This window comes from Mauremys reevesii, linkage group 22 (genome assembly GCF_016161935.1).
Source record: "Mauremys reevesii isolate NIE-2019 linkage group 22, ASM1616193v1, whole genome shotgun sequence".
NCBI classification, from domain to species: Eukaryota; Metazoa; Chordata; order Testudines; family Geoemydidae; genus Mauremys; species Mauremys reevesii.
Window position 1 is genome coordinate 17149728 of NC_052644.1, and position 71288 is coordinate 17221015.

Genomic DNA, 71288 nt, shown 5'->3' on the forward strand with positions numbered 1-71288 from the left:
GATAAAGCCCCATATGAGTCATAATAGTCAACAGCTTTTGGGACTTTTCATCAATGTGCATCTGTAAATATTCTTGACTCAGATCAATCTTACTAAACTTTTGTCCCCCAGCCAGGCCTGCGAAGAGGTCATCGATGCGAGGAAGCGGGTATTGCTCTGCACATAACACAGGTGTAAGCAGAGTCAGGATGAGCTCTACCCTGACATCTGATGGTGAATTATGGAGAGTGTGGAAAAGAATTTCAGGGGCTGATCGTGTTTGCATAGGCACACCCACCACGCCTGGCATAGAGAACGGCAGCCTGGGATGGTTGCTTTGGCAGCTGTGGGATCCCCAGTTTCTTTGTTGTTGGGGCGGGAGGAGTGGAGTGTTGTTACACTGATTGTGTGAATGGGGAACTGTGAAACTGTTTTGTGACAGGGAGTCTCACCATCAACTGAGTGGCACTTGCTAGACAAGGGAGTGGGCTCCTTGTGTGAGCCAGGAGCACCAATTGCACCTCTTCCTTTCTCCACTCTAGAATATCAGAGCTGATTTTTGATTTCCTTAAGAATCTAAGGGTATGTCTACACTACAAGACTATTTCAAATCAACTTAAGTTGAATTTGTAGAATTGACCTTATGAAGTTGAATTTGTGTATCCACACTAAATACACTAATTCAACTGTGTGAGTCCACAGTAATGGGGCAAGCGTCAACTTTGAAAGCGGTGCACTGTGGGAAGCTATCCCACAGTTCCTGCACTCCCCGCTGCCCATTGAAATTCTGGGATTTCCCCCCAATGCATGCTGGGGGAAAAATGTGTCGAGGGTGGTTTTGGGTAACTGTCATCATTGAACCGTCAATCACGCCCTCCCTCCCTCCCTCCCTGAAAGCGCCTGCGGGCAATCTGTTCGTGCACTTTTCTGCTCAGTGACAGCGCGGGCGCCACAGCACTGCGAGCACGGAGTCCACTGCAGTTATGGCCGTTGTCAACTCCTCGCACCTTATCGTCCACCTCTTCCACAGTCAGCTGCTGAGAAATCGCGCTACTTTTCAATGGTGCTGCAAGCACTGGTGGACCATGGGGGACGTTTTACCAACATCAGCGTCGGGTGGCTAGACAAGGTTCTTGACGCGCCTGTTTTCAGGAACTCTGGTCTGTTTAGATGCCTGCAGGAAGGTAGTTTCTTCCCGGACCACAAAATAACTCTTGGGGATGTGCAGATGCCTATAGTGATCCTCGGGGACCCAGCCTACCCGCTAATGTCCTGGCTCGTGAAGCTCTGTGCAGGCGCCTTGCACAGCGACAAGGAACTCTTCAAGTACCAGCGAGCAGCGAGCAGCGTGACCTGTGACTGTTCAGTTTCTTTACAGAGAAGCTGAACCTGCCCCTGTTCCTGTACCAAGTTACTGTTGACTAGCATCTGCATTTACATACCCCGTCCACCCCGCTTCCCCCACTTCCAACACATGTTTAAAAATAAAACACATGTTCCACTGTGACTTTACAAAGGTTTCTTTATTGATGACTTTGCGTTAAAGGGTTGAAACTGGGACGCAGACTGTGCTGGGTAGGGTGTGCGGTGATGTAAAAACCGCCTCTAAACTCGAGGAATGACAGGCTCCTGCTCACAGAGCGGCCTGCAGTGCCGGACTGGTTGTTTCAACGGAGCCTGCCATCCCTCCTTTTTGGGACTCTGTGTGCGGGGGCTATGTGGCCTTGTGGCGGGGGAGGACGGATACAGATTCCTCTGCTGCGTGGCTTTGTGGTCCAGGACAGGGACCGTTGCATGAGATCTGTAACACCCCTCCCCATCTACAAAGTCACGTACGCCCCCCACCCACACAGAACCTGCAAACCACTTCCCATACCGACCAGGGTGCCTACTGACTGCACTGTGTGTGTGACCTGCTGCTGATCCTGCCCCCGTCTCTGTACCCTGCTAAAGGTGACTGTCCTATGCAATACCCTACCCCCTTCCCCACCCCCCTACCCACCCCGTCAAAAACAGCGTTGTGTAAAAAAGCATGACGGAAACAGTAATTAACAGCAAAGTATTTTTAATGATTAACCAGACAGTCAGGGGATGAAACTGGGATTGGGGCTTGGGTGAGTCAGGAAGGGAAGGTATTCTCAAAAATTAGGGTATGAGAGCTTTTGGGTACTTGAGCACTCTGCTGGGGTGCAGTGACAGTTTTCACGGCCCCTGGCGCCACTCCTTCTGGTTACTTTGGGTGATGGGAGGTATGGGACTTTGTGGCGGGGGAGGGCGGTTGCAGATACACTGCGGGGGGGCTCTGTCCTCCTGGCTGCGGTCCTGCAGAACATCGACAAGGCGCCGGAGCGTGTCCGTTTGCTCCCTCATTAGTCCAAGCAGCGTTTGAGTCGCCTGCTTGTCTTCCTCACGCCACCTCTCCTCCCGTTCGCTGTGTGAGCACTGGTACAGAGAGAGGGTCTCCCTCCACTGGCACTGCTGGTTCGCCTCGGCTCGGGAGCACCCCATAACTTCAGCGATCATCTCGTCCCGTGTCTTTTTTGTTCGCCGCCTAATCTTTGCCAGCCTCTGTGAGGGGGATGCTGTGGCAGGTCTGGAGACAGTCGAAGCTGTGTGATGGGAAAAAGGGAGTGAATTCCTTGCAAAGATACATTTTTGCGAACAATGAACACAGTCTAGTCTGTGTCTGTGAACAACACCATGCACAGCACCTATCTCGTCCACACTCCTGCAGCAGGCAATCCTGAAAGCATAAACTCTGCCCCTGTTCTACCCCATCGCAGTGTCCCCCAACCCTTGCACTTCTGCGTTGAGATCCCAGTGCCTGATGGTGCAAATTTCATTGTCGCGGGTGGTTCTGGGTAAAGTAGTCAGTCATTCCTTCCTCCGGGAAAGCAACACCAGACAATCATTTTGAGCCCGTTCTCCCTGGATTGCCCTGGCAGACGCCACAGCATGGCAACCATGGAGCCTGTTTTGCCTTTTGTGCCTGTCACCGTATGTGTACTAGATGCCGCTGACAGAGGTGGTTCAGCAGCGCTACACAGCAGCTTGTTTTTGCTTTTGCATGACAGCAGAGATGGTTACCAACCATACTGTACCATCTACCATACCATAAATTGGTAATAAGATGATCATGGTTACCAGTCCTTTTGCACTGCACCATTTGCTGCTGTCATAAGTGCCCCTGGCTGAGATCAGCCAGGGCGCATAAATTGGGAATGACTCCCTGAGTCAATTCCTCCTTTTTGGTATCTAAAAATAGAATCAGTCCTGCCTAGAATATGGGCAAGTGTACTAGAAAACCACTGTATCATAGAACCAGAGAGCACAGCTGCTCTGTGTCAGATCCTGCAGAAATTATGAGCTGTATGCTATTCACAGGGGGTGCTCCTGCAACAACCCCACCTGTTCATTCCTTTCTTCCCCCAGCCTTCCTGGGCTACCATAGCATTGTCCCCCCACTTGTGTGATGAAGTAATAAAGAATGCAGGAATAAGACACAGTGACTTGTTAGTGAGAAATGAGTGGAAGGCAGCCTCCAGCTGCTATGATAGTCCAGACAGGACATTAAGGAGTGTGGAGAAGAGGAGCCCAGTATCCCTCTGCTAGTCCAGGGGCAATTGAATCTTTTCTTTACACATGAAGGGTGGGGGCTGATGGAGCTCAGCCCCCTGTTGCTATGATGAGGACAGTTACCAGCCATACTGCACCATCTACCAGGAAAAATTAGGACCAGGCGCCCTTGATAGACCTGACGGATGCTAGTCAGCATGGTTACCAGTCCTTTTGCACTGCCCCATGTGCCAATAGGCTGATGATGATGATGGATAGCAGTCATATTGTATCATCAGCCACCCATGGCGGGGGGAGGGGGAGCAAGGATATTGGCGTTGAGTGCTGCAGCATCGCATCTATCTGCAGCATTCAGTAAAGATAGGGTGACATGTAAAAGAGTCAACAGAGGATTGTTTTCCCTTTCACTTCTGGGGGTAGGTGGGGGGTGCGTAAATTGCCGAGCTACGTCCTGACCCACCGCGGACACTGTGTTTGACCCTGGAAGCATTTGGAGCTCAGCCAAGAATGCAAATGCTTTTCGGAGACAGCAGGAACTGTTGGATATCTTGCGTCCTCAGTCCCCCCTCCCTCCATGAGCGTCCATTTGATTCTTTGGCTTTCTGTTACGCTTGTCACGCAGCAGCGTGCTGAGTCTCTGCTACGCTGTCTGTCTGGAGATTTTTTAAAAATACTTTGGACCAGGCGTAACATTACAGTAATTCCCCTAATTAGATGCAGGAGTCTCCGAGCGAGATCACCCTGAGGACGGGCACTGAAGGAGATAGAGAGCGCATGCTGCGTGAAAGCCAGCACAAACCAGGGGCCTATGCAGCCGTGCTCGGGGAGGCAATGCTCCCTGAGTACCTCATGAAAGCCTGGCGTGGAAAGGTGTGCTACCACGGAGCACCCAATAAGGCAGCTCTCCCCAGGAACCTCCTGCGGAGGCTTTTCGATTACCTCCAGGAGAGCTTCGTGGAGAACTCCCAGGAGGATTTCTGTTCTATCCCCATATATATAGAGACCTCCTTTACACATAGTTCAGATTCCTGTTCCATTAATAATAAAAGTTTACATGTTTAAAGCACTTACCGACTGCTCCTTCCCCTGATTCAGGGTCCAGGTTAACGGCCGGGGAGGGTTGGTGGAGGATCTCCGTGAGGGTGCTGAAGAGATCCTGGCTGTCGGGGAAACCAGCGTTGTAAGCGCTGTCGCCTGCCTCGTCCTCCACAAACCCTTCTTCATCTTCCCCGTCCACGAACATCGCCGAGGAACTGGCCGTCGACAGTGTCCCATCGTCAGAGTCCACGGTCACTGGTGGGGCAGTGATGGCAGGCTCCGTAGCGTCCGTTTGCCGCTTTGATTTTTTGGTAGCCTTGTCTGGGGTCCTTGATTTTCACGCGGCGCTGCGTTGCATCCCGCCTGTATCCTCTGTCTCTCATGGCTTTGGAGACCTTCCCGTAGGTCTTTGCATTCCGTTTGTTGGAGCGCAGCTCCGAAAGCACAGACTCCTCGCCCCACACACCGATCAGATCCAAGACTTCCTGGTCAGTCTATGCTGAGTCCCTCTTTCTAGTCAGAGATTACATGAACTCCTCTGCTGGAGAGCTCTGCATTGCTGCCGGTGCTGCTGAGCTCGCCCCGATGTCCAACCACAAAATGAGATTCAAACTGTCCAGACAGGAAAAGGAATTCATATTTTCCTGGGGCTTTTCCTGTGTGGCTGGTCAGAACATCCAAGCTCGGACTGCTGTCCAGAGCATCAACAGAGTCGTGCAGTGTGGGATAGCTCCCGGAGCTACTAAGTTCGATTTGCATCCACACCTAGCCTAATTCGACATAGCCATGTCGAATTTAGCGCTACTCCCCTCGTCGGGGAGGAGTACAGAATTTGAACTAAAGAGCCCTCTATGTCAAATTAAATGGCTTCCTCGTGTGGACGGGTGCACGGTTAATTCGAATTAACACTGCTAAATTCAAATTAAAGTCCTAGTGTAGACCAGGCCTAAGTTACAGGTTACTGAGCTGAACTCACTGAGTAGTGGGGGAGCTTGAAGCTATATTGCAGAGCAGCTGGTGGAGTGAAGCAGTTTGTGGGATAGTTGGCGTGCCCACAGAGCAAGTGGAGCTGAGCAGTTTGTGGGGACGGCTGGAGCAGATCACAGGATGGCTGGTGGAGCAGAGCAGCTGGCAGAGCGGAGCAGTTTTGGCCTGATGGCATATGGCACAGTTTCTGGCTTTCAGATATTTTGGTTGACTGTCAGGTTTAATGTTCAATGTCACAGTGATTCCCTTCATACTTCCCAGATTCTCTCCAAAAACAGCAGCATGTTTCCTTAGTATAGTGGTCAGACCAGTTTCTTCTTTAGTCACTCGGTGCACGTCTGCCCAATTCAGCTGGATCTTCCTAAGCCAAGACCTACCCATTAAGGCTGGGTAATTATCTCTCACCACAAACAGTGGCAATTTAGCAGTCTGTCCATTGACCTTAACATCAGTAGTGCCCAACATAGGCACAGCTTCTCCCTTATATGTTTTCAGCACTGTTTTTGTTGCTTTAAGTGGAAGATGCTGTAGCTTTTCTTTATACACAGTCTCTGAGACCAGCGAAACGGCTGCACCAGTGTCCAGTTCCATGTGTATAGGTTTGCCATCCAATAACGGGGTTACCCAGTATTCATGTGAGCCCGCTGCCAAAGACAAAACGTGCAGTGGCACTTCCCCTTGCGATGAGGTATCACCTTGATCATCCTGGGTCTGCTCTATGGTATGCAGATTTCCTTTTTTGGTCAGCCAGACCACAGGCTTCTTTTTCTTTTGTTTTGTTTTCTTTTCTTTTACCACAGTGTTGACACACCAGGTCCTTACACCAGCATTCTGATGCACGATGACCCGGCTTACCACAGCAGTAACATTCCTGACTCCCCACAGTTTTGTGGGTAGGTTCTTGTGACATCTTATGCACCCTAGGGGATGCATTGATGGATTATGCCTCCTTTGTAGCCAGTTCCATGGAGACAGCAATATCAATGGCCTTCTGTAAGGTAAGCTGAGCCTCTGTCAATAGGTGCTTCTGTATAGCTTCACTGTGCAGGCCACACACTAACCTGTCACGTAGGGCCTCATTTAATATTTCTTGAAATTCACAGTGTTCTGCCAGCTTTCTCAAAGTTGCTACAAATTGTACAACTGTTTCACCTTCTTTCTGGTCTCTTTTGTGGAACCTATATCTTTCAGCAATTACCAGTGGTTTGGGATTAAAATGGGACCCCACGATTTTCACAATGTCACTGTAAAATTTGGTCTCAGGCTTAACAGGGTGTAGTAAGCTGCGTAGCAGGGAGTAGGTCTTAGCCCCTACAACACTTAAGAATATTGGCACCTTCTTTGCCTCTGTAATGTCATTTGCAATAACTAAAAGCTCAAAACGCTCAGTATATACATGCCATTGCACTACAGTCTCCTCAAAAGGTTCCAGTGGCCCTGTAAGTATAGCCATCGTTTTAGTTTCAGTTTCACAGTCAGTGCGAACAGTCTAGTTTTCACCCCTTTCCAGCAGCAAACAAAGTTGGTTGGTTTGTTTGTTTTTGTACCTTAACTTCTACTTCCTTCTGTTGCTGGGGCAGCACCGGGATCCCATCCTCGTCACCATGTTGTTATATCCTTGGGGGCAGCAGCTTTAGGAAGAAATCACTGGAGACACAGAGAGCTGTAAACCTTGGAGCAGCCATTTATTGCTACACACAAAACTAACCAACAGCCAGCCAAACAGGCTGGGCTATCTCCTAATAATCCAACTCAGTTACCATAGCAACACAAGATTCTATTACTATGACAACCAAATACACAACAGTAAGCACCTGGAGGACAACAGGATTATAAGGAAGAGCCAGCATTGATTTGTAAGGAAAAAATCCTGCCAAACCAGCCTACCTTCCTCCTTTGACAGGGTTACTGGCCTAAGGATGGGGGGAAGCCATAGATGGGATATAGCTTGATTTTAGCAAGACTTTAGACACAGTCCCATGTGATACTCTCATAAGCCAAGTAGGGGAATGTGGTCTAGATGAAATTACTATAAAGTGGGTGCACAACTGATTGACTGATTATACTCGAACATAGTTATCAATGGTTCGCTGTCAAACTGGAAAGGAGTATGTAGTGGGATCCCACATGAGTCAGTCCTGGGTCCGGTACTATTCCATATTTTCATGAATGACTTGGATAATGGAGTGGAGAGCACGCTTATAGGTAACCCTTCTGCCAGGTGGAGTCAGCAGCAACAAGGGCCGAGTTCCTTTTCAACAATACAGCACAGATCTGGCTTTAGCCCCCACCCAGTAACCTGGGACAATTACACACCACACTTGGGTGCCTCTAGAAGCAATGCTTCCACACTTCCAAGCACAGCGTCTGAGTGTAGAAAATAAACTTTTAATTAAAAAGGGAGAAAGTAACTCGGAATTAACTTGGGAAAATACTGCAAGACGGATTCATAAATATGAGAAAAACACCCACCCCAGACTGTGTTGTGCAGTGTCCTTTTCCCTCAGGCTCTTAAATCCAGCAACCAAAAGTGGCTTTAACATGGTTCTCTTTTCACCACACCCCACTCACAGTTGTTGTTCTTGGTCAGTGAAGACCCAGAGTTCAGAGGTGCATCTCTGGAGTTCACCTCCCACCCTAGTGGCTGGGGAGGGAACCTTCATCCTCTGCTTTCTGGGCACTCACTCTTGCGTCAGCCGCCCTGCCAGCCACTCCACTCTGGTGACCACCATGACAGCTGCTCTGTTCTGTCAGCCACTTGCCACCTGCTTGCCACTCCACCAGTCACACGCTGATCTGCTCCACCAGCCACTCTGCTGGCCACTTGCTGCTCCACACCCTCAGGGATGACTTGAGGTCCCACAACTTAACACAGGTCTTGGTGATTTCAGCTGGTAGTGGGGAAACCTCACTGCTAGTACAGACTGGGCAGCCTCTTGCATCATAGACACTGTCCCAAAACAAGTCTAATGCTTAGGCCTCGTTATCACTAATTTCAGCTCTACTGGTCTGCAACAAGTCTCTCAAATCAGCTGTTATTGCACAGTGGAGCAAGGAAGGGTCAAATGGTGTCTAGAACCATTAGGCAAGGCTCAAAAACCATCAGGCACAAGTACCTGTCCCCACAATCCTGCTGCCCTTGATTCACACAACAAGGATAACAACCCTTTAGTACCCCCACCCCCAATAACAAAGTGACATGTGATCCAACACCAGCCAAAAGTGTTCACTGGGACAAAGCAGCCCCTTCATGCTGAGCACCTAGGCAGGGTGGGTGAGCCCATGCAAACAAGGTCGGCTCCTGAAGTCCTCTTCCTCACTCATCATTAGATGTCAGGGGAGAGTTCATTCAGACCCTGCTTATAGCTTTACATGTGCAGATGACACCAAGCTGGGAGGGGTTGCAAGCACTTTGGAGACAGGATTAGAATTCAAAATTACCTGGATTTTGGAGAATTGGTCTGAAATCAAACAAGATTAAATTCAAGAAAGACAAGTGCAAAGTGCATCACTTAGGAAGGAAAAATCAAATGCACAATGACAAAATGGGGAATAACTGGCAGGGTGGCAGTACTGCTGACAAAGATCTGGGGGTCACAGTGTATCACAAATTGAATATGAGTCAGCAGTGTGCTGTAGTCACAAAAAAGGTAATGTGATTCTGATGTATTAGCAAGAGTGTCATACGTAAAACATGGGAGTTCATTGTTCTCCACAGAATTGCTGGCGTCTGAGCTGGAGAACTGTCTCCAGTTCTGCGTGTCACACTTTAGGAAAGATATGGACAAACTGGAGCATCCAGAGGAGAGCAACAAAAATGATCAAAGGTGTAAAAACCTGACTGAAGAGAAAAGGTTTAAAAAACTGGGCATGTTTAGTCTTGAGAAAAGAAGACATATTCGAGCCATATTCAAATATGATAAGGGCTGTTTTATAGAGGATGCTGATCAAGTGTTCTCAGTGTCCCTTGAAGGTAGGATAAGAACTAATGAGCTTAATCTGCAGCAAGGGAGGTTTAGGTTCAATAGTAGGAAAAACTTTCTAACCATAAAGGAATTTAAGCTCTGGAACAGGCTTCCAAAGCAGGTTGTAGAATCCCCTCAACGGAGGTTATTAAGAACAGGTTGGACAAACCTCTGTCAGGGATGGTCCGGGTTTACTCAGTCCTGCCTCAGTGCAGAGGGCTGGACTTGATGATGAAAGTGCCCTTACGCGTGTGAAAGTTTCGCAGCCACTGGAAATCATCCCAGACCTGCAACACTATGCAGTCTCATCAGTCGGGCTCAGCGGGTGGTGATCAATGGTTCCATGTCTGGTTGGCAGCCAGTATCAAGTGGAGTGCCCCAGGGGTCGGTGCTGGGCCAGTTTTGTTCAATATCTTCATTAACGATCTGGAGGATGGTGTGGACTGCACCCTTAGCAAGTTTGCAGATGACACTAAACTGAGAGGAGTGGTTGATACGCTGGAGGGTAGGGATAGGATACAGAGGGACCTAGACAAATTAGAGGATTGGGCCAAAAGAAATCTGATGAGGTTCAACAAGGACAAGTGCAGAGTCCTGCACTTAGGACGGAAGTATCCCATGCACTGCTACAGACTAGGGACCGAATGGCTGGGCAGCAGTTCTGCAGAAAAGGACCTAGGGGTTACGGTGGACGAAAAGCTGAATATGAGTCAACAGTGTGCCCTTGTTGCCAAGAAGGCTAATGGCATTTTGGGTTGTATAAGTAGGGGCATTTCCAGCAGATCGAGGGGTGTGATCATTCCCCTCTATTCAGCACTGGTGAGGCCTCATTTGGAGTACTGTATCCAGTTTTGGGCCCCACACTACAAGGAGGATGTGGATAAATTGGAGAGAGTCAACAAAAATGATTAGGGGGCTGGAGCACATGACTTATGAGGAGAGGCTGAGGGAACTGGGATTGTTTAGTCTGCAGAAGAGAAGAATGAGGGGGGATTTGATAGCTGCTTTCAACTACCTGAAAGAGGGTTCCAAAGAGGATGGATCTAGACTGTTCTCCGTGGTAGAAGATGACAGAACAAGGAGTAATGGTCTCAAGTTGCAGAGGGGGAGGTTTAGGTTGGATATTAGGAAAACCTTTTTCACTCAGAGAGTGGTGAAGCAGTGGAATGGGTTACCTAGGGAGGTGGTGGAATCTCCTTCCTGAGAGGTTTTTAAGGTCAGGCTTGACAAAGCCCTAGCTGGGATGATTTAGTTGGGTTTGGTCCTGCTTTGAGCAGGGGGTTGGACTAGATGACCTCCTGAGGTCCCTTCCAACCCTGAGATTCTATGATTCTATGATAACTTCACAGACAGTGATAGTGCTTAATCCAACAGGATATTAATGTTAACCATATAAGAGCTTTTAAAATGATACCTCACCAGGTATACTTTGGACAAAACAGAGCACAATTATAGGAGAGTGGTGAATATGGGGGTTCCAAGGTGCTGCTTTTAGGTACAGAGTGTTGCACTCTCCCGAGAATAATTCCAGTTTGAACTAGAGCATCTCTTTTAAAAGAACATCCACCCTTCATTTAAAAATTGCCAGTGATGGAGAATCCACCACAGCCCGTGGTAAGTTTTCCCCATGGTTAATTATCCTCATTGTTTAAAAGCTATGCCTTTTAGTTTATAGCACTTTTAAAACAATGTAAGATAAACCAGAAAAAGATTCTCTTATACCACAATCCAGGTGTGCACAGGGACTTATACTGGAGCAGTATAAATTCACCCCTTGGCTGACATAAGATAACTTCCTTTGAGGTACTATAGCGGCAGGGGTTGGGTGGTTCATGGGAGATGCTGGGTCAAGTCCATCTGCTTTGGGAACACGTGAGTGGTACCCACAGCTTTCACAAAGCTGCCTCTATTTCCTCAGCAGGAAATGATCAATGTTCACCCTGCAGGGAAAGATGGGGCAGCTGGGAACTGGACTGGCTGCTGAGCATCCATGCAGTGTGGTTGGGCCAGAGGAGCTTTATCACAAAATCCCCATCACAACTGGCACTGATCACCCTTGATTGCAATCTACCCAAGAGACAAGGATGGAATGGGCCATGGGGACGCAGCCCCTCTCACCCCTACAGCTGGTCTCACACACAGATTCTGCACATGTATAATTGGCACAAGCACTTCTGGAAAAACCTTCCAAAATGGCCAGTGATTTTGGGAGCCTAACATGAGACAGTTTAAGGGGTGACAGACAGACTGCACTGAGCAGGGGCGGCTCTAGGCACCAGCAAAACAAGCTGGTGCCTAGGGCGGCAAAATCTAGGGGGCGTTCCCTGCGGCCGGGGGGGGGCGGCAGGCTGGGCCGGCGGACCTGCCGCAGTCATGCCTGCGGGAGGTGCACCGGAGCCCCGGGACGACTGGACCTGCCGCAGGCATGACTGCGGAGGGGGCGCTCGTCCCGCGGCTCGGCTGGACCTCCCGCAGGCATGTCTGCGGCAGCTCAAACGGAGCCGCCGGACCCGCGAGCCGTCCGCAGCCGCGGGAGGTCCAGCCAAGCCACGCGGGACGAGCGCCCCCTCTGCAGTCATGCCCGCGGGAGGTCCGCTGCTCCCGCGGCTCCGGGGCGCCTCCCGCGCATGACTGCTTGGGGCGGCCAAAAAGCTAGAGCCGCCCCTGGCACTGAGCCCCCACCTGCTGGAAAACAGCCCCTTCAGGGAGTCTTAAATTGAGCCCCCAAATTCATTAATACTTTCTGAAAGTCTTGGTCACTGTGCTTATCCATCTATCTATCCCCATATATATCCTCCGTCTATCTCTCTAGCCCCATACATACCCCTCTACCTATCTACTGATCTATCGATCAGCCTCTTTCTCTATCACAGGCTCTGTGCAGATGACTTATTTCAAGTTTCTGTTAAAGCACTAGCATAGAGAGGAGCCCTGATCATTTCTTCCCTGTGTGGAGCCGTCTCTCTGCTCCTTTCAGGGCCTGGTATTGAGGCATCTGAAGTGTCTGTGCAGCAGGAGGAACTCACTCTGCAGATGCTCTTGCTTCTCATCTCAGCTGCATTTACAGCTCTGGCTGGGCAGCGGGGTGGAGTTCCCCTTCTTCACATCCTATTTTGCACTGTTCATGTCCTGTCATCAACACCCCCTTCACCCGCCCATGGTGGAGACATTCCCTGTTCCTGTTCCTGTTCCTGTGGCTGGGCTGGGCTGGGGTCACTCAAAGTGAAAGCTCCAGAGCCATTTCTCTATCACAGCAAACCGACCCTCTTACACAGTGGCCTGATCCCAAGGCCAGTGGAGTCTTTCCACTGACACGAAGAGGCTTTGGATCAGGTTCTTTCTGGGCAGCATTATCTGAGCTCCAAGCAGGGCCTGGCTGCCACCCAAGGGTGCCAGCAGCTCAGCCTGACCCACAGCGCCAGAGATCAGTCTGGGCTAGAGGCACACAATGTTGTGATCTAAAAATGACACATTGTTTAAGTGAGAGTTTCTGTCAAACATTTTCATTATATCTTAAAGTTTCCATTTTTTCAAAGAAAAAAATTAAAATTATTTGGGGGGTTTTGTAAAACAAAATTGGAAAATTAAAAAACATTTTCAATTAAAAAAACCATTTTTTTCAGAGATTTTTTTTTAAAGTTTTCAGATTCTGAATTTATCCTCCCTGCATTTTTACCATTTTTCCGCCAAGAGAGGGGAAAAATGTGAAAAATTGTCAACAAAAATATTTATAACAAAAAGGTATGAGCCAATGATTTAAAAAACATTGCAAAAATATTTACCTTTTTCCACCCTGCTTTTCTCTGGGCACTGCTTATAACAGGTAGTCTCAAACTGACCGTCACCTCTGCAAACCTCCCCTGTCCAGCTGCTCTGCAGAGCTGACTCAATCCCAGGGGTCAAATGGGCCCAGCCATCATCCCAGCAAAATCCACTCCTCCATCAATTATTAGGAAAAGTTGCTGTGCAAAACTGCTCTGCCTTGTGCTCCTGATACATTTTCCTTGAAGCCCTCTGCTGTTTGGCGTCCCGCAGAGGAGTCTCGGTCCCCAGCCAGTGAGATGGGATGTGGGGCAATTCCTCAGTGATATGTTTAAATTCAAACAAGAAAACCAGGCTCCTTCAGTTCTCAATCCTCCAGCTCTAAATAGAGACATTGCGGTCAGGCTGGGGAAGGGGGGTGGCGTGGGGCAGGAAACAGGGAGTGGTAACAAATATCAAACCTCAGGAGGGGACAGAGCAGGTCAGAGAGAGGCTGAAGCGTCTCTACTGTCTGAGCCCTACAGACCCCAGAGGGTCTGGGGGCAGGGAGAGGGGCAGGCTGGAGTATCCAACTCTGGGGAGCAGATTGGGGCAGATCCGAGCAGAGAGAGAGACCAGAGCTTCCCTTCTGTTGATGTAAGATAGGGCAGGTGGGAGCAGGAAGCAACTGTGGATTTTCCCCTCCCGTCTCCATCAGGAACAGAAGCTACTGGGCTCTATCCATCCTACGGCTCTGATGATCCTGCATCTGTGCCTCTTGCTTCTCGGTGAGTATTCAGGAATCCTGTGCTAATCAGTAGCAGGCTGAGAGGACACAGAACCGAGAGCAGCCCCTGGCCCAGACTGTCGGCAAATCTTCTTTAGTGGCAGAGGTGGTTGTGCTATTGGAGGGAGTGGGACTGTCCCAAACTAGCACAGGGCCAGCACTCCGTGCTGAGGATGGGCCATGGCTAGCAGTCAGTACAGGCTGGGGTGAGAGTCACAGACTCTCAGAGTTTAAGGCCAGGAGGGACCATTAGCCCATTTAGTCTGACCCCCCGATAGCCCAGAGCAGAGAACTTCCCCCATCTCCCTTGCACTGAGCCCAGTCACTTGCGTTTGATTATAGAATTCCCCTAGAAACACCTCCGGCCTGGCTGTGACTCCCCCATTTCCCTGGGGAGCTGGTGCCGGGGGTTAATCCCCCGCACGGGGAGAAACTGCTGCTTCCTTTCTCACTGGAGTTTGCCCAGACTCAGCGTCCGGCCCTCAGGTCTGTCTCTGCCTGTGTCTGCTGCACTGTAGAGCCTGTCAGTGCCTGGGGTTTTCTCCCCAGGAAGGAGCTTGGACACCGTGACCAGCCCAGCTGTCTGACCAGCTCCTCACACGGAGCTCCCCCGGCCTCTCCTGTGAGGCCTCTTCTCCAGCCCTCGCAGCATTTTTCTGGCTCTGCTCTGCACCCACTGAACTTTTCCAACAGCCTTTTAAACTGGGGTCCGCAGAACCAGACACAGGATCAAGTATTGACCTCAGCAAAGCCACACAGCAGGGGAAATCCCCTCCCTGCTCCTGCTCCCTGCTCCCCTCCTTACACAGCCCAGGAGCGCTGCAGGGCTACTGCCCCAGTGGTGCCTTGGGAGCTCACGTCAAGTTACTTGTCCCCTGGGGCCCCTAAATCCTTTCTTTGGTCCCTACTGTCCCGGTCCAGGCCCTAGGCCAGCATTCCTTGTTGGGAGCTGTGACCTGGCGTTTGGCTGTATTCAAACCCCTGGTGTGTCACTGGGCCCAGCACAGGCACATGGGACACCAGACACATGGAGTCAGGAGGGTTTCAGCTCTGGGAAAGAGGCTCAGGGATGGCAGCTCAGCCTGGAGGCAGAGACAGCAGGAAAGGCTGTTGATAATGGAGGGTGGGTGATTATCAGGGTCCACCCCAGGGCTCCTTCTTACAGACGTGCCAGAGACACTGAGCTGGGATCCAGGCTGGACTCTGGTTCTGGATTCCCCCAGAATTTGGGGGTTCTGGGTCTGGGGCTCAGGGTTAGACTTGTTATAGGGCTGGGCCCAAGCCATACAGCTTAGCTCCAACCCCAGATCTGTGTTTTGGCATGGGGGGATGGAGGGGGGGTTGGGATCAGGGGCTCTGCTTTGTGCCTGACTTTCAAAGACCCATATCAGGTCTGGGCTCTGTCCCTCTGTCCATAGCATGTTCCCTGCTGCAGGCTCTGCTGCGGAAGTGAGGGGCTGAGCTCAGTTAACTGGGCCGTGGATGAACATAGGTACTGCCAGCTGGTAGCTGAGCCGCATGCAGAGACACTCACTGCTGATCCCCTGGGGGCATGGGAACCCTCCAGGGTGCCTGCATGGGCCTCACCAGCGAGAGGGAACATGGGGCCAGGGCTCTGCACAATGCCTGGCACAGCCTCATGGAGCAGGCAGGGGTGCCCCTGGAGGGATGGGTGAGGCTGGAACAGGGCCCCCCACTCCTCTGTGTTGAAGAGAGAGGAGGCCCCTGACTACCAGGTGCCTGCGTGTGAATCCCATTCAGTGCACAGGGCCGGGGAGGGCGATGGGGCGTGTTACATACTTAGAGCCCACCCGTCTCTGCAGGAGGCGCTGTCAGTACAGGCTGCAGCTGAAATATAGGCTTGGGAGTGGGGCTGTGGAGGGAGCCGAGACCCCATCAGACATTCAGGGCATCTCACAGCAGGGGAGAGTCTAGCCCGGCACTGAACACACGGCACCTTTCTGTTCCCAGCGCTGAGTCCCACTAGCCAGGAGATCTGCTCAGCTCCCGGTGAGTCCAACTGTCTGTCTGTCCCCAACCTACCCATGGCGTTTACCCCTCCATCTCCAGGGCATCCAGCCACTGCCCCTTGGTTCGCTCCCTGTCCAGTGCAGTGCCAGCAGCTCTGGCATGGGAAAGCAGACAGGGCTGTGTGGGATTCGAGCGGGGTTCACAGGTCTCCTGGCCGCCCGCTGCCTCTCTCCTGTATCTGGGACCAATGTGACATGCAGGTGAGAGAGTCATGTCCTTGGCCCATCTCACTTTTGGGGCACTGGCCCTGGGAAGCAGAGGACACCACGGCTCTGACCCCAAGAGATTTACCTTCCCAAGGCACCGCTCCCAGCCCCTCGCGGCCGCAGGGCTGTCCCTGGAGCTCTCCCCTGCCCCACATGGACGCAGCCTCTACCTCATTCTTAAATATCAGCAGCACCTTTGACAGCCCTGGCCAGGCAGGGGATGTTCAAGAGGGTACGGCCAGAAGGGACCATTAGCTCACCTAGGCTGAGCTTTGTATGACTCAGGCCAGGGAGCCACACCTAGTGACCCTGCGTCCAACCCAGTAGGGGCTAGTGGAGCCAGGATGTGGCTTTTGGTCACAGCCACGTCTCTTTGCTGACTGCCTGGGCAGCATGGTCAGGGGATGCTGCCGGCCAAGGCAGCACCTGGGAGCACTGCAGAGACAGTGAAGATGGTGGACTGATATTGACCTGCCCAGAGACAGCAGCAATTCACCTGCAAGTTCAGAGCGGGGTTCCATCCCCCTGGCGATTCCTGGGAAAGGAGAATCTGCTCCCTGCTGCTGCTCCAGAACTTTCCGTTAACCTGAGGCTGGAATTATCTAAATTGCCAGCTGGATACTGGGGGCAGGAGGAGCACAGGGACAGGGAGGATGTTAGAGCAGACTCTGGGGAAGATGTAAAGAACTGGACATGACTTATGAGGAGAGGCTGAGGGAACTGGGATTGTTTAGTCTGCAGAAGAGAAGAATGAGGGGGGATTTGATAGCTGCTTTCAACTACCTGAAAGGGGGTTCCAAAGAGGATGGATCTAGACTGTTCTCAGTAGTAGAAGATGACAGAACAAGGAGTAATGGTCTCAAGTTGCAGAGGGGGAGGTTTAGGTTGGACATTAGGAAAAACTTTTTCACTAGTAGGGTGGTGAAGAACTGGATTGGGTTACCTAGGGAGGTGGTGGAATCTCCTTCCTTAGAGGTTTTTAAGGTCAGGCTTGACAAAGCCCTGTCTGGGATGATTTAGTTGGGATTGGTCCTGCTTTGAGCAGGGGGTTGGACTAGATGACCTCCTGAGGTCCCTTCCAACCCTGAGATTCTATGATTCTATGACATAGGTAGCTCCTTGGCTGTTGGCTGACGAGTTCCCTGGGGCAGCATCTCGCCTTCACTGCATGGGCTGGGGGGGCAGGTCGAGGTGTTGGCTGGGCCCCAGACAGCCCTCAATGGCCAGGGGCTGCGAGGTGCACAGCACCAGACAATGGGATCCCAGCCCAGCTGAGCCTCCAGGCTCTTTCATAACCCTGCTGATCCCTGGGAATAAAGCTTCCTGCCACCAGAGAGAGCTCCTCCCCTCGTCTGCCCAGCTGGGCTGGAATCAGAGCCTCCATCTGAGACATGGCACAGACCCACCCACCATTTACATCCAGCCCCATAGAGAGTCCCGGGCGCCACTGATGATACCACTGACAGCTCTGACCCATCCCTCTTCCCAGGCTCTCTCCCTGCCCCCATGCTCTACCTGAGCCGGACGTCTGCCCGGCTGGGGGACTCTGTGCTGCTCCAGTGCTCCGTGTTCTCCCAGGACCCAGCCACTCGCGTCATCTTCTGTAAGGATGGGGAGGAGGTTTCCTCCCAGACAGGTTCAGAGGAGAAGGTCACCTACAACTATGTTCATGTGGTGTCCAGGCACAGCTCTGGGAATTACTCCTGTGGGTACGAGATCAAGGACAGCAAGAACTGGGTGATCAGATCCCAGCTCAGCCCTGCCCAGCGCCTCAGTGCCACCGGTGAGGCCTGTGTGTTTGTGTTTATCTGTGTTTGTGTCTGTGACCATATCAGCTCAGCTCTGCTCAGCATCATGGGAAGGTGTGTGGGGGTGAACAGCCAAGTGAAGAAGGGGGCTTTTGAAAGGGCACAGCCAGAAGGGACCATTAGCTCACCCAGGCTGAGCTCCCGTATGACCCAGCTCAGAGAGCTGCGCCCAGTGACCCTGTGTCCAGGGCAGCAGGGGCTGGTGGAGCCGGGACGCAACTTTTTGGTTGCAGTTGCATTTCTTTGCTGGCTGCCTGGACAGCAGCAGTGGGACCGCTGAGGCGGGGAAGGTGGTGGGTATATATAGACAGCAGCAATTCCACTGCAAGTTCAGAGCTGGGCCCAATCGCCCTGGTGCTTCCCAGGAGAGAGGGAGCCACTGTCTGATGTGGCTCCAGGACCTTCCCTTGGCCTGGGCCTAGAATTGCTCCTGGTGGCCCCTGTGACAGCTAGGAGCTGGGAGGGGCACACGGACAGGGAGGATGTTAGAGCAGACACCAGAGGGGTTAGGGACTGGACACAGCTCCCTGGCTGTTGGCTAGTGGGCTCCATGGTGCAGCAACTGGCCTTCACCGCACGGGCTCCTCAGGCAGGCCAAGGAGTTGTCCATTCTCTAGGTAACCCCCAACAGCCAGGGGCTGGCCTCGCTGAGGGGTCGCCTCTCTCCCAGCTGTACTGCCCCAGCTCTGTCAGCAGGTGCATGCATCAAGGCCCCTTGTTCTCGGACAGTGCACAGAGCCAGACAATGGGAGCCCGTCTCTTCAACCCAAATGATCCTGGGGAATAACGTTCCCAGGCATCAGATAGAGCTGGTCCCCCCACCGCCCCAGCTGGGCTGGCATCATAGCCTCCATTTGAGACATGGCACAGACCCACCCACCATTTACCTCCTGTGCCAACAACAGTGCCAGATGCCACCAATGGCTCCATTCTCCTTCCCAGGCACTCTCCCTGCCCCCATCCTCTACCTGAGCCGGACGTCTGCCCAGCCAGGGGACTCTGTGCAGCTCCAATGCTCCATGTTCACCCAGGCTCCAGCTACCCGTGTCATCTTCTATAAGGACGGGGAGGAGGTTTCATCCCAGATTGGTTCGGAGGAGAAAGTCACCTATGGCTATGACCATGTGGTGTCCACGGGCAGCTCCGGGAATTACTCCTGTGGGTACGAGATTAAGGACAGAGACAACCAGGTGATCAGATCCCAGCTCAGCCCTGCCCAGCACCTCAGCATCACTGGTAAGGCCTGTGTGTGTGTGTGTGTGTGTGTGTGTGTGTGTGTGTGTGTGTGTGTGTGCAGAAATTCATCCATGTTCAAAATTTGAAATGAAAAATTTCTGTCAAATCATCTTTGTTCAAAATTTGCCACAGGGAACCCGCCAGCCCCTTTTTTCACCAATCTCAGCTCAGAGGGCCCAGCCCAGGCAGGTGGGGGATTAGGGTTGCCACGAGTCCAGTTTTCATACGGAACTCTTGGTCAAAAAGGGACTCTGGCAGCTCCAGTCAGCACCACTCACCAGGCCATTAAAAGTCCATTCGGTGGTCAGGGCCAGCTCTAGGTTTTTTGCCGCCCCAAACAAAAAAAAAACCTCAGAGAGAAAAAAAAAACACCCAGAATGCTGCCTCTGGAATTGTGCTACCCCAAGCACGTGCTTGGTTTGCTGGTGCCTAGAGCCAGTTCTGTCGGTGGTGCAGCGGTGTTAAGACAGGCTCTCTGCCTGCCCTAGCTCTGCACAGCTCCCAGCAGCAGCTGGTATGTCCCTGCGCCCCCTAGGGGCAGGCGTGATCAGGGAAACTATGCGTGCTGCCCCACCCCCTTTCCTGGCTCGGCAGCTCCCATTGGCTGGGAACCTTGGCCAATGGGAGCTGTGGGGGTGGCACCTGCAAGCGTAGGCAGTGCACAAATCTGCCTGACCATGCCTCAGCCTAAGGGCTGAACACGCTGGCTGCTTCTGGGAGCCGCAGCATAGCCAGGGCAGGCAGGGAGACTGCTTTAGACCAAATGCACTGCCAACTGGGAGCCACCTGAAATAAGCGCCTCCTGGCCAGAGCTCACACCTCAAATCCCCTCCTGTACCCCAACCCCCTACCCCAGCCTTGACCCCCCTTCAGCACCCAAACTCCCTCCCAGAGCCTGTACCCCAAAATGCCTCCTGCACCCCAATCCCCAGCCCTGATCCCCCTCCAAGAGTCCACAACCTCTCCCACCCCCCACCCGCCTGCCCCAGCCCGCAGCTCCTGTACCCCAAACGTCTTGGCCCCAGCCCAGAGCCCCCTCCTGCACTGCAAACCCCTTATCCCCAGCCCCACCCCAGAGCCCACACCCCCAGCCAGAGCCAGAGCCCCTTCCCACACCCCAACCCACTGTCCCAGACTGGAGTCTCCTCCCGAACCCTGAAACCCTCATTTATGGTCCCACCCTGGAGTCCGCACCCCCAGCTGGAGCCCTCACCCCTCCCACACCCCAATACCCAGTCCCAGCCCAGGGATAGTGAGTGAGGGTGGGGAAGAGCGAGCGACTGAGGGAGGGGGCTGGAGTGAGAGGGGGACGAGTCCTCAGAGAAGGGGTGGGGAAGGGGCAGGCCTTGGGGAGGGGGTGGGACAAAGCTGTTTGATTTTGTGCAATTGGAAAGTTGGCAGCCCTGTGGAGGTGAATGGGGACACCATAGAAATGTCAGGCTGGAAGAGACCTGAAGAAGCCATAGATTCCAGCCCCCTGCAGTGAGGCAGGACCAAGTAAATTTAGACCATCCCTGACAGGGGGGTTGTCCAACCGGTTCTTAATAACCTTTGACAATGGGGATTTTAAAAACTCACTTGAAAGTCTATTCCAGAGCTTAACTTCCCTTATCTGGCTGCAGATTAAGCCCATTACTTCTTCTCCTACTTTCAGTGGACATGGAGAACAATTGATCCCTGTTCTATTTATGGGCCTGGAGTCGGGGCATGGTCTGGCTCTGGTCTCTTATGTATTTATTGCCTATGTAGTGACTCCATCAGTGGTGGTATCAGGGATTCCCCCCTCTCTCAAAGTAAATGATTCTGTAGCATTTCTTTATTCTGGGGATTCTATTTAAGGAAAGGTGGGTCCTGGGCTGAGCAACCCCCAGTCTGAGTGTGATCACCAGGACAGTGGATGTAGAGGAAACACACGATGACACAGTAGGACGAAGGGATCATCCAGTGCAGCACTATCTGTCCGTGCAGCTCTCTCAGGCTTTAACCAGCATTGCTGAGTTGGGCAACATCTTTGCAGGGCAGGAAAATGGCTCTTTCAAAGGGAGAATCCCAAACCCTTCTGATGGGCAAGAGTTTCATCTGGGGTTCACTGACCCCCTCTGCTAAACCAGCATTTAGGGAATTATTTCCTCTCTCTCCACTCACTGTATTTGTTGCTGTTTTTGTCGGAGGCACCAGATGCATCATCACACCTGGGCTCACAAGTTCCTTCTCTCTGTGTAATTAGTTATTTATGCTCCGTGCTCCAATCCGGGAACAGAGGTGTCACACACAGCGCATGAGCAAACCCCTCTTTCAGGAATCTCAGCCCAGCACCAGTGCCCGATTCCCAGGCAGAAAACAGTGACTTTAACAGAGCCACAAACTTGACTATTTGCACAGGACCCCCAAAGCATCTGCATCAGCAAACCAAAATCCAAACAAAGCTGTGTACACCCCTCCCAAGGAAAGGAAAAGATGTTGTCAGACTTTGTGTAACAGCGCCGCTAGTGACTCCTGACTGAGCGACACTAATGTTAATTGTGCCCGGAGAGCTGCTGGGGACAGAGCATTTCTGTCCTGCAAGAAATTCTGACCTTTCACATTTTATTTTCATCCTGAATCAGGGGGAAAGTCAAAAATTCAGATTTTTCATGGAACAGAAATTCAGCAACATTTTGATTCCAAAACATTCAATTACCTTCTCGAAAGGTTTTGATTTTGAAGAAATAGCATTTTCTGACTGAAAACTCTTCCACTAGGTATTTGTAGACCAGCTCTGCACACATCTCTACATACTGCACAGATCTCTGGCCCTGACTCACGAAAGCTCTCAAGCGTGTGCTCAAATCCAACCCTACTCAGGCCAGCACCTATGTATGAGCTTAACTTTAAGCCCCTGCTACAGTCCCATTGCTGGACCTAAAATGGCTGTTTGAAGTTAAGTTTGTACCTGGGCGCTGTCCAGAATCATGATGCTTCCCTGAAGTAGGGCAGTTTCAATAGGATATTTCCTGCCTTGAGGAGCTCACTCTGAGAGCTGGGTGAGGGGGAAATCCAGGTTTATTTCCACAAAAAAAAAAAAGTAAACAAAGCTATTTAATTCAAAAATTGTTATGGAAAATTTCAGTGTTTTGATGAAAAAATATTCATGAAATTCAACACAAAAAAATCATTTAGTCTCATTTCGACTAGACATTTTCCTACGTTTTGAGTTTTCAGAATCAAAATGAGACAAAGCTGTTTTTTTCCTTTCAAAGGGACATTTTCCTTCCATATCTGGATTTTTAAAACAAAAATATCAGTTCAAAACAAAACAAAACATTGTTTTTCATTTCAAAAAAATTTTTGTGGAAAGACGAAGAAGGTCCTTCCATGTAAACTGTTTGGTGGAAAGATTTTATTTAAATTAAAATGGTTTCAGGTTTAAAAAATGTTGAGTCAAAAAAAATTGTGGAAAAACATTAACTAATTTGCTCATAAAGAACAGCCAATAACAACGCCCTGCAGATAACCGTAGGGTGAGCTCCCCAGGTATGTTTATGAGGATATGAGGGGTCCCTGGACTCAGCCAGCTCCAGCCGGTGGGGAATTGCTGGTGGCTGCTTGGAGAGGCCATTCACAGTGATGTTCTTTCCTAGGCCCTGATCTGAAGCTCTTACTGGGAATTACAATCCCTGCCGTTGTGGTTCTGGCTGTGGTGCTTTATCTTCTGAGAAAGAAAGGTGGGTATGACAGTGAGGCCAAGCAAATGTACAGACAGAGACAATCCCTTAGATCCCCTGTACCCAGTATGTCTGCTGGGATAGGGGGAGACAGATGACCAAAAACACAATGAAATCGATCATTTGTTTTTGGCTTGGTAGAAAGATCAAAGAGATAATGAAAGGGATTATCATTGTAATTAATTATTTCTATTGCATTAGCACCTTGGAGCCACAGTCAGGGATCAGGGCCCACTGCGCTAGGCGCTGTACATTATTTATTAGGTACATTACTGCAGTGCCCTGTAGGGGGCGTGTGTTCAGATGGAATATCAACACACAGGTACCTAAGAGTAAGTGGGGGAATGGTCCCACTATTGTGGGGAACTCTCCTGGCTTCTGCACCACCCCTGTGAAGTGGGCTAGAAAAAGGATCTGAGTCCTCGCTCCCACTTCTTTTACCCAGAGGCTTCCCTGCCCTTGAGGACTCCCCTTCCACTCTCCTGTCTGGCAGAGTCCTCGTAACCCCAACAAGGCTGGGACCAGGATTCCTGGGGGAGCTCGACCCCCAACTCTGCAGTTGTCACCTACGGCAGGAGCTAGGGTGTCCCCACATCGTGGTACTCTCTCTGCCTGGGGCACTTCCCTGACCCACTGATCATTTCATACAATTTAAAGCAAATACAAGTTGTTTAATTAATAATTAATTTTAAAAAAGTATAAGGAAAAATGGGAAAGGTTAAAGGAAAATACATCACCCCGCTCTGTGGCAGGGAACTTTACAAACAGTGTCTCTGGAATGTCAGGGCAGTTCACACTCTGTTCCTTGTAGGTCCCAGGCCTTCTTCTCAGGCCCTGGCTGTACTGAAGGGATGCCGCGGGTTGGACACTTGCAATGGTGGTGGCCACACACCTCCGGACTTTGGGTGGTGGGACCCTTCTTCCCACCATCAGCCCCTCATCGGGTTAAGATCCCCCTCCCAATCTGGCCTGCAAGGATCATTGGCTGGGGATGTTTCTCTTCGCTGGGTCCTTTGCCCATAATCCCCGCTTGGCTGGCCCCAGTTGCTCACCACACCTTGCTCTATGGCTGCAGCTCTGCTCCCAGCACAGGGTCTGCTCTCCCTGGGCTGTGCCTCTGGCTCTGCTCCCAACTGTGACCTGCTTCCTGACCTGCTCTATTGGCCCATCTGGATCTGGCCCGGCTCTGCTCCCCAGCTCAGCTTGGGCCCCTGCTCTCTCTTTATCTCTGCCCCCCTCTGTCTGACCCAGGCAATTCCAGCTCACAAGGAGGATGGGACTCCCCTGGCCTCCTGACTTCCTGATTAGCCTGCCCACCCTGTCAATCAGGCTCAGAGGCTGAGGCTAATCTGGAACATTGGCCTCTCCTCAATCTTTTAGTGCTGGGAGCTAGCCAACCAAAACACCCCCACTGAATGATAGTAAGGGGGCAACAGTCCCCTTACATTTGCATGGATCTGCTCCCTCAACTGCGTCTTACCTAAGGCTGCAGTTCAGGAAGGCATCCCCTCGACAGGAATGGCCCCTATGTATATGCCCGTGTTTAAGAGCTTTCCTGAATCCAGACCTAACAACTTTGACAATAGAGCTCTGGACACAGCTCTGTCCTGCCAACCTTTCCTCACACAGCGTCCCCAGCCCCAAGCTTTCACAGCATTTGAGTCACCCCAACAATCTCGAGATTGGCTTAAAACTCATGGGATTTCCAACAAGTCATCAGAGTGGGGTCTTTGTATTTGCCTGGGGGATTTGATCTTTGGGGGTCTCTCAGGTCACATTTTCAAGCTTTTCTCCCCTAAATTTACTTCTATTTAATGAAAGCCGAGATTCTCACTGAACTCCCTGATTCTCAGAACATCAAATGCCGTGAGACTGGCAGTTAAATCATCAGACTTGGCCACATCACTCCAAGGGCAGTCAGTGGGGCTGGTGGAGGAGAGGGCTGGGCTGGGCGATGAGGATGGGGCTCTGCACCAATACAATGAGGAACTGGGGCCGTTTCACTCAGTTTCCGTCTCTCTCTCTCTCTCTCTCTCTCTCTCTCTATCTGTGCCCATGAGGAAACGTGTCCACGTCTCTGATCACACTGTCTCACTGCTTCCAGTTGTGTCTCTACCAAGAGATCAAAGGTAGGTGGAAATTATTCCCTCTCCCGTCTCATTTCCATCCTGGGTCCCTTCTCTCTGCCTCACAGAACAGCCAACCACTCCAGCATCTAAGCATAGCTCAGCTCCCCTGCTGTGTGTGTATGTGGAGGGGGCAGTGGTGAGGGAGATTCAGTCTATTTGTTCCGGAGGAGTTTTGGAAAAGCCCAGGGCAGGATGAACTCCCTGGTTGGGGTTGGATCTGGAGGTTATGAGGAGAAGCTTTAAGGAAGGGGTTTCCCAAAGCTGCATGTCCCCATCGAATTCACTGGCAGCAGAATGAGCGTGTTTGAAAATGGTCCCTGGGTGTTGAAAGAATGAAAGTGGCCCTATTTTACACTCAGAGGATGCTGGGGATGTTCGATCACAAAGCGGCACCAACCGAACCATCCAGTTCCCCAGAATTGGGTCTGTTCTTCCAGAGCGGGGCTGGGAGTGGCTGGGCCTGGCTGGGAACCAAGGTTTTCCAGTCCATCCAGCTGCGGTGGGTAACACCCAATTTTAGCTCCATCAGCTACAGCTGGTTTAGTGCCAGGCTCGGTGCGTCCACACACAAACTCGCCACGAAACATCTACAGCAGGTTTCCTCACAGAGTCCATGATTTCCGTGCAGGTCTGTGCGTGGGGCAGCCGTAGCACTCCCATCCCATGCTGGGGAGAGCCGGTCAGCAGGGACACCCGTGGGGATTCAGAGTGCGCTGTACGTGTGAACAATGCACTGTGCAGAGGGGGCTCTGAGCCAGTCGCCTCTGCAGCATGGCCCAGGGGGACCAACTTGCTGTCTGCTCAACACCCCGTCAGGGGCCTCTAAGGGACCCCTCCCCCTCCCACCACACACAGAGACCCTGCAGGGACCCTACAGATGGCGTCTAAGGGTCACTTCCCATTACTCTGCAGCCAGCACCTGTCCCTGACTCCTGCTCCCCTCCCCATCTGACTTCCCAGTGACCATCTTCAGCCCAGTGGGCCCACTACTGCCCTTCTGAGGGCCAGGGGGCCTATTTGCTTGTTCTAAGCCCTGCCTGGCCCATGCCCATGCCTCACAGCCCCGGAGCTCAGAGAAGCTTCATCAGCTGCGCATTGCCCCAAGAGAGACTCCAGGAAATCTACGCAGCTCCAGCTCAGATGGGCATGATGGGGGGAGAAGCCAGCATTGGGCTGGTGGGAGGGAAGAGAGAACCAGATGGGAGACCAGGGAGTCCATGGGGTGACCAGCTGGACACAGAGAGGGAAAAGCGCATGGGGAAACTGGAGGCAATTTCCTGGCTCTGCCAGTGTCCAGCCCAGCCTGGGTTCCTAGCGCAGCGATTCTGCCAATAAAGTAGGTAGGGGCAGACCACACACAGACACTCAATACTGTGACACCCCCCTTCCACCTCCAGCAGTGTATGTTCCCTGCTTGCCTCCTGCACCCCTGACCTGTAGGACAACTTAGCTGCATCTCCCGAAACATTCCCTCACTCTCCCTGCTGTATGACCAGTCTGTGCCCACAAACACCCCCACCCTGCCTGCCTGGGATGCGGGAGCTGGTTAGCCAACTAGGCCAGAAGTGGGGCTCTGAAGCTGCATTTTCACACTATGCAAAGACATTAAAGTTGAGCCTCAACGATGAACATTCAGCCTGTCTACACTGAGCAGACCTGGCCTAAACATCCAGTTTTATTGGGGTGATTTTTTTTCTAATAAAAAATTTTGTTCAAATTTTGTTCAAAATTTTTTACAGAAAATGTTGGAGTTTTTCTGATAAAAAAAATCAAAATGAAATAAAACAAAATCTCTATTCAAAAGAAAACAAAATGAACATTTTCTTTATGATTTTTTCAATTGAAAATTTCATTAAATCAAAGGGTTTTGACAAAACATTTGATTTTGGTTAAACTATTGTTCATGGAAAAAGTTCTGTGGAAAAATTCACCCAGTTCTAACTTTGTGAAAACGACCGAGTTCTCTTCAAGGTCTGTCCTAGGGTGACCAGATGTCCCAATTTTATAGGGACAGTTCTGATTTTTGGGTCTTTTTCTTATATAGACTCCTATTATCCCCGTCCCCCGTCTCAGTTTTTCACATTTGCTGTCTGGTCACCCTGTCCTGAGATGTCAGGGATTTTTGGTTCCCTCCAATCTTAACTCCATGCTGACGTAGTGGTGTTTGGGGGAATTGGTTGTTTGCATTTTGCTGAAGTAGAACAGGATTTTCAAGTCTCATCTTTATTAGACTTTCCCTCCATAAATGGTGAACTTGCCATGTTCCCTGATTATCCAGAAGTAGGGCTTGCTGCCTTTCCACTGAGCGTGAGCTGAATTGAGTTGTAAGGTCCTAGCAGGGAGAGCCACCTATGGGAAGAAATATACTCACAGCTGGACCTCTGAGAACAGACTCAGTGTCACCAAGGTGACAGAGAGAGAGCACACGGCATCACTGATAGCCCCTGTCCTTATCACTCTCCACAGGGAACGAGTCCAGCGTGACACTAGCAACACACCTGAAGATCATATTGAATGTAAGAGCTTTTGGAGAGTATTGGGGTTACTGGCTTCACCTGCACATGAGGGAGAAATGTGGGGGTTGGGGGTAAATGTGTTAATTGGTGGGGGATGGACAGATCCCAGATCAGACTGTCTGGCCAAGAGTTACAACAAACTGCCTGTGATCAAAGTACCTTAGGGGACTGAGCCAAAGTGTTATCAATTCCCTTCCTTCACTGAAAGGACACATGCCGGGGAAAACTCCCATTGGAAAGTGTTCTACCACCTTCACTGGGAGCTGAGTCTGCCCCATGCTGACCAGTATTTCCTGTCCTGTGCGAACATGGACTGAGATGTGACAAAACAGCAATAAACCCCAATAGACGGTGCCTTGGCAGGCAATTGGTGCTCACCCGATGGTTGTATTGTAAGGCCCAAGGCTGAAAGCTGTGATACATACGTGGGGGATATTCTTATCTCAGGGTGTGTCAGGTTAGAAGTACACATAGAGAATTTAAAAGTAAAGTATAAAAAGAGAATTCTTGGTTTAAATCACCTAAATGTCTAAGGTGTTTGGAAGCCCTGAGCAATGTAGTACCACATCCCAGAGGGAGATTTACCTCCTGAGAAGCACAGTCACCCAATCTTTGTGCCACTTAGAGACTGGCTTGCTAATTTTACGTTTTTATTTAAAATATTGAATATTAACCCAGTGGATCATTAAATCCTTGATCTGATTAGAAAATAAGCTTTTTTTTTTTACTGTGGAACATTTAAATAAAAATGAATTTGTTTTAGCTTTTCTCAGAATTTTCAGTGGAAAATTTCAACTTTTCAATGAAATATCAAAAATCAAAACACTAGAGCTGGAAAAAAATGCAATTCAATTGGTGCAAGAGTCCCTCATGGGAGCTGTAGTTCAGGGGCCTCATGCTCCTGGTTTCCTCTTTGAGTCAAGCTCTCTGGCCCTCCCATGATGCACCATATTCTCCCTCCTTGGTGAGGGGAACTAGTACATAATGGGAGTCCCTGGTTCCAGTGCATCATGGGAGATGGAGGTCAGCCAGGCAGCACAGCCACTAGAGGAGAATATCTGCACCTGGCAACTGAACTACAAGTCCCACATTGCACCATGCTGGTATTCTGAATCAGAGTATTTCTGGTTTATGGGCAAAATATTTCAGTTTGGGGGCATTTGTTTTTTTACATGTTGAAATTTTCTGCAGAAAGCCACCTCTGTTTGTGACAAAATAGCTCTGTGGAAAACCCAGACAGACAGTTTCCACTGAACATCTTCAACAGCCACATTAAATCCTTCTGCTTCGTATCCCCTAATGACCCTGGTCAGGATCAGGCTCCATTATGCTCAGTGCTGCCCACGGGGGAGCCCTGCCCTGGCTGGGGAAGACATATGAGCCATGGGGTTATAATTCGTGCTCAGTGAGGTGTCTTCCCTTAAGGGCATTTACAGCCATGTGACAATGTTTAACCGTCCTTCTCTCCCCAGGCGCCTCTGTGGATTCTCTGGGAACCCCCAGGGTAAGTCGCAGATTTTATTAACAACAAAGCATAGAGATAGAAAAGAGCGATTTGTTTGCCTGTTCCAGCTCGGCGGTGACCCCTGGGCTTGGAACATGGATTTACTCAGGATTCCCAGGCTTCAGATTGTGTCTGTTACCCTGGTCTCACTGCTGCTGCTCCAGATCTCTACCCACGTCCAGGTAGCTGCCTCCCATATGTGCTGTTAGTTTGGCCAGTCAGGCTCTGCGCCCTCCACTGACACACACAGATGCATCCAGGCAAGAGGAAAATAATCCTTCCCAAACTCCACACCACAGTGATAGTGTAGAATCCCCCATGGCCTGAAAATCTATCCAGCTACAGAGGGGGTCGTCCCCCTCACAAGCCTCTGCAATCTGACAAACAACCAAGGCAGAGATGTTCAGGGTTTCAAAGTTCCCATTAAAACTCCTGGAAACTGGACGTTCAAATCCTCAGGCGGGTTTGAAAACCTCCTCCGAAATGTTACCCATGTGGGAACTGGCTGTAGTGAGATGGCTCCTATTAGTGAATACTTACCTGCTAATAATCAAAGATCAATTGCCAAATTAATAGCCTAATTTTGGCAATTAATTTGGCAATTGATCTTTGATTATCAGCAGGTAAGTATGCCCAGTGGTCTGTGATGGGATGTTAGATGGGTGGGATCTGAAGATTTCTAACCATTAGAAGAGTGAAGTTCTGGAACAGCCTTCCAAGGGGAATAGTGGGGGCAAAAGGCATATCTGGTTTTAAGACTAAGCTTGATAAGTTTATGGAGGGGATGGTATGATGGGATAGCCTAATTTTGGCAATTCATTTGGCAATTGATCTTTGATTAATTCCATGTCTAGTTGGCAGCCGGTATCAAGTGGAGTGCCCCAAGGGTCGGTGCTGGGGCCGGTTTTGTTCAATATCTTCATTAACGATCTGGAGGATGGTGTGGACTGCACCCTCAGCAAGTTTGCAGATGACACTAAACTGGGAGGAGTGGTTGATACGCTGGAGGGTAGGGATAGGATACAGAGGGACCTAGACAAATTAGAGGATTGGGCCAAAAGAAATATGATGAGGTTCAACAAGGACAAATGCAGAGTCCTGCACTTAGGACGGAAGAATCCCATGCACTGCTACAGACTAGGGACCGAATGGCTGGGCAGCAGTTCTGCAGAAAAGGACCTAGGGGTTACGGTGGACAAAAAGCTGAATATGAGTCAACAGTGTGCCCTTGTTGCCAAGAAGGCTAATGGCATTTTGAGTTGTATAAGTAGGGGCATTTCCAGCAGATCGAGGGATGTGATCATTCCCCTCTATTCAGCACTGGTGAGGCCTCATTTATAGTACTGTGTCCAGTTTTGGGCCCCACACTACAAGAAGGATGTGGATAAATTGGAGAGAGTCCAGCAGAGGGCAACAAAAATGATTAGGGGGCTGGAGCACATGACTTATGAGGAGAGGCTGAGGGAACTGGGATTGTTTAGTCTGCAGAAGAGAAGAATGAGGGGGGATTTGATAGCTGCTTTCAACTACCTGAAAGGGGGTTCCAAGGAGGATGGATCTAGACTGCTCTCAGTGGTAGAAGATGACAGAACAAGGAGTAATGGTCTCAAGTTGCAGAGGGGGAGGTTTAGGTTGGACATTAGGAAAAACTTTTTCACTAGTAGGATGGTGAGGAACTGGAATGCATTACCTAGGGAGGTGGTGGAATCTCCTTCCTTGGAGGTCTTTAAGGTCAGGCTTGACAAAGCCCTGGCTGGGATGACTTAGTTGGGTTTGGTCCTGCTTTGAGCAGGGGGTTGGACTAGATGACCTCCTGAGGTCCCTTCCAACCCTGAGATTCTATGATTCTATGATTATTAGCAGGTAAGTAAGCCCAGTGGTCTGTGATGGGATGTTAGATGGGTTGGGATCTGAGTTACTACAGAGAATTCTTTCCTGGGTGCTGGCTGGTGAGTCTTGCCCACATGCTCATGGTTTAACTGATCGTCATATTTGGGGTCAGGAAGGAATTTTCCTCCAGGGCAGATTGGCAGAGGCCCTGGAGGTTTTTCGCTTTCCTCTGCAGCACGGATCATGGGTCACTTGCTGGAGGATTCTTTGCAGCTTGAATTCTTCAAACTACAATTTGAGGACTTCAACAACTCAGACATAGGCTAAGCGTTTGCTACAGGAGTGGGTGGGTGAGATTCTGTGGCCTGCATTGTGCAGAAAGTCAGACTAGATGATCATAATGGTCCCTTCTGACTTTAAAGTCTATAAGTCTATAAGTGAAGCCTTAGCTCCACTCACTGGTAACCCTCCTCACCACAGACCTCCCAAAGAGGAAGGAAGTTCTGGCTTCAAGACTAAGCTTGATAAGTTTATGGAGAGGACGGTATGATGGGATAGCCTAATTTCGGCAATTAATTGTTCTTTGATTATTAGCACGTAAATATGCCCAGTGGTCTGTGATGGGATGTTAGATGGGATGGGATCTGAGTTACTACAGAGAATTCTTTCCTGGGTGCTGGCGGGTGAGTCTTGCCCACATGCTCAGGGTTTAACTGATCACCATATTTGGGGTCGGGAAGGAATTTTCCTCCAGGGCATATTGGCAGAGGTCCTGGAGGTTTTTTGCCTTCCTCTGCAGCATGGGGCATGGGTCACTTGCTGGGGGATTCTCTGCACCTTGAGGTCTTTAAACCTTGATTTAAGGACTTCAATAACTCAGACACAGGTTTGTTACAGGTGAGATTCTGTTGCCTGCATTGTGCCGGAGGTCAGACTAGATGACCATAATGGTCCCTTCTGACCTTAAGTCTATGAATCTATGACACACATGTTGGGAGCAACTAATCTCCAGTATAACAATATTATAATAACAAGTGCAAATAACCATTATAAATATCGCCATTAATAACATCAGTGATTAAAATATAAAACTGGACAGGAAAAAACTAAACTGCCTGCAGCACAGAAGAATCCTTATTTCAGATAACAAGACCCCATTGCAGGGAGAACATGGCACTACCTCTACGCTGGGGAGGGGGAAATCTGAGCTGCCTGCCTCACAGGGGTTTATGTAGGAATTGGGGCCGCTGGTGTTTCCCAGCCTAGATGCCCATTAGAACAGCTCCTGCTGTACGTACAGCAGTGCTGTCAGACGGACATTTTCTGGCTTCATTTCTCTGGCTTCAGTTTGGCTTATCAGAAAAGTAACATTACTGTGTTTTATCTCAATGAATCCACCACCCTAGAAAGAAGAGACTTCGATATACGCGAACGTCATTCCGCGGCGGGACAGATGTCATTAATGCTCCACTTGCTGAAATGCAGGAGTCGTCAGTGCGCAGCCACATCACAGAACCTCCAAGGGGGCCATACAGCAAGGAAGTGGGGGATCTTCTCCAGGACCACAGCAGGACAATGCACAGCACCCAAAGTGCTGTAGGACACTGGAATATTCTTAGGGCAAATGTTGCCTGTTTTCCTTTTGGAAAAAAAGTTTCTTCTGAATAAAATGAGAAAAATATCCAAACTCTGTATTCCTGCCCCCTGACTCTTTATATCGACAGCTCAGCTCTCAAGTCCTCTCAGCTGTTCAAAGATTCCATTGCCAACTCAAAGTGTACAGAAATCAACAGGCAGCCACCCCCAAATCCCCAGATTATTTTAAGAATTCATGAGTTTTTTTTTAATTCTGCATTTTGCTTGCTTCTATTTGACTTCTGCTGTTTGACCTTTTGGAGGTCAGGTTTCCCAGGTGTTCTTCACACTCAGGAGGGCTAGAAACGTGCACATTTCAACAGAACCCAAGATTCTCACATAATCCCAGCACATCAGCAGTTGGGCTTTAAGAAAAACAGTGAATATTACGAGATGTGCTGTGAAATGATGAGAACTAACAACAGCATCAGGGTCACCTTGGAATTTGCAGGTCCGTTTAATGTCATGAGGGTTTGTAGGAATGTGATGAAATACGAATAACAACAAAATGTATTAGTCACAAGCTATGGCTTTGTGAAACTGTTTCTTAGCCTCCTCCAGTCCAGAGAGTGCAGCCATATGGATGCAAGAGAACATCATGTCAGCATTTTGCTCCCTGGAAAGCAGTCAGTGCATGAAGCAATTACATTGCTTTGGTGTCTGGGTTTGAGGTGATGTTTGGCAGGAATTCTAGACTGATGGTCAGGTTTCTAAGTGCCAGCACCCAACAGCTGATAAAAACTCTCATTTGAGAACAGTGATTGTCTGCTGCTTGGTATTTTGGAAGCTCTAACCACTGCATTTAGGTGCCCGAGAGCCCAACTCTGCAAAATCTGGCTGTGTTGTGAACTTTGAAATGAGTGATATTGGCCCTGCTGCTGGTATAGTCAGCACCTGAGCAATGTCTCTGGATCCTGCTGCAGACACTGGTGGATTTGGGAATCGTTCTTTCCCTCTTGTAGCTTTGTTTTGTGTTGTTAGTTCAAGGTTTTTGAACCATTGTGAGTGTGTTTAACTATCCAGAGAAGCACTTTTCTGTAGGGCTTTGAGCTCCCTGGCACATTTCCATAGCGACTCGGGGCAATTTTCAACATTCAGGTAATTAAGAAACTGAATTGTGCAAAAGAAAAAAAATATTCTCTTCATTGTGATTGGAGTCTTCTGCTTCAGGTTCATGCAGACAGTAACCCACCTGCTTTCCTCTCTCTCAGATGGCTTTTCCTTAGCTTTGCCCTCCCCAGAACGCAATAATCAGAAGTCAGGCCACCCAAATCATGAGAGTTGCTTAAAAAACAAGAGGCTCTCAGAAATAATCAGTGTTGAGTTTTCTATTTGCTTCCTGGTGTTGGAGCCTTTAAGGTTTTATCTACACAGTGATGCTCAGGAATTAACTAAAGGTATGCATTGAAAGTGGATTGGTTAAATGGCATTAAATTCCTGTGTGGACACCCTTACTCAGAATTAAACCCTTAATTCAACTGGTAGCTAAACTCACTTCCAAAATGAACTAAACTGTGAGTGGGAGAGTGAAAAGGGGTCTGGGAAGATACTATTGAGCAGCTCAAAGCAGGATGTTAAGGAGACACCATTGCTCAGTGCTGCACAATAGGCCCCTGCTGTAACAGGTTACTCCTGCAACCTTCTTAGTTTCCCCCTCCCTTCCCCGGATGGTGATGCTGTCAGTCACTCTGCCCTGCACCTGCAGAGCTCTGCTCACTCTCAGCCAGGGCCATGCTGAGCTCTGTCAGATCTTAGCCCTCCCACAAATGCCCCAGCCAGCCAGACAGCCCAGCCCAGCCCTGCTCCTTCCTTCTCAGGATGGGCTCATGGTTAAGGCACCAGCCTGGGACTTCTGGGAGCCAGGGATTGAATGCCCGGCTCAGCTACATGTAAGGAGACTTTTGGTTCCCTACTAAAACTCAGTGGGGATTTTTTGGTTGGGTACCTCCCAGTACTAAGGGGAGGGGTCGATGGGAAATCAGGAGCCTGAGACTGACAGTCTCCAAGGGTAATGGGGAGAGGACAATGCTCCAGGTCAGCCTGATTGACAGGGCAGGCAGACTAACGAGGGAGTTAGGGTGCTGGGGTTCCCATCCTTCATGTGAGCTGGAGGCAGAGCTACCTGGACCAGAGTGGGCAGAGCTAAGGAGAGAGCAAGGAGCCATGGGCAGTGGGTGACCCAAGGGCTTAGGGATGCTAGCCCCCGGCAGGCCCACCCCTTCTACCCGGGGCCCTGCCCCTCCCACTCTTCCCCTGCCAAAGCCCAGAGGGCCCCCACCACGCATCAGCCCCAGGCTGCCTGAGCGCCGGCCCCCAATCCAAGCCCCAGAGCGGTGGGCAGGCAGGCAGCTGGGCATGGCCCCCAGTACTGCAGGCGGGCAGGCAGCACAGTCCCAAGCCCTGGAGCGCCAGGTGGGCAGGCAGCACGAGCACCGGCTCCAGCCACCTGGCGCCTCTGGCTGCAGGCCGGCCCCCAATAGCCCCAGCCTGGGGAAAGAGCACTGGAGCCCTCCCCAAAATGGAGGGGGGTGGGGTCCCTTGCCTGAGGTGGAAGCAAAGGCAGGCAGCCTCCTGCCCATGTCTCAGTTCCCCCCGCCCAGGGGAGGTGGAAGTGGTTGTGGAGTTGTGGACACTTCTCCTGCCAAGGTTCCCCACAGCTGCCTGGGCTCCCCGTCAGGGCTTAACGCTAGCCTGGCCAGGGCTGGGGCCTTGGTGGGGGGCGGGGGTTGGGAGGAGGGGAAGGGGGCAGGGTCCGCCAGGCCCATCCACCTTCAAAAAGTGGGAAGACTATGGCCCCTCCCCGATTCTTGTGCCACTGGCCCAGGATCTCAGCAGCAAAGCGTGGCGGGAAGCGGGGTTGGGAGGTGCTTGGGCACGGAGTGTGGGCAGTGCCACAAAGGCAGTTTGGCTGGCTTAGCCTTCCCCTGCCTCTGATACCCACCACCCACGCATGTTTAAGCGGGGAAATGGTCCCGCTATTGTGGGGAACTTTCCTGGCTTCTGCGCTACCCTGGTGAAGTGGGCTAGCAAAAGGATCTGAGTCCTCCCTCCCACTTCCTTTACCCAGAGGCCTCCCTGCCCTCGAGGACTCCCCTTCCACTCTCCTGTCTGGCAGAGTCCTCGGAACCCCAACAAAGCTGCTGTGGTCACCTAGATCAGGGGCTAGGGTGTCCTCACACCAGGGTACCCTCTCTGACCCACTGATTATTCCATACAATTTGAAGCAAATACAAGTTGTTTACTTAACAATTAATTTAAAGAAAAGAATAAGAAAAAATGGAAAACGTTAAAGGAAAACACATCACCCTGCTCTGTGGCAGGGAACATCACAAACAGTGTCTCTGGAATGTCAGGGCAGTTCACACTCTGTTCCTTGTAGGTCCCAGGCCTCCTTCTCAGGCCCTGGCTGTGCTGCAGGGATGCTGCGGGTTGGACACTTGCAATGGTGGTGACCACACACCTCCGGGCTTTGGGTGGTGGGACCCTTCTTCCCAGCGTCAGCCCCCCACGTCAAGTTAAGAACCCCCATCAGCCTGGCCTGCAAGGACCCTTGGCTGGGGGTGTCTTTCTGCACTAGGCCCTTTGCCCAAGGTCCCCGCTTGGCTGGCCCCAGTTGCTCACCACAGCTGGCTCTATGGCTGCAGCTCTGCTCCCAGCACAGGATCTGCTCTCCCTGGGCTGTGTCTCCAGGGCCACCCAGAGGATTAAGGGGGCCTGGGGCAAAGCAATTTCGGGGGCCCCTTCCATAAAAAAAAATTGCAATACTATACAATACTATATTCTCATGAGGGCCCCTGCGGGGCCCGGTGAAAATTGCCCCACTTGTTCCCCCCTTCACAGGCAGCCCTGGGAAAAATAAACCTTCCGCATCTCGGCACAAACCCAGTTTTGAGAAAACTTCTTTATGGGTATCACTGGTTCTCAGCATCAGCTAGTGCTAAAAGGCACTAAAGCTCATTAAAAGGGTTGGACAAATATTTTCCGTCAAAACTCTTTTTGCATCGAAAACTAGGGGTTTTTAAAAAGCAGAAAAAAATCACGGACAATGTATGCTTTCCTTCAAAATTTGTTGTGTTTTTTTTAATTGAAAAGTTGAAATTAGTCTGCCAAAAACCTCAATAGGGTTTGGGGTTTCAGAAATGTGTGGCCAAATATTTGCTGCTTGCTGTGTTTGATTGTTTAAAGAAACAATAAAAAAATTCTGCTTAAAAAAAATCCAAAACTTTTGAACCACCTCAGTTTGTGACCAAATGCCTGAGCCCATCCAGGCAGAGATTTTTCCAGGTTTCTGATACTCTGCTGGCTTCCTTGACTCATATCTGTCTCCATAACTTTGGGTTCATTTAGGTTAGAACATAAAAACAGCCATACTGGGTCAAACCAAAGGTCCATCCAGCCCAGTATCCTGTCTACCGACAATGGCCAATGCCATGTGCCCCAGAGGGAGTGAACCTAACAGGTAATGATCAAGTGATCTCTCTCCTGCCATCCATCTCCATCCTCTGACAAACAGAGGCTAGGGACACCATTCCTTACCCATCCTGGCTAATAGCCATTAATGGACTTAACCTCCATGCATTTGTTTCCTAAAGACTGGCTCCATGGGGTCTCTCACAAACTGGAGACGGTTACTGTGGGTTTGTCTTTAGTATAGCTTATGTACATACTCCACGAACTGAGCATTTGAGCTTGTTCCAGAATCTGAGATGAGCCTATGTTGTCAAAACTGAAATGCTCAAAATAGCACATGCATGTGAATGGACACAGGGTGCTAACAAACTAAATGGAGAGAGAGAGAGAAAATGAGGCAGGTTAACATGTGAAGACAAAAATAACATTGTGAGAGCGTGCTATTCAATCCCACATCACAGCATGTGATACACCCCCACCTCACTGGGCTGCTAGCTTGGGGTCAGGCTGGGGAGAGCTCACTGCTGTGTGGGGGAAGAGGTGTCTGCACAGAGGACTCTGCAGATGCTCAGGGCACTGTCAGCTCCTCCTGCAGTTCTCCCCACCCCCCAGTGCAGCTGCACAGAGCAGCTGGACTGTGTGAGCAGAGAATCACTGAGCAGGAGCCACTGCTTAGGTCACGAACACTCCTCTCTCTTCCCTCTTCTGAGCAGCAGCCGATCGCTCTCCAGTCCTGCAGTGTCTGGCTCCATTAATAACCCCACCAGGACTGGAGAGCCGGATCTAATTCTGACCTGCCTGCCCTGGGGTTCGGGCTGGTGGGAGAGAGGCAGGATCTAGCCCAGAAACAACAGGGAGTGGGACTGTCTGTGAGATCAATTAAATCCCCTGGGGCAGATTTCCCAGCTTGTGTCTCTGACTTTTTCCCTGTTTTCTAGTCTCCAGGTGCTTCCTCTTTTTGGATAAAATGGCCTGGAGTCAGTGGCCTTCAAGGCAGGTACCAGGTTGGTCATTGTCACTCAGGCTTTTGGATAGGCTGGGGGCAGCAGAGAGGAAGGACAATCTTATGGCAAGGGCAGTGGGCTGGCACTCAAGAGCCTCTGGGTTCAGTCTCTGACTCAGCTGCAGACTCCTGTGTGCCTTGGGCTCAGTCACGTAGTCTTTCTCTGTGCCTCAGTTTCCCCATCTTTGAAATAAGGATGAACTTCCCTACCTCTCAGGTGTGGGTGAGGATAAACCCCATTCATGATTGTGAGGGGCTCAGATACTCCAGTCACAGGGGATGTACCAGGAGAGGAGAGCATTGATGGGAAGAGATGTTTATCCCAGGGCTTCTCTCTACACAGGGAAATTTACCAATATAATTAAACCACTCTAGCTTTGCTGGTGTAACTCCCCCGGAGACACTCTTATTGTGGAATCAGAGCCTTTGTCAGGTTCATTCATAGATTTTAAAGCTATAAGAGACCACTGTGATCATCGAGTCTCACCTTCTATATCACACAGGCCAGAGAACTGCCCCCAAATAATTCCTGTTTGAACTAGAGCATCTCTTTGACAAAAACATCCACCCTTGGTTTAAAAATTGGCTAATGCAGAATCCACCACAGCCCTTGGTAATATTTCCCATGGTTTATTATCTTCACAGTTAAAAATTTGCACTGTATAGATTATATTGCTTCTAAAACAACATAAGAGAAACCAGACAAAGGCTCTCTTAGCCCTGTTCTACACTATAGGGTTAGATCAAATTTATCTGAGTTAGGTCAATTTTATAATGAATGCGCCTACACAAGCAACCCCATTCCGTCGACCTAAAGGGGTCTTAAAATCGACTTCTGTACTCCACCCCAGCGAGGGGAGTAGCGCTAAAATCGACCTTGCTGGGTTGAATTTGGGAAAGTGTAGACGCAAACCGACGTTATTGACCTCCAAGAGCTATCCCAGAGTGCTCCAATGTGACCACTCTTGACAGCACTTTCAACTTCAATGCACTAGCCAGGTACACAGGAAAAGTCCTGGAAACTTTTGAATTTCATTTCCTGTTTGGTCAGCGTGGCAGCTCAGCAGAACAGGTGACCATGTAGTCCCAGAATCACAAACGAGCTCCAGCATGGACCAAACAGGAGACACTGGATCTCATTTCTGTATTGGGAGAAGCGTCTGTGCAGGCCAAACTCTGATAAAAAAGAAGAAATGCCAATATATATGCCAAAATCGCACAGGGCATGATGGACAGAGGCTACAACAAGGACACACAGCAGTGCTGCGTGAAAGTCAAAGAGCTCAGGCAAGCCTACCAAAAGACAAAGGAGGCAAACGGTCACTCTGGGTCAGAGCCCCAGACATGCCGCTTCTATGATCAACTGCATGGCATTCTATGGGGGGACCCTACCATTACCCCATCACTGTTCATGGACACCTGCAAAGGGGGAGTTTCACGCAATACGGAGAAGGATTTTATGGATGTGGAAGAGGAGGAGGAGGAGCAGGAGGAGAATGTGCCGCAGGCAAGTGGTGAATCTGTTCTCCCCGGCAGCCAGGACCTTTTCATCACCCTGGAGCCAATATCCTCCCAAGGTGGGATCCCCAACCCTGAAGGCAGAGAAGTCCCCTCTGGTGAGTGCACATTTGTAACTACAGTACAGGGTTTAAAAGCAATAGTGTTTAATGTTTGATTTGCCCTGAAGACTTGGGATGCATTTGCAGCCAGTACAGCTACTGGAAAAGTCTGTTAACGTGTCTGGGGATGGAGCGGGAATCCTCCAGGGACATCTCCATGACGCTCTCCTGGAGGTACTCTGAGAGCCTTTGCAGAAGATTTCTGGGGAGTGCTGCCTTATTTCATCCTCCACGGAAGGACACTTTACCACGCCAAGCCAGTAGCAAGTAGTCTGGAATCATTGCAGCACAAAGTATGGTAATGAATGGTCCTGGGTTTTGGTCGCATTCAAGCAACATACGGTCTATATCTTTCCATGTTAGCCTCAGGAGAGTGATATCATTCATGGTCATCTGGTTGAAATAGAGGATTTTTTTCTAAGGGAACAGTAAAAGGACCCTGTTAATGCTGGACTGTTTGCGCTTGGCTAAAAGGGATCATTTCTGAGAATAGCCACCCGGCGAGGGGAGGGGTGAAGGGATCATCCCGAATAGCCATGCGGAGGGGTGTGTGCTGCACATCCACCCGAAAATTGCAGCCCCTCCGGCATTGCTTGCTATGGGAAAGGAGGGTGCTGCAATTTTAAAACATTCCCACATGTTATCAAGGCGTTAGAAGCCAAACCCGCATACCGTTTGGCTTACCATGGCTGCTTTGAAACTGAATTCTGTTGCCCAGCTGTGTGTGATGTGTCACCACACCAGCAGGAGCTCAGTATAAAAGGCAAAACGTGGCCTTGTACCTAAAGCAAAGGTGCTGTCTGCTGTGAATTGCTTGATTCACTGTGAAAGAGTCTCCCTTTTGTTCTCAGAAATGTTTCATCTTAAATTTTACTCTCCCTTTTTATTCCCCCACAGGTCCAAATGTTTCAATGCTCCCCCTATCATCTCCATCCCTGAGGTTATCGCAGATTAGAAGGTGAAAAAAATGCATTGCGATGACAAGTTTTCCAAGCTCATGCAGTCCTCACGCACTGATAGGGCACAGCTGAATGCATGGAAGCTGTCACGGAGTGTGGGAGATTCCGGCTCTGCACCCCTCTTCCTGGGACCCACAGTGACTCTCAGCCAGCCAGTAAAACAGAAGGTTTATTGGACAACAGGAACACACGCTACAGCAGAGCTTGTGGGCACAGCCAGGACCCCTCAATCGAGTCCTTCTGGGGTTCACGAAGCTTAGTCCACAACTTGGGATTCCCTGAATTCCAACCACCCAGCCCCAAACCGAAACTAAACTAACTAACCCCTCCAGCCAGCCCCTTCCTTTGTCCAGCTTCCCGGGCAAAGGTGCTGACACACCTCCCTCCTCCCTGGCTCAGGTTACAGGCTGAGCACCTGTCCCTCACCTAAAGTCCTCCCCAGTTCTTCCCTCCCCCACACAGACAGTCCCTACTCCATCACAGAGGCATTCAGTGGCAGAGTCCAGGAAAGCATTAAATGAGTGTGACAAGCAGAGGCAGGATGCAATGCTGAGTCTAATGGGGGGAGCAAACGGACATGCTCAGGCATTTGGTGGAGCCGTTGGAAAGCCAACAAGAGCACAGACCACCGCTGCATCCAATGTACAACCGCCTGCCCTTCTTCCCAAGTTCCATATCCTCCTCATCCAGACACCCAAAAACGCCGGGGGGTGGGAGGCTCCGGGCACCCAGCCACTGCACTCCAGAGGATGGCCCAAGCAACAGAAGGCTGTCATTCAAACAGTTTTGATTTGTAGTGGGGCTACAATAAGAAATGTGGCCTTGTCCTTCCCTCCTCCCTCACCTCTCCCTACCCCACCTGGGTTTACATCAAGGAGAGAACCACACAGCTGTCATACTGTAACCTGGCCAGTCATGAAACTGGTTTTCAAAGCCTCTCTGATGTGCAGTGCGCTTACCTGTGCTCTTCTAATCTCCCTGGTGTCTGACTGCTCAAAATTGGCAGCCAGGCGATTTGCCTCAACCTCCCACCCTGCCATAAACATCTCCCCCTTACTCTCACAGATATGGAGCACACAGGAAGCAGCAATAACAATGGGAATATTGGTCGTGCTGAGGTCTAACCTAGTCAGCAAACAGCGCCAGCGAGCTTTTAAACGTCCAAAGGCACATTCTACCACCATTCTGCACTTGCTCAGCCTATAGTTGAACTGCTCCTTACTACTGTCCAGGCTGCCTGTGTATGGCTTCATGAGCCATGGGAGCAAAGGCTAGGCTGGGTCTCCAAGGATAACTATAGGCATTTCAAGATCCCCAACGGTAATTTTCTGGTCTGGGAAGTAAGTCCCTTCCTGCAGCTGCTCAAACAGCTCAGAGTTCCTAAAGATGCGAGCATCATGCACTTTTCCCGGCCATCTCACATTGATGTCAGTGAAACATCACTTGTGATCCACCAGTGCTTGCAGCACCATTGAGAAGTACCCCTTGCGGTTTATGTACTGGTTGGCAAGGTGGTCCGGTGCCAAGATAGGGATATGGGTTCCATCTATCGCCCCACCACAGTTAGGGAATCCCATTGCGGCAAAGTCATCCACTATGACCTGCACATTTTCCAGAGTCACTACCCTTGATAGAAGAATGCCAGTGATTGCATTAGCTACCTGAATTACAGCAGTCCCCACAGTAGATTTGCCCACTCCAAATTGATTTCCCACTGACCGGTAGCAGTCAGGCATTGCAAGCTTCCACAGGGCTACTGCCACTCGCTTCTCAACAGTCAGGGCAGCTCTCATCTTGGTATTCCTGCACTTCAGGGCAGGGGCAAGCAACTCACAGAGTTCTAGGGAAGTGGCCTTACGCATGTGAAAGTTTCTCAGCCACTGGGAATCATCCCAGATCTGCAACACTATGTGGTCCCACCAGTCTGTGCTTGTTTGCCGGGCCCAGAATCGGCATTCCACTGTATCAACCAGCCTCACTGCCACCATGATGTCCCAATTGCCACAGCCCATGCTTTCAGGAACGTCTGTGTCTATGTCCTCATTACAATTCTCCTCATGCTGCCATCTCTTATCTAGGTTCTGCATATACATGTCTCAGCTGCGCTTGCAGCTCTGGCTATGCACTGTTCATGAGCCCATCATCAACCCCCCCACCCCCTTCACCCTCCCATGGTGAAGACTTTCCCTGTTCCTGTTCCTGTGGCCGGTCCAGGTTGGAGTCACTCAAAGTGAAAGTTCTGGAGCCATTTCTCTGTCACAAGAGAACCGACCCTCTTACCCAGGGGCAGGGCCGCCCAGAGGATTCCGGGGGCCCGGGGTCTTCGGCGGCAGGGGTCCCCACTTCAGCAGTAATTCAGCGGCAGGGGGCCCTTCCATTCCGGGACCCACTGCCGAAGTGCCCCGAAGACCCGCGGTGGGGGGCCCCCGCCACCGAATTACCACCGAAGAGGGCCCGCTGCGGGTCTTCGGGGCACTTCGGCGGCGGGTCCCGGAACGGAAGGGCCCCCCGCCGCCGAATTACCGCCAAAGACCCAGCGGCGGGTCCCGCTTCAGCGATAATTCACGGGCAGGGAGTCCTTCCGCCCCGGAGCGGAACGACGCCCCCCCCCCCCGCCGGCAAAGACGGGAGAGGAAGAGTTTTCCGGGCTCCCTGGAGTGAGTGAAGGGCCCCACTCCAGGGAGCCCCTGGAAAAACACTCGTGGGGGCCCCTGCGGGACACGGGGCCGGAGGCAAATTGCCCCTCTTGCCCCCCCACCTCTGGACGGCCCTACCCAGGGGCCTGATCCCCAGGCCAGTGAAGTCAGTGGAGTCTTTCCATTGCCACAGTGGACTTTGGATCAGGACCTTGCTGGGCAGCATTGTCTGAGCTACAAGCAGGGCCCGGCTGCCATCCAAGGGTGCCAGCAGCTCAGCCTGACCCACAGCCCCGGAGATCACCCTGGGCAGAGCCGCAACAATGCTGTGATCTAAAAAGGACAGATTTTTTAATGAGAGTTTTTGTCATTATTTTGAAAGTTTCCTTTTTTTTCCAAAGACAAAATTAAACCTGTTTTAGGACTTTTGTAAAAACAAAACTGAAAACTTAAAAGAAAACAAATATAAAAAAAAAAAAAAAACGTTTGCAGAGAATTTTTTTAAACTTTCAGCTTTTGGATTTCCCCTTCCTCCATTTTTACCATTTTGGCACCAAGAATGGCAAAAAATGGAGGGGGGGAGAAAGGCCAAAAAAACCCGGGGCTGAAACCCCAAACACCTGGTGTCCCCCCGTGTAATGCCAGAGCGGGGCAACCCCGGGGGCAGCTCCACCCCCTTCCCCACTTTCTCATCCTCCCGCCCCCGAGCCCCACCCCCTGGCCAGGTCGGAGGTGGGACGCTGGAGTCCCGCAGTGCAGGAAGCTGTTGCTCCGGCTGGTGTCATGGAGCGGGGCAGACAGGGCGTCCCCCGTCCGCTGCTGCTGCCCGGGGTTGCGATTGCTGCTCAGCTCCCGCAGCCGGTAAGAGCCGCCCAGGCAGGGGGACCCCGGTCTGTGGCTGGCAGGGGAGTCCTCCTGGCACATGGCCCCAGCTACCCCGCCCGTACCCTCAGCTACCCCTCCCTGCACTACCCCCTGCTCACAAACAGTCCCTAGCTACCCCGTCCCTGCACCCTGAGCTACCCCCTGCCTGCACCCTGAGCTATCCCCTCCCCACACCCTCAGCTACCCCTGCCCCCACACACCCCCCAGTTACTCCCTCGCTGCACCCTGACTTCCCCCTCCCTGCACCCTCAGCAACCCCCTGCCTGCACACAGCTCCTGGCTACCCCCTCCCTGCACCCTGACCTACACCCTTCCTGCACCCTCAGCTACCCCGCCCACACACAGCCCCTAGCTACCCCACTGCACTGAGCTACCCCCTCTCTGCACCCTGACCTACCCCGTTCCTGCACCCTCAGCTATCCCTTGCCCACAAACAGCACCTAGTTACCCCCTCCCTGCACCTTGACCTACCCCATCCCAGCACCCTGAACTACCCTCTCCCTGCATCCTCTGCTACCCCCTTGTCTGCACATAGCCCCTAGCTACCCTCTCCCTGCACCCTCAGCTACCTCCCTGAGACCACCATGAACTACCCTCTCCCTGCACCCTCAGCTTCCCCCTGGCTGGACCCTGAGCTACCCCCTGCCTACAACCTGAGCTACCCCTGCCCCCACACCCCGAACTACCTCCTCCCTGCACCCTCAGCTACTTCCTCCCTGCAACCTCAGCTACCCTCCTGCCCTCACACAGTCCATAGCTGCTACCACCTGCCTGCAATCTGAGCTACCCCTCCCTGCACCCCCATCTACCCCTCCATACACCCTCAGCTACCCCCTGCCTTTACCCTGATTTACCTCCTGCCTGCACCCTGAGCTACACTCTTCCCTCCCACAGCCCTTAATTACCCTCCCCTACTCCCTCCCTTCACCCTCAGCTTCCCTCTGCCTGCACCTTCAGCTATCCCCTGAGCTACACCCTTCCCTCACACAGCCCTTAACTACCCCATGCCTACAACCTGAGCGCCCTGCTCCCTGAACTACCCCTGCCTGCACCCTCAGCTCCCTGAGCTACCCCCTCCATGCACCCTCAGCTATGCCCCTGCCCTCACACAGTCCTTAGCTACCCCTCCCTGCACCCTCAGCTGCCCCCTACCCGCACACAGCCCCTAGCTACCCCTTCCTGCACCCTAACCTATTACCTGCCTGTACACAGCCCCCAGCTACCTCCTGCCTGCAACCTGAGCTTCCCTCTTGCCTGTACACAGCCACTAACTATCCCTCTCTCAGCACCCTGAGCTACCCCCCTGCACACACACCACCTCTGTGTACCCCCTCACTGCACCCTCAGATACCCCCCTGCCTGCACACAGAGCCCCTAGCTAGCCCCGAGCCTGAACCCTGTGCTACCCCCAGCCTGCACTCTGTGCTACCCACCTCCCTGCACACAGCCCCCTGCTACTCCCTCCCTGCCCCCTGAGTTACCCCCTGCCCTCACACAGCCCCTAACTACCCCTGTCTCTGAACCCTGAGCTACCCTGCCTGCAGCCTGACCTACCCCTCTGCCTGCACACAGCCCCTAGATACCCCCTGCCTCCATCCTGAGCTACCCCCCTGCCCTCACACAGCTCCTAGCTATCCCCTCCCCGCACTGTGAGCTACCCTATCATAGAATCACAGAATATCAGGGTTGGAAGAGGGACCTCAGGAGGAATCTAGTCCAACCCCCTGCTCAAAGCAGGACCAATTCCCAACTAAATCATCCCAGCCAGGGCTTTGCCAAGCCTCACCTTAACCTCTAAGGAAGGAGATTCCACCACCTACCTTGGTAACCCATTCCAGTGCTTCACCACCCTCCTAGAGAAAAAGTTTTTCCTTGACCTTAGCGCACAGCCCCTAGCTACCCCCTCCCTGCATCCTGATCTACCCCCGTTCCCACACACAGCCCCTAGCTATCACTCTCCGTTCACAGTGACATTCCCCCTGCCTGTACACAGCTGCTAACTGCAACTGCCTCAGCACCCTGACCTACCCCCCTGCCTTCCCAATGAGTTACCCCCTCAGTGCACCCTGAGCTACCCCCCTGCCTGCCCCTTGAGTTACACCCTCTCTGCACCCTGAACTACAGTCCTAGTGCCCCTTAGGAGCTACAGATCCACTAACACATGTATTCCTGTGGCAAGGTACCAGCTCAATCAGCTCATCAGAGTGCCATGTCTAGACTAGTACAAAGATGCCACTCCTAGGACTTCTTCTTTCATACACTGATATAAAGAAGTCACGTATTCCACTTTAGATCTTGTCAGTTACTACCCTTACCACCACCCTTATCCTTGTTCATGCTAGTTCGAACAAACATCCTTATCCATTATCTTGTCATCCCCTCTTTATCCTTAGGAGCGGTAGGTGTGTTCCTGTGCCATCTCTTAAGTCTGTATTTATGGAGTTACTTGAGAACTTTGTGTGTCTCTGTACCATCCTCTCAGGTCAGGGGTGTGATTACTTGGTCAGCCACTACCCAGTGTGTTACTATTCTCTGGAGGCCGGGCCTGCTTCAGTTCACAGCCTTTGCTTCATACTGGTAGTTATGCCTAGAGCTCCAGCAAGGCCTGCACCCACATTCCCACACTCGTCACAGAGGCCTTCAGGCTAATGTGCATTAACCTCTAGGATTTCACAGGGAAGTCATCTGGATATAGGGCAGAACAGAGCATTGGCAGATTCCACCTGCAACCATGGAGAGCTTAAACATGGTGCACTCTGGGGCAGGGCAGAAAATGGATTTTTTTTCCCCCTGTGGAAACTTTAAATGAATTTCCATTGAAATTTTCAGCAGTAAAATTTTAACTTTTCATTGAAAAGCTGATAACCTGAAAAGTGGGTGGGGGTAAGAAATATTAGGTTTCAGCCACTGAAAGCTGAAGATTTTCAGCTGAAAAGTTCCAAAAACAAAAATATTTTGGGGCTTTTGGTTTTCCAACAAAAGATCAAAAATGTTCAAAGAAAGAAGAGACTCCACAAATAAATAAATAAATACTTTGTTCAGTCAAAATCTATATTTCTATTGAAAATAGAAATAGGTCTTGATGTAAAATTCTCAGCAGGCCCTGGTGCAGGCATCATTACAAACGTGTTGTTTCCTCAGTACCCTTGGTGGGCTGGTGCTGTACAGTCAGGTATCATACAGCACAATCACTGCCCTGACAATCTGCCGTGGGTTATACTCTGAATTGGAGTGTTAAATTTCCAGTATCCTTTCTTATAGTCCATCCTGAGTATGTCTGTGGCCTGGCCTAGCTGCCCAGTCAGTCTCTCAGTGTCAGGCCCTGGGTATACATCAGACCTACACACCTCTTGCCCATTCACCATTAGGTGGCTCAGGCACCCCAGATAGAGCATCTTCTTCTCTCTTCAGTCAGACACTGGATCACCGTATCTGGTACCTATTGCACTTTTGCTCAGAGGGAGAGTCCCCACACCCAGACTTTGGGGCTGTCTCTATCATAGACCCAAACCAGAACCCCAAGTCCACACCTCCAAACTCTGGGGAAGGTCAGATTAGGATCTGCAGCTGGAGTGAAACCTCAGGGTCCATCTCCAGTTGCTCTGTCCCAGTCCAGCATCTTCCTTCGCCCTGGTCCCTTCTTGCACTGATCAACCACAGTCCTAGACTATCAGGGACCTCAGGAGCTCATCTGGTCCAACCCCCTGCTCAAAGCAGGAGCAATCACCAGACAGATTTTTGCCCCAGATCCCTAAGTGGCCCATTTGAAGATTGAACTCACAATCCGAGATTTAGCAGGCTCAAACCACTGAGCTATCCCTCCACCTTTAGTGTTCAGAAATGTGAGCCGGCTTGGAGTCGTTAAACCAAGAGGGGGCGTCTCTTTCTACCAGACAGGCTCTAGCTCAGCCAGAAGTTAGCAGCTCAATGCAGGGATCCCTGGGGGAGGCTTTCTGGCCTGGGCTGTGCAGATGCTCTGACTTGATGGAACCATTGGTCCCTTCTGGCCTTTAAAGGTACAACAATGAAAATAAACTGCCCTGGAAACCTCATGAGAACAGACTAAATGGAGAGAGAGAGAGAATGAGGCAGATTAATGTGTGAGGACAAAAATAACACTGTGTGGGTTATTCAATCCCACATCACCGCACGTGATATGCCCCCGCCCCACTGGGCTGCTAGCTTGGGGTCAGGCTGGGGAGAGCTCACTGCTGGACGAGGGAAGAGGTGTCTGCACAGGAGACTCTGCAGATGCTCAGGGTGCTGTTGGCTCGTCCAGCGGTTCCCTCCCGGTGCTGCTGCACAGAGCAGCTGGACTGGATGAGCAGAAAATCACTGAGCAGGAGTCACTGCTTAGGGCACCAAAACTCCTCTCTCTTCCCTCTTCTGAGCAGTAACTGATTGCTCTGTAATCTTGCAGCATCTGTTTCCATTAACATCCCCACCAGGGCTGGAAAGTTGGGTCTAATTCTGCCCTGCCTGCCCTGGGGTTTGGGCCGTTGGGTGGGAGGCAGGATCTAGCCCAGAAGCAACAGGGGGTGGGACACTGTGAGATCAATTAAATCCCCTGCAGCAGATTTTACAGCTTGTGTCTCTGAGGATTTCCCTGTTTTCTAGTCTCCAGGCACTTCCTCTCTTTGGATGAAATAGCCTGGGCAGGTACCAGGTTGGTCATTGTCACTCAGGCTTTTGGACAGGCTGGGGGCAGCAGGGAGGAAGGATGAGCTTGTGGCAAGGGCAGTGGGTTGACGCTCAAGAGCCCTGGGTTCAACCCTTGACTCAGCTGCAGACTCCTGTGTGTCCTGGGCTCAGTCACTTCTTCTCTCTCTGTGCCTCAGTCTCCCCTTCTGTGAAATGAGAATGAGCTGCCCTATATCTCATGAACATGTGAGGATAAACCCCATTAATGACTGTGAGGGGCTCAGATACTCCAGTGCAGGGGCGGCTCTAGAAAATAGGCTGCCCCAGGCAGCGCGGTGTGCTGCGCCGCCCTTCCTCGGTCCCGCGGCGGGTCCCCTTTTCCTGCGGCTCCGGTGGAGCTCCCGCGGCAGGTCCACCGGAGCCCTGGGACGAGCGGACCTGCCGCAGGCATGACTGCGGGAGCTCCACCGGAGCCGCGGGAACAGCGGACCTCCCGCGGGCACGGCTGCGGACGGTTCGTTCGCGGGTCGGCGGCTGCGCTGAGCTGCGGGAGGTCATGCCTGCGAGGTCCAGCCGAGCCGTGGGCCGCCCCCTCCGCAGTCATGCCTGGCAGGTCCGTCATCGCGGCTCCGGTGGACCTCCCGCAGGCATGACTGCGGCAGGTCCACCGGCCCAGCCTGCCGCCCCCTAGATTTGGCCGCCCTAGGCAACAGCTTGGTTTGCTGGTGCCTAGAGCTGCCCCTGCTCCAGTGACAGGGGATGTAGGAGTATAATTAAACCACTATAGCTTTGCTGGTGTAACTCTCATGGCGACACTCTGATTCTCAAATCGGAGCCTTTGTTAGGTTTATTCATAGATTCTAAAGCCAGAAGGGACCACTGTGATCCCATAGTCTGACCTCCTGTATAACACAGGCCAGAGAACTGCCCCCAAATAATTCCTGTTTGAACTAGAGCATTGATTTGACAAAAACACCCACCTTTGATTAAAAATTAGAGATTCCACCACAGCCCATAGTGATTTTTCCCAGGATTAATTATCCTCACTGTTAATAATATATGCTGTTTAATTTATATTGCTTCTAAAACCCCATAAGATAAACCAGAAAAAGCTTCTCTTATACCACAGTCTGAGCGTGCACTGGAATTTATATTGGTATAACTGGAGCGGTATACATTGGAGCTGATACCAGTTAACTTCATAGAATCATAGAAGATTAAAGTTGGAAGAGACCTCAGGAGGTCATCTAGTCCAACCCCCAACTAAATCATCCCAGCCAGGGCTTTGTCAAGCCTGACCTTAAAAACCTCTAAGGAAGGAGATTCCACCACCTCGCTAGGTAACCCATTCCAGTGCTTCACCACCCTCCTAGTGAAAAAGTTTTTCCTAATATCCAACCTAAACCTCCCCCACTGCAACTTGAGACCATTACTCCTTGTTCTGTCATCTGCTACCACTGAGAACAGTCTAGATTCATCCTCTTTGGAACCCCCTTTCAGGTAGTTGAAAGCAGCTATCAAATCCCCCCTCATTCTTCCCTTCAGCAGACTAAACAATCCCAGTTTCCTCAGCCTCTCCTCCTAAGTCATGTGCTCCAGCCTCCTAATCATTTTTGTTGCCCTCTGCTGGACTCTTTCCAATTTTTCTACATCCTTCTTGTAGTGTGGGGCCCAAAACTGGACACAGTACTTCCGATGAGGCCTCACCAATCTTGAATAGAGGGGAATGATCATGTCCCTCGATCTGCTGGCAGTGCCCCTACTTATACAGCCCAAAATGCCGTTGGCCTTCTTGGCAACAAGGGCACACTGTCGACTCATATCCAGCTTCTCATCCACTGTAACCCCTAGGTCCTTTTCTGCAGAACTGCTTCCTAGCCATTCGGTCCCTAGTGTGTAACAGTGCATGGGAAGTAGTATAGTGGCAGGTGGTTCATGGGGGTAGGTGCTGGGTCGAGTCCATCTGCTTTGGGAACATGTCAGGGGGCCCACAGCTTTCACACAGCTGCCTATATTGCCTCAGGAGGAAATGATCAATGTTCACCCTGCCGGAAATGCTGGGACAGCTGAGAACTGGACTGGCCGCTCAGCGTCCACGTAGTGTGGTTGTGCCAGAGGAGCTTTATCACAAAATCCACATTGCAACTGGTACTGATCACCCTTGATTGCAGTCTGCCTGAGGGACAAGGATAGAATGGGTTATGGAGACGCAGCCCCACTTCTGGCCAAACCTCCCAAAATGGCCAGTGATTTTTGGAGCCCAAGATGAGACAGCTTAAGGAGTGACAGACTGTACTGAGCCCCTGCTGGAAATCAGCCCCTTTAAGGTGGCCTAAATGGGGCCCCCAAAATCACTAATTGTTTTTGAAAGTCTTGATCTCTGTGGGTAATGATATGACTAGCCAAGCACAGTATTTAAAGCAATATTATATCTATCTGCCCCCATATACATCCTCTGACTATCTCTCTCTCTCTATCCCCACACATAGACATTTATCTATATATCAATCTCTCTCTCTCTATCGCAGGCTCTGTGCATTTCATTCCTTTCAAGTCTCAAAGCACTAGCGTAGAGAGGAGCCCTGGTCATTTCTTCCCTGTGTGGAGCCATCTCTCTGCTCCTTTCAGTGTCTGTGCAGGTGAGGGAGCTGCAGGGTCTGTGCAGCAGGAGCAACTTACTCTGCACATGCTCTTGCTTCATGTCTCAGCTGCACATGTAGCTCTGGCTGAGGGATGGGGTGAATTTCCCTTCATCACATCCCGTTATGCACTGTTCATGATCCTGTCATCAACCTCCCCTTCACCCTCCCATGGTGGAGACTTTCCCTGTTCCTGTGGCCAGTCTGGGTTGGGGTGTCTCCAAGTGAAAGCTCCGGAGCCATTTCTCTATCACAACAGAACTGACCGTCTTTCACAGGGGCCTGATCCCCAGGCCAGTGAAGTCAGTGGAGTCTTTCCATTGACACCAAGGGGCTTTGCATCGGGCCCTTTCTGGGCAGCATTGTCTGAGCTACAAGCAGGGCCCGGCTGCCATCCAAGGGTGCCAGCAGCTCAGCCTGACCCACAGTCCCGGGGATCACTCTGGGTGGAGCCACCACAATACTGTGATCTAAAAAGGACAGATTTTTGAAAATGAGAGGTTTTGTCAAATATTTTCATTTTTTCTAAAGTTTCAATTTTTTCAAAGACAAAAATGTGTTTTGGAGTTTTGTAAAAACTAAACTTAAAGGAAAAAATTACATTAAAAAAAATATGTGCAGAGAATTTTTTTTAAAGTTTCAGCTTTTTGATTCCCTCTCCCTCCATGTTTACTATTTTGGCAAAAAAAAGGGGGGAAATGTCAAAAAAAATTCATAAATGGTCTTGAAACAATGATATTTTAAAAAATGCAAAACATATTTACCCTTTTTCACCCTGTCGCCTTCTACGCTCTGCTTAGAACAGATAGTGTCACAGTGTGTTCCACTGACCCTCACCTGAGCATCTGAGCTCCCCAGAACATCCCCTGTCCAGCTGCTCTGCAGAGCTGACGCCATCCCAGGGGTGAAATGTGCCCAGACACCATCCCAAGACAATCCACTTCTGCATCATTGCTATGAAAAGTTGCTCTGCAAAACTGCTCTGCCGTGTTCTCCTGACATGTTTCCCTTGAGACCCTTGGCTGTCTGGCTTCCCACAGCGGTGTTAACATATATTCTCAAGACTCCCACATATTTATTTGGCCTTTTGCCCTGGTTGCCCCACTTGCTTAGTCACACTGATTCCAGCTCCCACCTGCTCAGAGGTCACTTCTGGATGCTCTTTCTCAACTACCTTGTGTTCTTCCCCATCTGGCATTGCCCCGGTGCCTGTCTCTCAGTAGGGACAACAGATCCTCGGGAGCCCAGAATGGGAGTGGGGCAGTCAGGGCAGAAGTAGCTGGAGCTGGGTGTGGAGGACAGAGTGGAGGAGACTAAGCAGTCTCATGGTAGGTCTTCTCTGCAGGAGTGAGGAATTCACCCCTAAGCAGAGGGTCCCAAATGAGGCCCAGGCCCCATTTATGTCCCTCTGAAGCCCAGACGGTGAATTTCCCCCAGGTGGGAGCTGGGTCCTTCTCACCAGGGACTGGAGACCAGGGTGGAGACAAAAGGTTCAGGCTTCTCCAACATCCCAGGCCCCTAATCATCCAGTGACCTTTCATCCCGGCCCAGCTGTGCCTTTAGCCAGGGGGCTGTCTCAGTCCCCAGGCAGTAGGATGGGATGGGAGGCGTTGCCTCAGTGATATATTTAGACTCAAGCAAGCAAACCAGGCCCCTTCGGTTCTCAGTCCTTCAGCCCTAGATAGAGACGCTGTGGCCAGGGCAGAGAAGGGGGGTGGTGCAGGGCAGGAAACGGGAAGCGGTGACAAATATCAGACTTGAGGAAAGGACAGAACAGGTCAGACAGAAGCTGTGACATCTCTGCTGCTTTAGCGCTACAGACTCCAGTGGGGCTGGGAGCAGGGAGAGGGGCTGGCTGGAGAATCCATCCCTGGGAGGCAGGCAGAGGCAGATCGGAGCAGAGAGAGACACCAGAACTTCCCTTATCCTGAAACTGGACAGGGCAGAGGGCAGGTGGATCTGGGTGCAACGGTGGATTGTGCCCTGCTGATTGAGAGCAGCCCCTAGCCCAGAGAGTTGGCAAATCCCCTTTAGTGGCAGAGAGGCTTGCGCTGTTGTGATGTTCAAGAGAGTGGGACTGTCCCAAACCAGCACATGGCCAGTGCTCGGTGCTGGGGATGGGCCAGGGTTAGAAGTGACAGGGTTTACAGTCACAGCTTCACAGAGTTTAAGGCCAGGAAGCACCATTCGCCCATTCAGTCTGACCCCCTGATAGCCCAGAGCAGAGAACTTCCCCCAGCTCCCCTGCACTGAGCCCAGTCACTTGTGTTTGACTAAAGCATCTACCAGAAAGGCCTCCAGCCTGGCTGTGACTCCCCCACTTCCCTGGGGAGCTGGTGCCGGGGGTTAATCCCCTGCACGGGGAGAAACTGCTGCCTCCTTTCTCACTGGAGTTTGCCTAGACTCAGCGTCCAGCCCTCGGGTCTGGTTCTGCCTGTCTCTGCTGCACTGAAGAGCCTGTCAGCACCGAAGGGGATTAGACACCGTGACCAGCCCAGCTGTCTGACCAGCTCCACTCCCCGGCTTCTCCTGTGAGGCCTCTTCTCCAGCCCTCGCAGTGTTTTTCTGTCTCTGCCCTGCACCCACTGAACTTTTCCAATAGCCTTTTCAACTGGGGACCCCAGAACTGGACACAGGATCCAGTATCAGCCTCACCAAGGCCACACGCCAGGGGAAATGGCCTCCCTGCTCCCTTTGTTACACAGCCCAGGAGAGCATCAGCCTGAGGCTTGCCAACGTTCTAATTGAACAAAACCAAACACTCTTGCCTGGCCCCCTGTCCCACCCCTTTCCTGAGGCCCCACCTACCCCACCCCTTCCCTGAGGCCGCACCTGCAGGTCACTCCACCCCACCCCCTTTGCTCGCTCTCCCCTACCCTCACTCATGCACTCATTTTCACTGGGCTGGGGCAGGGGGTTTGGGTGCAGGAGGGGGTGAGGGCTCTCACTGGGGGTTTGGGTGCAGGAGGGGGATCTGGCCTGGGGCAGGGGGCTGGGCTGAAGGAGGGGGTGAGGGCTCTGGCTGGGGGTGCAAGATCTGGGGTGGGGCTGAGGATGTAGGAGGGGGCTCCGGGCTGGGTCAGGGGTTGGGGCGTGGGAGGGGGCGTGGAGTGCAGGCTCTGGGAGGAAATTTGGGCGTGGCAGGGGGGTTGGGGTGCAGGCTACAGGCTACAGCCAGTGCTGACCTCAGGCAGCTCCTGGGAAGCAGCCAGCATGTTCCTCCAGCTGCTGATCTCCCCGTCTGAGCCACTAAGTGACTCTCCCCTTCCCCCCACAGCAGCCCCCCCGGGGCACCCGGATTTCACCCATGCCAACATCGCCCGCCTGGGACTGGGCACCGTGGTCCTGCTCATTCTGGGGCTGATCCTGGCTGAGGCATATCACAGCCACCTGAAAGGGGAGCTCTAGATGAGGTGACACCCCCCCTTCTGTGCCCCTTGCTCCCCTAGGGCCTGGTCCCAGGGGGACATGGGCCCCTCTAACCCACCGTCTCTCTGTGCCCCCAGGAGCCTGTACCAGCCATGCAAAGAAGAGAATCTCCCCAGGGGATGAGCTGCTTCACTCGGGGACTGAGAGGACACAAAACCCTCTGCCCCCCTGTAGCGAGTCGGTGTGGCTCCCCTCCGGTCCAGCAGAGGGAGCTCCTTGCCAGACGCCCAAGTGGGCTGAGACACCACTTCCTGTCCCCGCCCCCCGGAAGTCAAGGGGCGGGACAGGAAGTATAAAAGGAAGACGCCAGAGCTCAGTCAGGAGCCAGCAGCCGCCGGGAGCAGACGTGCCGGCGGGAGCTCCTGACCGGGAGCCTTCTAGGAACCAAGGCAGCTGCCCAGACTGGCCTCCGCTTCCCCGCGCCCACTACGAGGAGGAGGAGCCGCCCGAGCCGCCCCGTGACAGGTACTGGGACCACCCGCCGGACCGCCCCTGCGCCCCCCCCGAAGAGGAGCCGCCGGGGCTTCCCCGGCCCTGCTTCCCGGAGGAACCGCCGGAGCAGGCCTGGCCGGACTTTCCGGAGGCACTACCAGACCTCCCCCCAAGCCCAGACCCGGAGGAGCCGAGGACCTTTGGCTGGCCCGAACCGGATACAAGTGTGCAGGTAGGCCCCGAGGGGGATATGGAGTGTAGCCCGGGGATAGCCGACCCCTGTCAGGCTACGGACATTGAGGTGCCCATGTCGGTGTGTTTCGGTCTGGACCCCACCGACCAGCGGCCGTGAGAGCCGCTAATAGGGCCCCGGGCTGGAACACAGTGGAGTGGGCGGGCCTGTGTTCCCCCTGCCACCCCATTCACGGGTGGCAGTCTCCCCCTCACCCCAGCGCTCAGGCTTAGGCCTACCTGAACTACTGCTCAGCCCTGCCTAAGGGTCTGAGCCCTCGGTTTGTTGCTGCCCCGCCCTGAACTAGGGCCTGGGCTTATAACCTGAACTACTGCTCAGCCCTGCCTAAGGGTCTGAGCCCTCTGTTTGTTGTTGCCCCGCCCTGAACTAGGGCCTGGGCTTATAAACTGAACTGCTGCTCAGCCCTGCCTAAGGGTCTGAGCCCTCGGTTTGTTGCTGCCCAGCCCCTGCTCCAGAGGCCGGGGCCTATATTGACTGTGCTGCTGCCCAGCCCCTGCTCCAGAGGCCGGGGCCTATATTGACTGTGCTGCTGCCCAGCCCCTGCTCCAGAGGCCGGGGCCTATATTGACTGTGCTGCTGCCCAGCCCCTGCTCCAGAGGCCGGGGCTTACCTTGCCCGTGCTATTGCCCAGCCCCTGCTAGAAGGGTCTGGGCCCAAGGATGGCTGTCCTGCTGCCCGCCCTGACCGAGGGTCGGGGCATATACTTATTGACTGTGTGCCTTGAGGTCAGCCCCTGCCTGAGGGTCTGAACCCCTGCGACCTTCACGAGACTGATTGCCGCCCGGCCCCTGCTCCAGAGGGCCCGAGGCGTAGGGTTGAGCTAACCCCGGACTCGTCGCCCACCTTTAGAGGGGACAAGGAGCGAGTCGGTGTGGCTCCCCTCCGGTCTACAGGAGGGTTGAGCCCCGACTCGCCAGATTACACCCCCAAACACCCCTGTCTCAGAGAACCCCACCACCACCACTCCCAACCTGACATTGCACCCCAATATCAAACCCCTGATCCCTGGCCCCGCAGCACCAGCCCCTGTGCTGGGCATGTTGGGCTCCCCACAGAGCAGTCCCTGGAAGGCGTCGGGGTCTTACTCTCTGGCCCAGCTGGACCATTTCTGCTAATGAATTCAATGTACTCAAGCTCTCTGTAGTCTCTAAGGTGCCACAAGGACTCCTAGTTATTTTTGACTAACACAGCTACCACTCTGAAACTTATCAATAGCTGTGGTTGTGGATGTCTCATTTCTTTATTGTTCTGTCATTATGGTCCCCACTTCCCCATTGTTTGCTGTATGATCTCTGTCTGGTTCGTCAATTATTTCTGTCTGTTACATAATTAATTTTGCTAGTTGTAAATTAATTAAGGTGATGGGGTATGATTGGTTAGAGAATTTTGTTAGAATTGGTTAGTAAAATTTTAGTATAATGATTGATTAAGGTACAGCTAAGCAGAACTCAAGTTTCACTATATAAACTGGGGTCCAAAAGGAAATTTTTGGGAACCAGCTCCAGGATACAGCACCAAGAACAGAGCTGCCAGATGTCAGTATTCTGTCAATGACACCGTGCAGAAACTGGAGACCCCCAGATGGACCTGATCAAGAAAAGTTCATCTGTCTTATTGGGAGTGGCGAGCATTGTTATGCTTAGCGTGTGCAGTCTGTTTTTCGTGATTGTCAATAAATAGAACATAAGACTATTACCGTGTAAGGCTTTTTCACTGGTGAAAGGTCCTGCAAACCTGCAGAAAATTACACCCTGAGCCCTAGGAATTGGGTACAGGTGGGTACTTAAATTGACAGGGTTACACCTGAGCCCTAGGAACAGGGTAAGGGTGGATGCCCTAGAGTGTGAGTAACAGACAATGTTGTGTGGGTAACACCCAGCTCCCTGTGTGTGGGGATGCTGCATCTGGCCCTGGAATAACAGCACTTACTGCTCCCCAGGTGTCTCTCCCCTTTTCTCTGCAGCAGGGTTCCCCAGCCCCTTTTCTCTCCCCAGACCTCCCCCTGCCTCTATTTCTATTGCACAAACCCCCAGAGCTTCCTTCTCCCCTGCCCTCCCAAATCTCCCCACCCCAGGGGGCATCTGTGATAACAGAGCCTCCGTATTTCCCCTCATAGTGGCAGGGCCACCCAGAGGATTCAGGGGCCTGGGGCAAAGCAATTTTGGGGGCCCCTTCCATAAAAAAGTTTCAATACTATAGAATACTATATTCTTGTGGGGCATGGGCCTGGGGCAAATTGCCCCACTTGCTCTCTCCTCTGGGCGGCCCTGCGTGGTGGGTTCAGCTGAGGAAGATGAGTGAGAATTTTGGGCAGTGTCACGAGAACCTGGAAGAATGAACGTTGGGAGGAAAGTTGCAAAAGTCAGACAGTCCAACCCGAGTGGCCACTGGACAGAACCCATGGGCCGGGTCAGGAGTATGCCTGGGACACAGGAGAAGCAGGGAGGAGAAATCTGTGACTCAAAATTGGGGTGTCAGAAATGAGTCCTCATTGGTGGACACGATGTAAGCAGAGTCAGGATGAGCTCTTCCCGGACATCTGGTGGTGAATTATGGTGAGTGTGGAAAAGAACTTCAGGGGCTGATCTTGTTTGCATAGGCACACCCACTCTGTCTAGCATGAGCCTATGGCAGCCCAAAATGGTCACTTTGACAGCTGTGGGATCCCCATTTTTTCTGTTGTTGGGGCAGGAGAAATAAAGTGTTACCCTGACTATATGAATGAAGGACTATGGAACTGTTTTATGACATAGGGTCTCACCATCAACTAAGTAGCACTTGTTAGACAAGGGACATGGGTTCCAAAACCCAGTAAATAGAGAGAGGCTGGGATAAGTGTTGATGTCTGATAGTATGGGTCCCTTTTGAGGGCCTGATACACCAGTTGCACTCCTATCTTTCTCCACTGTTGAATTGCAGAGTTAATTTTGGTTCTATCAGCAATCTAGCTAGAGTCTGCTGAACTGAATATACTTTGGACCAATAGTACATTGGCAGTAGGGCTCCCCTGCTACAAGCTGAAATCACTGAAAGAGCTAAAATTACTGAGCTGAGATCACTGAGTGCTGTGTTAACTAGTGGCAGAGCCTGAAGCTATATTGCTAAGTAGCTGGCAGAGTAGAGCAGTTTGCAGGATGGTTGGCATGACACATGGAACAATGAGTGGTGTGGCGTGGTTTGTGGGGCTGACTAGAGCGGCTCACAGGATGGCTGGAGGAGTGAAGCTGCTGTTGGTAAATACTGCAGCAGAACTCCATGGAGAGGCGGGGCAGTTGGCCTCAGACCATGTAAGGTGCCCCTTAACCCCCTGTGTGTGCCCCCCCACCATTTCCACCCTGGCTAAGGGGGGTAAAACTCTGCAGATGAACTTTTGAACTCTGTCCTTGGTCAGAGCTGCCCCAAAGACTTTTGGGTTGTTGGACTTTGGGGTGATTGGACTTAAGATCCTGAGGGGAAAAGGACACTGCCAAAACTTACTTGGAGGTGGGTCTTTTGCTCAGAGTTTGTGTTATGAATCCTGTTTGTGGTGTTTCCCCAATATAATGCTGCATTGTTTCCCTCCTTTATTAAAAGGATTTTGCTACACTCAGACTCCGTACTTGCAAGAGGGGAAGTATTGCCTCCTAGAGGCTCCTGGGCGAGGGGGGTATGTAATTGTCCCAGGTCACTGGGTGGGGGCTCGAGCCAGTTTTGCATCACGTTATTGAAAAGGAACCCCTGGATACTGAACCTGGCCCTTGTTGCTGCCAACTCTGATGAGCAGAAGGGTTACAAAATATTGTGGGGTTGGGCTTTGCTGCCCACCACGCTTTGGACCCCAATGCTATCGCCCCTTCCCTGGCTGAACCCCCAGCCTGGGAGGAAATGGGGTCGGACTTAAACAGCAGCTGCGGTGACGCCAGCTCCAGCACAGCCCAGCTGGCTCCTCTACCCCCCCAAGACAGTCGCTAGCGTCTCCAAGGCCAGCAGGGAGACACCCAAACCCGGGGGATTTTCTGGCTAGAAACTCGCTCCAGCAAATGGGGCCAGGGCTGGAACAAACCCCTCGTTTCACACGGCGCCTGCCACGGCTCCCCTGGTTTCCTGCTCTGCTGTGTCTGTAACAGCTGGTCCCAGGAGTCAATGGGGGGGATTGCCATGGGGCTGAGCAGGCTGCAGGCTTTGGACCCCGTCCCCAGCCCGTGTTTAACCCTGTTCAGTGTGGGGCAGGGGTGGGGGCTGGGGCCTCTCCATGAAGACAGCAGGGTGCAGAGTGATTTAGCCACCAGCTGTTCAGGGCCCCCCATGGTGGGTGTTTATGGGGGGAATCGGGAGTTTGGGGAAAGTAGGTTGGGGGTGTCGGGAGGAGGGGAGAGGGGCTGGGATAGGGGACAGGAGTTTGAGGGCAGACAGGCTTCTCTCCCCCAGATGGTCAGAGCCAGGAGGCAGGATTGTTGGGAGGTCTGAGGAGTGAAGAGGGAGCCGGCATCCATGAGTGCCCCCTGGGCTGACATTTCTACCCCCCAGCAGCCTCCTCTCACTGCCCCCATCCCCTTCAGCTCCAGCCCCTCAGCCTCAGGGTCCCCATTTTGTTTTCTATCTGCTCAGTTTCCTCCTACAGCCCCCCTGCCCCACATGTCCTGCCCCATAATGGCCTCAACCCCACAGTCACCCCTCCCACTCTCCCTGCCCCTCTAGACAGTCTGGGGGAGCAGGATTGTTAACTCCCCCCACAGGCTGAGGTGTCCATCTTAGCCAGGAAGCAGCGTGTGAGGGCTGCAGGGGCCGAGGGGGCAGCCATGGTAACTGAGGGCAGCCGGGGGCTTCCTTCCCTTGGGGAGCAATGGGAAATGGCTGCCTTGGCTTCTGGGGGTGGTGAGGGGACAGGACAGAGGTGCTGGGATGCAGAACAGGGGATGGGCTGGAGGTCTGTGAGGGGACAAAGACTGGGGATGCAATGGGGGAGGGGTGGAGAGTGTCTGAGGGGACACCGGTGGGGGGTGGGAGGGGTGCAGAACAGGTGAGGGGCCAGGGCAGAGAGGGTGACATGGATTGGGGGAGCAGAACAGGGAAGGGGAAAGGGTACTGGGAGATGGCAGCACTGGCTACCGTGGGGGCTGTGAGGGTGGACAGGTTGGGTCAGCCCTGCTGCCCTCGTGGCGCCCTGGAGCTCATGTCGAGTTACTTCTCCCCTGGGGCCCCTAAATCCTTCCCTAGGTCCCTGCTGTCCCGGCCCAGGCCCCAGGCTGCAGGTCTGGCTGGCGTTCCTTGTTGGGAGCTGTGACCTGGCATTTGGCTGTATTCAAACCCCTGGTGTGTCACTGGGCCCAGCGCCCCACACCAGGCACATGGAGTCAGGACAGGCTGGGCTCGGGGGACAATGCTCATGGGGCATCAGATCAACCTGGAGGCAGAGAGAGCAGGGAGGGCTGTTGCCATTGGACTGTGGAGGATTATCAGGGTCCAGCCCCAGGGCTCCCTGTTATCAACCAGACGGGGCTGGGATCGAGGGTTCTGCTTTGGGTCTGACACTGAAACGTCCATATCAGGTCTGGGCCCAAACTGCTGTCATAGACTCATAGAAGGGACCTGCTGTCATAGACACAGAAGGGACCATTATGATCATCTAGTCTGACCTTGTGCACAATGCAGGCCACAGAATCCCACTCATCCACTTCTATAACAAACCACTAGCCTATGTCTGAGTTATCGAAGTCCCCAAATTGCGGTTTGAAGACCTCAAGCTGCAGAGAATCCTCCAGAAAGTGACCCGTGCCCCATGCTGCTGAGGATGGCGAAAAACCTCGAGGGCCTCTGCCAATCTGCCCTGGAGGAAAATTCCTTCCTGACTCCAAATATGGCAATCAGTTAAACCCAGAGCATGTGGGCAAGACTCACCAGCCAGCACCCAGGAAAGAATTCTCTGTAGTAACTCAGATCCCAATCCATCTAACATCCCATCACAGACTACTGGGCATACTTACCTGCTGATAATCAAAGATCACTTGCCAAATTAATTGCCAAAATTAGGCTATTCCATCATACCATCCTCCATAAATTTATCAAGCTTAGTCTTAAAGCCAGATATGTCTTTTGCCCCCACTGTTCCCCTTGGAAGGCTGTTCCAGAACTTCATTCCTCTAATGGTTAGAAACCTTCGTCTAATTTCAAGTCTAAACTTACTAGTGTCCAGTTTATATCCATTTGTTCTTGTGTCCACATTGGTACTAAGCTTAAATAATTCCTCTCCCTCCCTAATATTAATCCTCTGATATATTTATAAAGAGCAATCATATCCCCCCTCAACCTTCTTTTGGTTAGGCTAAACAAGCCAAGCTTTTTCAGTCTCCTTTCATAAGACAGGTTTTCCATTCCTCGGATCATCCTAGTAGCCCATCTCTGAACCTTTTCCAGTTTGAATTCATCCTTCTTAAACATGGGAGACCAGAACTGCACACAGTATTCCAGATGAGGTCTCACCAGTGCTTTATATAATGGTACTAACACCTCCTTATCTTTGCTGGAAATACCTCGCCTGATGCATCCTAAAACCGCATTAGCTTTTTTTACAGCCATATCACATTGGCAGCTCATAGTCATCCTGTGATCAATCAATACTCCAAGGTCCTTCTCCTCCTCTGTTACTTCCAACTGATGCGTCCCCAATTTATAACTAAAATTCTTGTTATTAATCCCTAAATGCATGACCTTGCACTTTTTGCTATTAAATTTCATTCTATTACTATTACTCCAGTTTACAAGGACATCCAGAACTTCCTGTATGATATCCCGGTCCTTCTCTGTGTTAGCAATACCTCCCAGCTTTGTGTCATCCGCAAACTTTATTAGCACATTCCTGCTTTTTGTGCCAAGGTCAGTAATAAAAAGGTTAAATAAAATTGGCCCCAAAACTGATCCCTGAGGAACTCCACTAGTAACCTCCTTCCAGCCTGACAGTTCACCTTTCAGTATGACCCATTGTAGTCTCCCCTTTAACCAGTTCCTTATCCACCTTTCAATTTTCATATTGATCCCTATCTTTTCTAATTTAACTAATAATTCCCCATGTGGAACCGTGTCAAATGCCTTACTGAAATCGAGGTAAATTATATCCACTGCATTTCCTTTGTCTAAAAAATCTGTTACTTTCTCAAAGAAGGAGATCAGGTTGGTTTGGCACGATCTACCTTTTGTGAAACCATGTTGTATTTTGTCCCAATTACCAGTGTCTGTCCGTAGCGTGTTCCCTGATGCAGGCTCTGCTGGGGAAGTGAGGGGCTGAGCTCAGCTAATGGGTCGGGGATGAACATAGGCACTGCCGGGCTGTTAGCAGAGCCGTGTACAGAGACGCTTAGTGCTGATCCCCTGGGGGCATGAGAAGCCCCCAGGTTGCCCCATTGGAATCACTGGCCCGCAGGGGACCTGGGGGTCAGGGCTCTGCACAGTGCCTGGCACAGCCTCATGGAGCAGGTAGGGATTCCTCTGGTGCTACAGGTCAGGCTGGAACTGGCACGTCTCCTTTCTGTTCCCAGCGCTGAGTCCCAGCAGCCAGGAGATCTGCTCAGCTCCCGGTGAGTCCGTCTGTCTGTCTGTCCCCAACCTACACATGGCATTTACCCCTCCAGGGAATCCAGCCACCACCCTTGGGCCGCGCCCTGTAGAGGGCAGTGGCAATGGCACAGGAAGGCGGATGGGGCTGTGTGGGATCTGGGGGCGGAGGGAGTGTAGGTCTCCTGGCCGACCCTTCTCCGCCCTGATGACTCTCTCCTGTAACCTGGGGCCAGTGTAAAATTCAGATACAGAGTCACATCCACAGCCCATCTCACCCCCGGGGCACTGGCCCTGGGAAGCAGAGAACACCATGGCTCTGACCCCAAGGGATTCACCTTCCCATGGTCCATCCAAGACCAAAAGGGGAACCTGGTAACCATCTTCAAATCTAAGAACTGTTATGGAGGGTATGGTGATCAGTTGTTCTCAGTGCCCTCTGAAGGTAGGTAGAACAAGAAGTAATGGGCTTAATTTGCAGCAAAGGAGGTTTAGATTCAATAGTAGGAAAAACTTTCTAATGATCAGGGTAGTTAAGTTCTGGAATAGGCTTCCAAGTGAGGTTGTGGAATCTCCATTGTCTGAGGTTATTCAGAACAGGTTGGACAACTCCCTGTCAGGTATGGTTTAGGTTTACTTGGTCCTGCCTCAGTGCAGGGGGCAGGACTTGATGACTTCTTGAGGTCTCTTCCATGTCTATGATTGTACAATTACCAACTGTTGTTCGTGTTTCTAAGTGCTGCTGGTCCTGCAGCATTGGTAATGCTGCTAATATTGCTGTTCTCTGATGTCAGCTGCGCTAGCAGATGGTGCAGTGTATTGATTCAGCAAACCTCGATGTTACTCCAAAGAAAGACCCCAGGCTTGGTTCAGTGGCAAAGGCACTTGGCCAGGTTGATTGTCAACAAAGCACAGTCCCAGTGCCCTCTAGGAGCTACAGATCCACTAACACATGTATGCCTGCGATAAGGTACCAGTTCAATCAGCACACTAGAGTGCTGTGTCTATACTAGTACAAAGATGCCTCTCCTATGATTTCTCCTTTTATACATTGATATAAAGAAGTCCCATATTCCACTTTAGATCTTGTCAATTACTACCCTTATCACCACTGTTTCTTCTCGTTCCTGCTAGTTCGAGCAAACATCCTTATCCATTATCTTGTCATCCCCTTTTTATCCTTAGGAGCAGCCAGTGTGTTCCTGTGCCATCTCTTAGGTCTCCATTTATGATGTAACTTGAGAAGTCTGTGTGTCCCTGAACCATCCTCTCAGGTCAGGAATGTGATTACTTGATCAGCCAATACCCAATGTGTTACTATTCTCTGGAGGCTAGGCCTACTTCACTTCACAGCCATGGTTCATACTGGTAGTTATGCCTAGCGCTCCAGCAAGACCTGCACCCACATTCCCACACTCATCACAGAGGCCTTCAGGCTAATCTGAATTAACCTTTAGAACATCACAGAAGAGTCATCTGGACATAGGGCAGAACAAAGCATTGGCAGATTCCACCTGTGACCATGGAGAGCTTAAACATTGTGCACGCTGGGGCAGAGCAGAAAATGGAATTATTTTTCATGTGGAAAATTTAAATGAATTTCCATCGAAATTTTCAGCAATAAAATGTTAACTTTTCATCAAAAACTGATAACCTGAAACATGGGTGGAAGGGAATAGTAGGCTTCGCAAATGAACAATGAAAATTTTCAGCTGAAAACAAAAAATATTTGGGGGCTTTAGGGTTTTCCAATGAAAAATTTAAAATGTTCAAAGAAAGCAGAGACAGCCACAAATAAAGAAATAAATAAAATTTTAAAAATCATTTAGTCAAAATCTAGTTTTGTATGTAAAATTCTCAGCAGGCCCTGGTGCAGGCGTCATTACGAATGTGTTGTTTCCTCAGTACCCTTGGCGGGCTGGCACTGTACAGTCAGGTATCATACAGCACAGTCCCTGCCCCGACAATCTGCCGTGGGTTATACTCTGAACCGGAGTGTTAAATTTCCAGTATCCTTTGTTACATGTCTATCCTGGGCCTGTCTGTGGCCTGGCCTAGCTGCCCAGTCAGTTTCTCAGTGTCAGGCGTTGGGTACACACCAGATCTGGATACTCCACTGAGCTACCAGAAATCTCTGCCAAGACCAAGAGCTGCACTTCATCCCTCTTGCCCATTTACTCTTAGGTGGCTCAGCCACCCAAAATTGAGCATCTTCTTCCCCTCTTCAGTCAGACTTGGGATCATCTTATCTGGTACTTGTAGTGAGGCGGCCTGGCTCCCAGCCGCACCTGAGAGGGCCGAGCCAGAACAGCCGCCTCAGTGGGCGGAGCCACTGCCGCCTGTCTTCCCCCCCCCCCGGAAGTCAAGGGGCGGGACAGGAAGTATAAAGGCCCGGGCCCAGCGCTCGTTGCTGCCAGTTGTTGCTCAGTTGGACCGAGCCTTCCCCGAGCCCGGTACCCTGAGGAGGACTGGCTGAGCCGTCCCGAGCCCGGTACCCCGAGGAGCTGACTGAGCGTCCCCTCGCCCCGCGTCCTGAGGAGCAGCCCGACCTAGTCAGCGCCCAGCGCCCCGAGGAGCCCATGGTCTGGGACATGGCGGAGGACGCTAGAGATGCGCAGGTACCAATGGAGGGGGAGATGGGAAGTAGCCCGGGGGTAGCCGACCCCAGTCTGGATACAGCAGACTTCGAGCCAATGTTGGTGTGTTGCGGTCAGGACCCCACCGACACAGCAGCAGACTAACTGCCGCTGTTAGGGCCCCGGGCTGGGACACAGTGGAGTGGGTGGGCCTGTGTCCCCCCTGCCACCCCACTCACGGGTGGCAGTCTCCCCCCTCACACCAACGCTCAGGCATAGAAGCCTGGACTTACCAGTGTTTGCTCAGCTCCTGCCTGAGGACCTGAGCCCCTGAAGTACTGTTGTTTGCTCAACTCCTGCCTGAGGACCTGAGCCCCTGAAGTACTGTGTGTTTGCTCAGCTCCTACCTAAGGACCTGAGCCCCGAAACTGCTGTTGTTTCCTCAGCCCTGCCTGAGGGCTTGAGCCCCTGTACTGACTTTGTTTGCTCAGCCCCTGCCTGAGGGTCTGAGCTAGGGAATTACTGTTGCTGCCCCACCCTGACCTAGGGCTTGGGGCCTTAAATACTGTTGGCTTTGCTCAGCCCTGCCTGATGGCCTGAGCCTGTGTACTACTATTTACTGCCCTGCCCTGACCTAGGGCTCGGACTCTGGAGACTGAACTGCTTCCTAGCCTCGCATAGTGAGGCGGCCTGGCTCCCAGCCGCACCTGAGAGGGCCAAGCCCCCACACCGGACCCTTACAGTACCTATTGCACTTTTGCTCAGAGGGAGACTCCCCACACCCAGACTTTGGGGCTGTCTCTATAATAGGCCCAAACCAGAACCCCAAGTCAACACTCCCAAGGTCTGGGGAAGGTCAGAGTAGGACCCACAGCTGGACCTAAACCTCAGGGCCCATCTCCAGTTGCTCTGTCCCACTCCAGCATCTCCCTTCCCCCGGTCCCCTCTTTCACTGATCTGCCACAGCCACCTTAGTGTTTAGAAATGGGAGCTGTTTTGGAGTCGTTAAACTGAGGGGGGACGTCTCTTTCTACCAGACATGCTCTAGCTCAGCCAGAAGTGAGCAGCTCAATGCAGGGATCCCTGGGGGAGGCTCTCTGGCCTGGCCTGTGCAGACAATCTGACTAGATGGTCCCATTGGTCCCTTCTGGCCTTTAAATGTACAAAAAAACGGCCCTGGAAACCTCATGAAAACAGACTAAATGGAGAGAGAGAGACAGCGAATGAGGCAGTTTAATGTCTCAGGACAAAAATAGCACTGTGAGCGGGTTCTTCAATCCCACATCACAGCATGTGATACGCCCTCACCTTGCTGGGGTGCTAGCTCAGGGTCAGGCCTGGGGAGAGCTCAAGGCTGGACAGTGGAAGACGTGTCTGCACAGAGGATTCTGCAGATGCTCAGGGTGCTATCGGCTCATTCTACGGTTCCTGCGCTGCCAGAGCAGTTGGACTGTGTTTGCAGAGAGTCGCCGAGCTGGAGCCACTGCTCCTGGCACTGACTCTGCTCTCATTTTCCTCTTCTGAGCAGCAGCCAGTCACTCTCTAATACCGCAATGTCTGGCTCCATTAATATTTCCCCCAGGGCTGGAGAGATGGGTCTAATTCTGCCCTGTCTGCCCTGGGATTCGGATTGGAGGGAGAGAGGCAGAATCTAGCCCAGAAGCAATGTGGGGTGGGATGCTCTGTGAGATCAATTAAATCCCCTTCAGAAGAATCCCCAGCTTGTGTCTCTGACATTTCCTGTTTCCCAGTCTCCAGGTGCTTCCCCTCATTGGATGAAATAGCCTGGGGTAATTTTTCACATTATTAATTATCCTCATGTCAAAAATATATGCTGGATAATTTATCTTGCTTCTAAAACAACATAAGATAAACCAGAAAAAGGTTCTCTTATACCACAGTCTGAGTGTGCACAGGGAATTATACTGGTGTAATTGGAGCTGTATACATTGGAGCTGATACCAGTTAACTTCCTGGAAGTACTATAGTGGCAAGGGTTGGGTGGTTCATGGGGTAGGTGCTTGGCCTAGTCCATCTGCTTTGGGAACACGTGAGTGGTGCCCACAGCTGCCTCTATTGCCTCACCAGGAAATGATCAATGTTCACTCTGCCGGGAATGCTGGGGCAGCTGAGAACTGGACTGGCTGCTCCATGTCCGCACAGTTTGGTTGTGCCAGAGCAGCTTTATCACAAAAGCTGGCGCTGATCGCCTCGACTGCAGCCTCACCAGAGGGCCAAGGATAGAATGGGCTGTGGGGACGCAGCCCCTTGCTCCCTACAGCTGGTCTCACACACAGATTCGGCACATGTGTAAGTAGCATGAACACTTCTGGCCAAACCTTCCAAAAGCCAGTGATTTTGGGAGCCCAGCGTGAGACACCTTAAGGGATAACAGACAAACTGCACTGAGCCCCTGCTGGAAATCAGCCATGTTAAGGTGGCTTAAATGGGGCCCCCAAATTCACTAATCGTTTTTGAAAGTCTTGGTCTATGTGCTTAACAATGTGATAAGCCAAGCATGGTATTGAAAAACTATATTGTATCTACCTACCCTAGGGTGCCCAGACAGCAACTGTGAAAAAACAGGACAGGGGATGGAAGGTAATAAGCACCTATATAAGAAAAAGTCCAAAAAAAAATTTGACTGTCCCTTTAAAAATGGGACATCAGGTCACCCTAATCTACCCCCATATACATCCTCTATCTCCCTCTCTCGGTCCCCATACAGAGCCATCTGTCTACGTATCAATTTATGTATCGATCTTTCTATTTCCAGCTCTTTGCAACTGACTCCTCCAAGTCTCTGTTAAAGCACAAGCGTAGAGAGGAGCCCTGGGCTTTTCTTCCCTGTGTGGAGCCGTCTCTCTGCTCCTTTCAGGGTCTGTGCAGTGAGGCAGCTGCAGGGTACATGCAGAAGGAGGAACTCACTCTGCAGATGCTCTTGCTTCACATCTCAGCTGCATTTGCAGCTCTGGGGTGAATTCCCCTTCTTCACATCCCACTATGGCTGATCATGAGCCTGTCATCAACCTCCCATTCACCCTCTTATGGCAGAGAATTTCCTTGTTCCTGTTCCTGTGGCGGGTCTGGGTTGGGGCCTCTCCCAGTGAAAGCTCCAGAGCCATTTCTCTGTCACGAGAGAACCGATCCTCTTACACGGCGACCTGATCCCAAGGCTAGTGAGGTCAGTGGAGTCTTTCCATTGTCACTAATGGGTTTTGGATCAGCCCCTGTCTGGGCAGCATTGTCTGAGCCACAAGCAGGGCCCGGCTGCCAACCAAGGGTGCCAGCAGCTCAGCCTGACGCACAGCCCCGGGGATCCCTCTGGGCTGGAGCTGCCAAAACGTTGTGATCTAAAAATGACGTAGTTTTCAATGTGAGTGTTTTTGTCAAACATTTTCATTATTTCCAGAGTTTCCATTTTTACCAAAAAAAAAAATCTTTTGGGGGTTTTATAAAAACAAACCTGGAAAATTAAAAAAAAAATAAAATTTACATTTAAAAACCCACTTTTTTAAGAGAATTTTTAAAAAGCTTTCAAGTTTTGGTTCCCTCTCCCTGACTTTTTACCATTTTGCCACCAAGAGAGGGGAAAAAATGGGGAAACAATATTTTTCTCATAAGTTTTTTAAACAATATATATATTTTTTAAATTGCAACAAATATTTACCCTTTTTCACTCTGTCGTCTTCTGGGCAAGTCTTATAACAGGCAGCCTCACACTGGGCTCCTCTGACCCTCTGTCACGGAGTGTGGGGGAGTCCGGCCCTGCACCCCTCTTCCTGGGACCCACAGTGACTCTCAGCCAGCCAGTAAAACAGAAGGTTTATTGGACAACAGGAATACAGGATACAGCAGAGCTCGTGTTCAGAGCCAGGACCCCTCACTCTGGCCTCTCTGGGGGTTCAGGGTGTCTGGATTCCAGCACAGGTTCCCCTGCAAACCCACCACCCCGGTCCCAAACCCGAAGACTGCCCCCACCCTCTCCACTCAGCTCCTTTTCTTTTGTCCAGCTCCTGGGCAGAGGTGTCACCTCCCCTCCCCCCAGGCCTAGCTCATGTTACAGTCTGCATACCTGCGTCTCACCTAAAATCCTCCCTGCTTTCCCATCCTCCCTGCTCTCCCATCCCCCACATAGACAGTCCCTACTCCACCATACCTCTCCCCCCTTCGAGACTGAACTGAGCGGGGTCACTCTGCCCAGTGACCCGGGGAAGTTCGGGGGCCCCTCTCCGGGACAGCGCGTCCGCTATCAGGTTGGCACTTCCCTTCACGTGGACCACGTCCATGTCATAGTCCTGCAGGAGCAGGCTCCACCTCAGGAGCTTGGCTTTGGCTCCTTTCATCTGGTGCAGCCAGGTCAGGGGAGAGTGGTCGGTGTACACGGTGAAGTGGCGCCCAAAGAGATATGGCTCCAGTTTCTGAGGGCCCACACCATGGCCAGGCATTCCTTCTCGATGGTCGCGTAGTTCTGCTCCCAGGGTAGCTTCTTCTTGCTCAGGTACACGATGGGGTGTCTCTCCCCTTTTCATTCTCCTGCATCAACACCGCCCCCAGGCCTGTGTCTGAGGCGTCGGTGAACACCAGAAAGGGCTTGTCAAAGTCTGGGTTTGCCAGAACTGGGCCACTAACCAGAGCCTCCTTCAGTGCCTGGAGAGCCTCCTGGCACTGCTCGGTCCAGACCACCTTGTCCGGCTTCCTTCTTGCACAGCTCAGTGATGGGGCGGCTGTGGCGCTAAAGTGGGGCACAAACCTTCGATAGTACCCGCCATCCCGATAAAGGCCTGACCTGCTTTTTGGTCTGGGGAGCGGGCCAGTCTCTGATCACCTCCACCTTGGCTGGTTCTGGCTTTAGGCAGCCGCTCCCCACCCGATGGCCCAGGTAAGATACTTCCGCCATCCCCACCTTGCACTTCTCAGTCTTTACGGTTAGCCCAGCCTCTCGGAGTCGGTCCAGCACTCGTCTAACCTGGGACACGTGGTCTTCCCAGGTCTGGCTGAAGACGCAGATGTCGTCAACAGCAAAACTCTCCATCCCCCTCAGTAGCTGATCCACCAGCCGCTGGAAGGTGGCCGGCGCTCCCTTGAGGCCGAAGGGCAGGGTCAGAAACTCGTAGAGCCCCAGAGGGGTGATAAAGGCTGATTTCAGCCTGGCATCTGCGTCCAGCGGCACTTGCCAGTAGCCTTTGGTAAGATCCATGGTGGTGAGGTACCGAGCGCCTCCCAGCTTGTCCAGGAGCTCGTCAAGCCTTGGCATGGGGTAGGAATCCGATACAGTGATTGCATTGAGCTTTCGATAGTCCACACAGAACCGGATCGACCCGTCCTTCTTGGGGACCAGCACCACTGGGGAGGCCCAGGGGCTGGCGGATGGCTGGATCACCCCCAAGGCCAGCATGTCCCTGACCTCTCTTTCTAAGTCCTGGGCAGTTTTCCCGGTGACCCGAAAAGGGGAGCATCTTATAGGGGAATGTAACCAAGTCTCCACCCAGTGGACAGTTAAATTAGTGCGCCCAGGTTGGTTGGAAAACAGCTGTCGGTACAGATGCAGCACCCCTCTGATCTCAGTCTGCTGGGCCGGAGCCAGCTGATCAGAGAGGGGAATCG

At 51.7% G+C, this 71288-nt stretch overlaps 2 long non-coding RNA genes across 2 annotated transcripts; both read left to right on the plus strand.

Annotated features, from left to right (window-relative positions):
• Positions 1 to 13986: 13986 nt before the first annotated feature.
• LOC120388231 lies at positions 13987 to 17871 on the plus strand. The gene is made up of 3 exons (XR_005590527.1): positions 13987 to 14074; positions 16045 to 16083; positions 17800 to 17871. It is a non-coding gene; the product is annotated as an uncharacterized LOC120388231 (long non-coding RNA).
• A 1274-nt stretch (positions 17872 to 19145) lies between these two features.
• On the plus strand, positions 19146 to 32639 carry LOC120388229. The gene is made up of 6 exons (XR_005590525.1): positions 19146 to 19354; positions 22975 to 23058; positions 25163 to 25187; positions 27654 to 27703; positions 29176 to 29207; positions 32444 to 32639. It is a non-coding gene; the product is annotated as an uncharacterized LOC120388229 (long non-coding RNA).
• Positions 32640 to 71288: the final 38649 nt, after the last annotated feature.